This window comes from Erinaceus europaeus, chromosome 9 (assembly GCF_950295315.1).
Source record: "Erinaceus europaeus chromosome 9, mEriEur2.1, whole genome shotgun sequence".
Taxonomy (NCBI): domain Eukaryota; kingdom Metazoa; phylum Chordata; class Mammalia; order Eulipotyphla; family Erinaceidae; genus Erinaceus; species Erinaceus europaeus.
The window spans coordinates 38,469,732-38,531,980 of NC_080170.1; the positions used below are offsets into that span (position 1 = coordinate 38,469,732).

Below are 62,249 nucleotides of genomic sequence, written 5' to 3' on the forward strand. Positions count from 1 at the left end.
TGAACCCAGGACCTCATACATAGTAAGACATGTACTAGGTAAACTATGACCTGATCCAAGAACTTCCCTTTAAAAGAAAGACAGCAAGGAGTAGGGCTCCAGATGGTCAGGGAAGAATGCAGAGGATGCTTTTAGAAAAAGGAGAGTGGGGCAGAAATAATGGAACTAATGGCTATGCAAAACAGACTCTCATGCCTGAGGCTCCAAAGTCCCAGGTTCAATCCCCCACACTACCATAAACCAGAGCTCAACAGTGCTCTGGTTAAAAAATAAAAAAAACAAAAACAGACAAACAGAAAAGGGAGAGTGGAGGGCCAAGCAGTAGTGCACCTGGTTAAGCTCTCACATTACATTGTGCAAGGACTTGTGTTCAGGCCCCTGGTCTCCATCTGCAGGGGGAAACTCAACGAGTGGTGAAGCAAGGCTGCAGGTGTCTCCCTATCACTCTCCCTTTCACTCTTCCTCCCCCTTTGAATTTCTCTCTGTCTCTATCCAATAATGAATAAATTAAATTAAAAATGATAAAAATTAAAATACCATAAAAAAGGAGAGTGAAGGAAAGGCCATTTGTCTACTGCAGAGAATTTAATAAAGAAGCGTCTAATAAAGCGAGTGCAGTGTTTCTACATAGCAAATGGAGAGCCAAGGCGACCATGGCCCCAGCAAACAGAGCCAGTTCTCAATGAATCAGATGTTTCTTGGTACATTCATGCTAGAACTTTGGTCCCCCAAGAGTCCCCCCATACTTCACTAGTATGATCAAGTTAGAAAATCAGTCTGAGGGGCTGGACAGTAGCATATGGTTAAGCACTCGTATTATGTACAAAGACCTGGGTTTAAGCCCCCACTCGCCACCTGCAAAGTGGGGTGGGGGGAGAAATGAAGACCTTCAGGTGTCTATCTTTCTCTCCCCCTCTCAATTTCTCTCCTATCCTATCAAAAAGAAAAAAAATGAAAAACTGGCCACCGGGATCAATATAGTGTTGGCACTGAGCCCCAGAGATAACCGTGGTGGCAATGAAAAAAAGAAACAAAAAAAATTAGTCATGAGCCTTAAAGGGAGATTCAGTTAGCACAACATCCTCATTTTCTGTCCCTGCCTTCAAACTAAAGTTGAACTTGCCCTTCTCCAAATTCAGTGTGGGTTGAACAAAGAAGAATGCCAGTAAGTGTCAAACTAAAGCCAGACATTGTCTTAGTTGACATAAGAAAGGACTGATAGGGCAAAAACTGAACTTCTGTTACAGCTTGGCTTCTGCAAGAGATCCAAACCAGACAGGTGCAGAGTCTATTGAGAGTTTGCAGTATTTTGGGTCATCGACAATGGGCAAATTTTTAGGGTTCCTCCGCCAAGATGAATCAGCTTCAATTTAACATGCAAATTACAAAAACCACTGTCCCTTCTAAAGTCCCCAGGACTTTTGAGACCTATTGGATAATTCAGTAAAGAAATTTCCATATGTTCATGGTAGCGAAGGGTATTCTTTTTCTGAGAAAAACTGGGAAAGTAAAATCTGCTTTGAAAAAAGCCAATAATCTAGCTCCTGTCTCTTATAAGGTTTCTATGGAGGTCGAGAGTGTGTGTGTGTCTAGTGGGAATTGGTGGGTCAGTCAGCCTCATACTCTTGTGATTTTCTGCTTGGATCCTTGGGCCAACACCCACAGACAGCTCTAATTTCTCCTCCAACTTGCTTCCAGCACCAAAGACAGAAGCTGAATTAGGAAACCCAAATTCAGGAAAAGAAGGGGATCCTTGCCAGCCCTAAGACTCAGACAGAGAAGTCAGGTGTGTCTAAGAAAACTTGGGGGAACATGGCACCCATGGGGTAGTGGAAGCCATGTCATTCAGAGTCTCGGGGATTGTGTCTGAAGAACACTGGTGGGCCATCAGTGAGGTTTCACTAAGGAAGGAGCATGACTAGATTTCTTTAACAAGAATCCAGTCTATGTATTACAGAACCACTCCCATCAACAGCAGTGGTGTCCTTGAAAATGTCCACCTCTATGTGTGACTCAGAGAGATCCAGCTGTAGGGTGGAGACACCAGTGAGCTCATGGTGAAATGTGAAAGAACTCAGTGAAAAAATTCCAGAAAGCAATTTCATTTGATTTTATGATTTTTTTTTTTAAGATATGGAGTCATTCACTTCTCAGAAATGATTTTGGTAAACCAAAAGATATAGCAGATCTTACACGTACAAACCATAACATTAGGCTGGGAAGATAGCATAATGGCTATGCAAAAAAGCCTTTCAAGTCTGAGGCACCAACAATCCCAGGTTCAACAGCACCATAAGCCAGAGCTGAGCAGTGCTCAGGCAAAATTATTAATTAATTAATTAATAAACAAACTATAATGTGGGTACAATCTCCTCTGAATTTAGTTCAATACATGATGGCTAACCTTCCTTTATTTCTCCGTTTAATAAGATAATCATACTTATGGACAGAAATTCTCTGCAAAATATTACCAAAATGTAATAGTAAATATTCTGAATCATCCATCTCAGGAATGCAAAGATGTTTTAAATTTTCAAAGTCTATTTCTTATAGCATAATGGTGAAGTAAATGACTTTCATGCCTGGTGCTCGAAGCTCCTATGTTCAGCCTCCTGCACCACCATAGCCAAAGATGAGTAGTGCTCTGCTAAAAGTGAAAATAAATAAAAACCTATTTCTGTAATTTACCACATTGGTTCTCTAAAGGGGAAAAGTATAATCACTTCAATGAGTGAACAAAAGATAAACATTTTTCTGACATTTTAAACAACCTAGTAGATAAGAACTCCTTTCATCCAGTAAAGAAAATTTCACCAAAAACTGTTGTAGATGCTAGTAAAATGGCAGATTTAGGAACTCCAAAAAACTCCTCTATCGTGGCAATGAGACAAACCGGGAAAATATCAGTTTTGACTTTTTTAGAGTTTGATAGATTAACAAAAGTCTTTTTTAACTCGGTTTCTTTTTTCTTTTTTCTTTCTTTCTTTCTTTCTTTCTTTCTTTATTTATTTATTCCCTTTTGTTGCCCTTGTTGTTTTTATTGTTGTAGTTACTGATGTCATCGTTGTTGGATAGGATAGAGAGAAATGTAGAAAGGAGGAGAGAAAGATAGACACCTGCAGATGCGCTTCACCGCTTGTGAAGTGACTGCCCTGCAGGTGGGGAGCCTAGGGCTCGAACCAGCATTCTTATGCCAGTCCTTGCTCTTCACAGCACATGCACTTAACGTGCTGCACTACTACTCAACTCCGAACAAAAGTCTTATAGCCATTCAGTAAGTGTTTACTCAAGAAAAATGGCTCAAAGCCAGCACTACGAATGGTTTTTGTGGTATTTTAACTTGCCCTATTTCTATTTCACTCTCTCTTACCCACAGTCATAAAAAAAACCAACAACCAAAACCACCTGATTGACATTGGAGTGGGGAAAAGTTTGCAGCACCTTCAAATTTTCTTTTCTGGGCAGAGGTAGATAGCATAATGGTTATGCAAAGAGACTCCAACTTCCCAGGTTCAATCCTGTTGGTATGCTTCTAATTCTGCTTCTAAAAACCTCTTCTGTGTTTCATTTGGTTTAATCCCCCCCTGCTTAACACTATTCTATTTACATAACTAAGCACCAGCATGCCTGCATGGCACTGGTTTAACCCCCACTGCTTCATGATGTCTTTTTGCTCCGCCCCCTCTTGTAGTACACCCTGATTTGCACCAGCCACTTTTCGCTCCACCCTCACTGCATCACATCTTGTTTCCGCCTTCTGCCCTACTTGGCGAGTATATATAGGATTGTGTTTTTAGTTTAGTTTAGTTTTTAGTTTAGTTTTAGCTTAGCTTGGCTTAGATTGTGCTACATCCTACATGAATAAAGATACTGCATACAGCTCAACCATGAGTCTCAGGTCATCTGTCTCAGCCCGACATAATGGCGCCTGAAACAGAGACTGGCACCAATGTGGGACCTAACCCGCCCATCCCCCAGATAAGTAAACCTGGCTACCCATCCACCATGGGTTGCCTTTCTACTTATGAAGATGTTTGCCAAAGCCTCTACTGTTTCATCATGAGACAGTTTCTCTGTCTCTGGAACATTTTGCTCTGGGCCACACTTTAGTTCCCTGACCGGGAACTTTGGTTTCTTGTGACCCTAATCATAGAGCTTGGGAGATGCACAGAGATTTCTCCCTTGACTTTCTGGATTCCCTCTCCCATGTCTCCCGAGGAAAAGGACTACATTTTGCTCCAGGCCACAGTTTGGTTCTTTATGATCATTGTAGAGCTTGGGATATGCACAGAGATTTCCCCTGAGACTTTCTGGACTTCTTCTCGCATGTTTCCCATGGAGAAGGACTACTCTAACTTGAGGAGCATTCTTGAGTACCCTGGCAGTCCCCAAGAATGGAGACATGTGCTTAGTTCTACTCTCCTGATTGGATTCTTTCTTCGATGGGAAGACACTTTTAAAAATGGGTGCCTGCAATCCTGCAGGAACAGTCAGAAGCACCCTAAATGGAATTTCAAGGAGCTTTTTGGACTAGGACGCCCTCTGGGGACTCATGATGCTACACGGTGAGATCTGTTTCGTAAGAGAGTGATTTGAATGACTGAATTTTTGTATGACATTGACTTAAAAAAATTCTGGATGCAGCCATGATTTCTAGAGACATCCAGAAACAATCCCCAAAATTGTTTTTCTCTCCTTTGATTTCTTTTTTTGTGTCTTGGCATAAATCTGAAATGTTTAATCCTGAAAACGGTATGAGTTATGGGTGGGGTAGATAGTGCAATGATGATGTTAATGATTCTCATTCCTGAGGCTTCTAACTGTGGTTCTTCTGTTTACCTTTCCACATTTTATTGAGTTTAAACTGTTTAAACAACCTTAAAATCATACTAGAAAGGACTTCCAATTATAATGGAGTTATCAATTATAGTAAACTTCTAATCTGCTACAAGTTTTGTTTGACAAGTAAGTGAATTTCAGCTGTCAAGTCTTCACATGAAAAAGCATCTACTCAAATGGAATTCCTGGAAATCCATTTGGACCCTTGTTCTCTGACATTGCCCACAAGATGGAATGACTACAACACACCCCTGGAAACCAATGATGTGACCTGGCTCAACCTGAAGAAACAGAGTCACAGACTCCAAAGCTCACTCTCTATAGAAAAGCAGGATTCCAGTGGCTGATATTCCCCATCGAGACAGACGGGCAGCGTTTCATCCCCTGGCATTTTCTTCCGTGGTCAGCTACTTTGGACTGACACTTCCATCAGACTTACTGATACACCTCTTGGAAACTTTACACAACTTTACAGCAGTTTCCCTTTACGCTGCTGGGTTTCTCAAAGACTGACTGCAGCCAGCTGCCTTGGGACTTTATATGCCATGTCCCCTCGCCTGCAGGCTCTGTTCCCAGAGACAGGAAAATCCCCCAACTTACTAGTTCGTGCCCATAGAGGCAGAAAATGCCCTTTGAGGCAAGAGATGCCCACAGAGGCATGAAGCGCCCCCAGAGGCAATTGATGCCCCCCAGAGGCAATAAATGCCCTTTCACCTGCTAGGCCTTGCCCTTTGAGTCAGGAAATGCTCCCCTTAGCATCACACTGGTTCTTGCTGCTCTCCTATTTTGTTCCTCCATGTCGTATGCCAGCTCTTTTGAAAACGCCTGTATGATATAGGTTTCTGTTCACCCCACACTCCTGATACTATGGCCATTAGTTAAAAAGAAAGGGGAAATTGCTGGTATGCTTCTAATTCTGCTTCTAAAAACCTCTTCTGTTTCATTTGGTTTAATCCCCCCTGCTTAACACTATTCTATTTACATAACTAAGCACCAGCATGTCTGCATGGCATTGGTTTAATCCCCACTGGTTCATGATGTCTTTTTGCTCTGCCCCCTCTTGTAGTACACCCTGATTTGCACCGGTCACTTTTAGCTCCACCTTCACTGCATCACATCTTGTTTCCGCCTTCTGCCCTACTTGGCGAGTATATATAGGATTGTGTTTTTAGTTTAGTTTGGTTTTTAGTTTAGTTTTAGCTTAGCTTGGCTTAGATTGTGCTGCATCCTACATGAATAAATAGATACTACATACAGCTCAACCATGAGTCCCAGGTCATCTGTCTCCCACTCCTGAAGCTCAGCCCAACACAATCACTTGCACCACCTTAAGTGAGAGATGAGTAGGGCTCTGGTAAAAATAAACAAACAAACAAATAGAACTTTTTGTGTGTGATGAGAGTATACTGGTGTTTTAACTAATTTATTTTATTGTCCCATTATTTTATTTTATTATTTTTATTTATTAATTTTTAATTGTATTAATGACTTAATATTCATTTACAGAATTATAAGGTAACAGGGGTTTAGTTCCACTCTGTACCCACCACCAGAGTTCTGTATCCCCATTCCATTCACTGCAAACTATAGTAGTTCTCCCAAGATCACAGATGTGAGTTGACTGTTATGTCTATAGCTGTCTGTCTATATTAATATATATTTGCCCATTTTTCCTTCTTTCTTTTTCTTTTTATCTCCAGGATTATCACTGGGGCTCGATACCATCACTACAAATCCACTGCTCCTAGTCGCCATTTTTTCCATTTTATTTGACAGGACTGAGAAAAATTGAGATATGGGGGGAATAGAGAATGAGAGAAAGAGAGACGCCTGCAAGCCTGCTTCACTACTCATGAAGTGTATCCTGCAGATGGGAGGCAGGGGCCCAAACTCGTATCCTTGTGTAGGTCCTTGTCTTTTTTTTTTCTCTGGGTATTAAAACCTTTAATTCATCACAGAGGGAAGAAATTATTATAAATATGAAACTAAGAGAAAAAGTTGACATTCATTACACCCTCACTGATTGTATCAGCCATGGTTGCTCTTGGTCAAAATTTCATTATCAGAGTTTCCATGTAATCTATCTGGTAGTTCTTTGAAAGTCTTCACTTAAAACCCTGTCTTTAGACTTGGAAAATTACCATCTGAGTCTTTTCCCTGAAGGTTCTAATTATTAAAATATAATTAGAGACAATTAATTAACTTTCATTTCTGTGAAGTGGAGGATAACAGTTGCCTTGGTATTCTTCTGTTGACTCAAATGAGAAATAGGGCTGGAGAAATACTAACCAGGTAGGGTACCTGCATTGCCATACACGCAAGTTTGGTTCAAGTCCCAGTATCATGTGGGAGGTGTTATGGCAATGGGAGTATCTTCAGTGCTGTGTTGATATCATGCAGGCATGAGGTCATAGTTGAGGGGGGGGGTAGAAAAAAAAGGAGAGGAGAGGAGAGGAGAGGAGAAAAGAAGCTTAGATTAGGGGGGAAATAGCATAATGATTATACAAAGAAACTATCACACATGAGGCTCCTAAATCCCAGGTTCAGTCCCCTAAACCACCATAAACCAGAGCTGAGCAGTGCTCTGGTAATAAAAAAAAAATGTTTAATAAAATAAATAAATAAATAAATAAGAAGAGGAGGAAAGAAGCTTCCACAAACAACAGAAAGCTAGTGGTTTCAGGTCCCCTGTGGGCGTAAAGACTTAGTCCCACAAATATCTTTCTGTTCCACAATCAGTAGCAGCTCCTATCTCTAGTTCTACTCTCTGCAGAGGACAGGAATGCAGAGCTGAAGGGTATTTTGCAAATGCAAGCTTGACATTCCCATGCTGTCTTCAAGGATGTGTTCTGTGGAGATTCTTAAAATGGCTAATACTATCCCAGCATGACTCAGCTTCACAGATTTTTCTTCATGGCTTTCCTTGCACCAAAATTCTGCAAACTCTCTTTGCACTTCCCCAAACTCATGCAGTCCCTTTGCCCAAGCTTTCACACATCCTGGAATCATCCCCACACGCTCCTCATTTGTTACATAAAATCCCACTCTATTGTCAAAAGTCAGTCAATTGTCCTTTCTCCAAGTCTGAAAGCCACTTCTTAGGAAGGTGGTTCTGTCCATACATACCTGTCCCCAACCCCTCTATGATGGGGATGACTTTATAAAAGAAGACTTGGAAACTGTCAGCAGGGAAATCTAAATTTACATTTCCCATACTGTCTTTAATCTTGAGCAGCAGAGAGGGGGAAGCAGTGTGACTAAGGTCATGTAACCAGTTACTAGTAATTGAGACTGGAAATCAAAGATGATCTCTCCTTTCTTTGGGGTTAATCCTGGGACATCCCCAGGAATAGAGCAACAGCCTATATTCTATTAGTAAGGGTGTCCTAGACTCTCTTAATATCCAAATCATTGAGTTTCCAGGAGCCTGCTAAGATGGTGACATTGGAATGCCTATTGGCATCTAGCACAAGTACTAGGAAGGGACTGAGAGGAGATAGGATAGTGGTTGTGCAATGTCTTTCATACCTGAGGTATCAAAGATCTAAAGTTTGATGTCTTCTCCAGTACCATTAAAATCTGTAATTTATCAGTGGTCTGATAAAGAAGAAGAAGGGAGAGGAGGAGAGAAAGAATAGGACGAGGAAAGAAAAGAGAAAAGAACAACAAAAAAAAATCTCTGAAAGAAGTTGGTTCAGTATCAGGGATTTAGGATTTGCTCAATATATGGAACCACCATAGAAGTCTATGTGTGGTCTTTGGAGCAAGACAATCTTGGGTGTGACTTCCAAGCCCACTATTTGCCAGTTTTGGAGCCTCAGAAACAGTTAACCCAATTGCCAAATAATGTGATTATAGCAATAACTATTGCCTTCTTAAACCCTAAGACAGCAAGAACATCCAGCTTCCTGTATAGAGCCTATATTTCCCCCAGTCCTGGGACCTCTAGGGTGGGGATCACTTTCCTGCATGCTTCTCTTAATTCATACCAAATGATATTGCATCCACTGATCCCCACCTAATGAACGCAATGAGTATCACCTCAGCATGCTTCACTTCGGACTATGTCCAGGGATGTCAGGCATGGAATGTCAACCGTTCACCCTCATGACTTGGGTTCCAGATGCTAGCATGATGCTGACCAGACTTCCCTGGACAGACAACCTCACCAATGTGTCCCAGAACTCTGATTCCCCAGAGCCCCGTCACACTAGGGAAAGAGAGAAGTTGGCTGCGAATATGGAGCAACCTGTCAATGCCTATGTTTAGTGGGGAAGCAATTACAGAAGCCAGACTTCTACCTTCTGCAACCCACAATGACCTGGGTGGGTCCATACTCCCAGAGGGTTAAAGAATAGGAAAGCTATCAGGGGAGTGGGTGGGATACACTGTTCTGGTGGTGAGAATTGTGTGGAGTTATACCCCCCTTATCCTATGGTTTTGTCAATGTTTCCCGTTTATAAACAAAAAATTAAAAAAAAAAAAAAAAAGAAAGCGCAAACTAAGGAAGAGGGATAAAGAGAGGGAGGAAGGAAGGAATGTGGCCAAGAGCTATGGATACGTTGAGCAATCACCAAGCACCAGAGATAATCCTGGTGTCAATACAAATAATGAAAAGAAATGAGACAACCTCAAAAAAAAACAAGAAACCATACTCTACAAAGTCTGGCTAAACAAATATTAGTGGCCTTTCTCTGTCTCTTACTGCCCCCATTCTTCTCCCTTAAATCCCTTGAATCAAAGCAAGAACTCTTAGCCTATGTCTATCCAAGCATAAAATAAGAGAAGATTGACTACAAGAACTCTATGCCCAGAACACCTTCTTGTGAGTTTATTTGCTTGTATCAGTCTGCCTGTGTAGGACTGTGGACAAAGCCTGTGCCTGGGTGTAACCCACATAGCAGAAGTCTTGCTCTTGGGTGATGGGTGATGGCACACCTGCTTAAGCACACATAGTGCTATACACAAGGACCTGTGCAGGGACCAGTGTTCGAGCCCCCACTCCCCACCTGCAGCAGGGATACTTCATGAGCAGTAAAGCAGGTATGCACTACAGGTGTCTCTGTCTCTCTTCTCCTCTATCTCCCCCTCCTCTCTCAATTTCTCTCTGTCCTATCAAATAAGGTAAGAGAGGGAGGAATAAAAATGTCCACAGCAAGCTGTGTGTTCACAGTGCCAGCACAGATCCCCAGCAATAACCCTGGAGGCAAAAAAGCGTTGCTCTCAGAGGAAGTGAAGAGGGGTTGGAAGGTACCTGGGGGAAATGCAAATTTAGTGGCTAATCAGGACTTCCCTGAGTCTGATGACTTCCAAGATGCCACAGAGAAACGATTCCAGTGATGACATGGAAAGAAGTGCCCAGCCCTCCCTCAAAGCCTGGTCAGAATTAGCACATTTCTCTCACAAGCTCTTCTAGTACCTATTGTCTGCCAGGCACTGTTGGACCCAGGAAACACAAAAACAGAGAGATCAAAATTAAATAGTCATGTGAGCCACATGGGTTTAGACCCAGGAGACCCAGTTCTGGTGATGGCTTTGTAAAACCAGACCCTGAGAAGTCCCGCTGAAGTATTAATTGTAAGTCCTGGCTTTCTGGGGCTGAGGTAAAAAGTGATGTCTGAGGTTCCTTGCTTTTTTACTTTTCTCCAGATTTTACCCCTCATCTGAACTTCAGTTATGTGTCCACATGCTTCTGGGATCTCTCCATTCACATGAACCATCAACATCTCAACTCAAAATAAATTATGTCAATCAATCCAATTTATCTTCTTTATTCCCAGATGTGTCCCCATGTTACTTCCCCCTTCTGCTCTTCCTGTCTCAGAAAGCACATTGTTACCTGCCAGGAGATGAAATCATGAATCTAAATGCTCCCACCCTCCATACTCAGAACCAGGCACCAAATCCACCTATGAACCTGAACCTAGTCCCTGGCAGGCCTACCTCCCACCTCATGCCCACTGCTTCAGTAAAGACTGTAATTCCTTCTAACCTAACCAGTTCCACAGCCTCTCGTTTTACCTAAATGCCCCCTTAGCCTCCACACACTAAGGTCAGAGTCATGTTTCTATAGCAGAAGCATTACCAGATCACTCATCTGCTTAAAATGTGTGTGTGTGTGTGTGTGTGTGTGTGTGTGTGTGTGGTGTGTGTGTGTGTGTGTGTGTGTGTCAACTTGAAGTCACAGGCTCAGTTCCCAGGACCACATATACCAGAGGTGAATGATACACTCCTCTCTCTCTCTCTCTCTTTCTCTCTGTCTCTCTCTGTGACACACACACACACACACACACACACACTCACACACACACACACATGAACACGCACACACACACATGAACACGCACACACACGCATGCACACATCCACACATCCAAACACAAATATAGGACAGATGCGATAGCATAATGATTATGAAAAAAAAATTTTACGCTTCAAAATCTCACATTCAGTCCCCAGCATCACAAGCCAGAGCTGAGCAGTGCTCTGGTCTTTCTGTATCTTTCTCTTTGTACTCCTATGTATCTATTTCTTTTGCTAAAATAAAATAAGTGTATATGTGTGTGTCCTGAAAATACTTTTGGTGGCTCCCGTCAAGAGGAAGAAGAACTCTCCAAGAATGTGTGATACTCATTACATATGTAAAGGTGGGAATTGAGGAGACTGTGTCACCACCTCAAAGACCCACCCTTCTTAGAAATAAATAAGAGGAGGGACAGAAAGAAACTGGTAAATTCTTAGCTCTCTTGCCATATTGAGCACTGTTTCTTGTCTACTGTCATTTTAGCCATAAAAAATTATGTTCACATTCTCGGGTTTTGTGGGCCTCATGACCGTGGGCTGGAGAAGCATGTGAGGGAGATTATGGAGGAAGAAATGTGCTTGCCCCTGTGGGGATGAAGGGTGGAGGACAGAGCAGAGGGAGAAGATGAGGTATTTGCAGTAAAGGCTCCTACTGGCTCCTTGGGGGCACTTGAGTTAGGTAGTGATCCTTGGACAGATCATTAGGCCTGGGTAGCCCTCCAGGAAGACACCAACTGAGGCTAAAGAGGAGTGGGCTGGCAATAAGGTATTTGCTGTGGTTCTGGTAAGGGATAGAAGCAACTATAACCTCGCAAAACCCAGTCACCCTGGTTTCCCCAGCATGTGGCCTATCTAGGTACATGCCAAAGTAATGCTTCTGTGCTTCCAATTTTTCAGTTCTTTTTTATATTTTTATTCATTTATTATTGGATAGAGGCAAAGAGAAAATGAGACGGGATGGGAAAACAGATATAGAGATGGAGATAGATAGACAGACCTGCAGCCTGCTTCACCAATCACGAAGCTTTCCCCCTGCAGGTGGGGACAATGGGGTTGAACCTGGGTTCTTGCTCACTGTAATGTGTGAGCTTAACCAGGTGTGCCACTACCTGGCATCTCTTCTAATGCTCTTTAAAATCTTATTTATTAATGAGGGAGAGCCAGAAAACTACTCAGGTATATGGAATGCTAGGAATCAAGCTTGGGACATAATGCATACAAGTTCTGTGCTCTACCACTGAGCCACCTCCCTAAGCTATTGCATTTCCAATATTTGTTCTGAGTGTGCATCTTTGGAGGTTTCTTTGCAGTAATAACATCTCCCATTAGCATCAGGTCCACCTCAAACCCACAAGCACCCTGGGTGGCAGTACAAGCTGTCACAAACAGGAATCTTTAGAAGAAGGTCTGACACTGAGAACAGAGGGCCAAGGATTTCAGATTTGAGCTAAAGATCTCTGAGACCAGGGTAAAATCCAGGACAGAAGAGAGGGCAGTGCTGTGACAGCTGACGATCCAGCAAGGTAGTAATCCCAGAACAGGCCCGTGGCGAGAAATGAGCTGGAAAGCCAAGGGCATATGGAATTGGACAGAAAGGAAACGGGAGAGCCCAAGGTCAAAGTGGAGATTGTCTCTCCGTAGTGTATCAGACAAAGGAAGAGAAATTGAGACTTGAGGTTTCCTTCACCAAGAAGTAGATCTTAAGCAAATAAGAAGAAAAGTGCATGCACACACCTGTCGTGGGGGTTACTAGTGTGCTGGAGACATGAGTGACTGAGGCAGAGCAAGTGAAGACCATCAACTCTTGTACATTCTCTCCCTTAAACTAACACCAGCTTCACTATTGACACTGTTATCTGGAATGAGCACAATTATTATTCATCAAGTGATACCCAGAGGCACCTATGACTTGCAATTCCACAAGGCAGCAAGCAAGCCCACCCTTCAAAATTCAAAACCACAGTAATTTCATACAGCGATAATTAGGAAAGACAAAAACGGCAACAACCGTGGAGTGTGACTTTGACATAGATTCAAAGCCCTCCATGCATACACTTGAAAACACTGAGGTGTGACCAAGAGCTCAATTAATATTTTCATTCTGTTTCACCTTTTCTATCTGATTCACCTGGTATTTCACAGTTCCTGTTCTGTTGTATAACAGGATTCTTTTTTTTTAATGATATGTGAATGCCTGTGCTTCAAAGTGAGCTCTTTAGGATATTTCTTGAGTTTCTCTGCCTCTCAGACAACAGGCAGGTGGGAACCAGAAGTATTTCCAGGAAAAGGAATCTTGCCCCTTACTAGCCTTTATAGAAATAGTAAAGGTTCTCCTCCTTCTCCTCCTCCATCAGTTCACTTGTATTTCTTCTGTAGAAATAGAAGGCAAGCTGAAGAACCTTCTAGACTTCCCCAAAGGAAGGCTTAGTTAGAGTTCTGCATGGAGAGAGAACAAAGTTGATGCTTGCATTCCTGGTTCTTTTTTTCTTTGATTTTTTAATTTTATTTTTATTTTCTTTATTTATTCCCTTTTGTGGCCCTTGTTGTTTTATTGTTGTAGTTATTATTGTTGTTGATGTCATTGTGTTGGATAGGACAGAGAGAAATGGAGAGAAGGGAAGACAGAGAGGGGAGAGAAAGATAGACACCTGCAGACCTGCTGCACTGCCTGTGAAGCGACTCCCCTGCAAGTGGGGAGCTAGGGGCTCAAACCAGTATCCTTATGCTGGTCCTTGCACTTTGTGCCACATGCAATTAACCCACTGCACTACCGCCCAACTCCCCCCAGGATCTTTACAGCAGTTTATAAATGACCGAGATGATCTTGAGAACTGCGATGTACTACCTAAGGGGTCTCAGCTCTTCTGCTGGTTCCTAAATCTATTCCTTCCTTAGAGGAATGAGATATAGTGGAAATTGCCTTCACAGCTTCTGCTGGAGAAAGAGGTGTCCAAACTTGCTACCGTTCTATTTACAGAACAGAGGGAAACTATAAAACATCCCAAACTTTCAGAGTTATAGAGACATGAAGAATTCAGGGTCTAGCCAGGGATAGCCACATGGGAGTCCTGAGGTCAGGGAGAACCCAGGACATCTGCGGAAATGACAAGAGTTTGGGGAGGAAATCCTTAAGTCTCATGTCAGCAACCATCTCAATTTCCAGACATCTGGACTCTGAAGCAGATCTAAACCCTGAGAAGGGCTGGAGGACTTAATGGCAGCCTGGGAAGGCAGTCTTAGAATCATACCTAGAAGCACCAGAAGACCCTACCTGAACATCTTTAGGGGCCATAGAGCTCATACCCACCTTCCTGGCCTGGGTTCATGTTGTTGCGGTGGTCTGGTGTCGGGCTGCACCACGGAGAAGAGAGCGGATGTCCAGAGCAAAGGGGTACACAAATCTTTATTATAGGATGGGGGGGAGGTTTGGTTCAGACCACGTGGAGCCAGCCGGCAATGGCCGACCACAGGGGGAGAGCAGGGAGCGAGACCTCAGAGAGGGAGAGCCCAGAGCCCAGAGAGAAAGAGGGGAGGGGTGAGGGGACTTTTTATTGGGCATCAACCAGGGGTGCCGTGTAGGGCCAGGATTGGTTGAAAGAGGGCACTCTAGGATTTTGCGGGACATAGAAAAACCTGGGGCGGAGACTGCATCAGAATAACTCCTCAGCAACAGGTTCAGGCAACAAGTGGCAGAAAGACATGGTCCGGATGCCACCTAATTCCCGGAGGCCACAGCCCAGCTATAACAATGTCAGCTTGACCAACTTCTCTAGCTTGGTTGGACACATGACTCCTCTCCCATGGGCTGACCCCATGGTGAATTTCCTGTGCTTTCCCCAGACCAATTTTAAATTCAGTGACCAGGTTTACTAGAAGATGTTTCAGAGAGTTTGGGGGAATTTTGAGTTTTCTTTTTTTGTGAGTGTCAGTGGGTTTTTTTTCTTTTCTTTCTTTCTTATTTTTTTTAACTTATTTAGATATTTGGAGTTATCATGGGTTCTGTGTGGCCAGAGAGTGTCCCCCTCCAGCTGGGAGCAGGAGAAACTCACTGCCCAGCACCACTGAGACTGTTCCAGAGGTGGACTCACTCTCTTCCCTCTCAGGAGAGATGATTAGATCTAGGCAAAGGGAAGAACATGATGGGCTGAGGGGCAGAAGATAGTATTCCTCAAGACTCTCCTGTCTCCTGGATCTTTCTATCAGAGGGACTATTCCATGAGTAATGGGCTCCTGTCCAGTGTCAGCCTAAAAACTGCCTAGTGGAGTCCTGCCTAGTGTGACAGAGAGCTGCAGTGAGTGTCAGCACATATGCAGGAGTCAGATCCTATCTTTCCAGTATTGGGCTCTGAACCAACCATCAGACCAGTTCTTAGTAGCTGTGCCTCCAACTGTGAAGTGGTAAGAGCTGCACCTGCTTTTACTCTTAGGGATATAATGGAGCAGCATGTGTGGAAGTTCCAGATAGCTAGGGAACTTGGTTGGTAGAATCACCTTCTTCCTTTTCCTCCCCAGTATTTCTAGGGATGCAGAGCATACTCCAGGAAAGTGAAACTCCTAATGCAGAGCTGGGGAGCCCCAGTTTCATCCAGAACCTGCCTTACTCCCTGTCAGCCTGACCCCTTTCATGGGGCTGTCACAAAAATCAAAGTAACAAAAACAGGACTTTTGAAAATGTCTTTGTAGCCAGTGAAATATATTAGATATATTAGATAATGTGATGTTTTGCCATATGCATGACGTAGGTTAGAGTGTAGTCATGTTTGCATTGAAGGAAGCTTTTTTTCTCTCTAAAAGAAAAAAGAAAAAACAAGAAAGAAGAAATAAGAATACGACTGTAAACAAAAAGCATCAACTACTTTTAGTGTTGCCATAAAGAAAGGCAGAACATCAGAGAAGGGTACAGATAATATATTCTTGAATCAAATGTACATGCATACTGTAAAATCTATGGAAGCCACTAAAACCATTTAAAAGGAACCTGGAACCATAGAAAAATGCTCAACCTGGGCCAAATGGTGGCACATTTAGTTGAGAGTATACATTAGAATGCACAAGATTTGGGGGAGGAAATCCTCACATTCAAGCCACCATTCTCCACCTATAGGGGGGAAGCTTCATGAGTGGTGAAACAGTGATGCAGATGTTGCTCTTTCTCTCTCCTCTATCTTCCCTTCATCTCTCAACTTCTCTTTTCTTATCAAATAAACAAATAATAAAAATTTTAAGTAAAAGAGAAAATCTCAATTAAAATCACAAAAGCTAAAAAGAACAGAAAGGAAAACACAAAACAGATGTTGGACTAGAACTGGTGTATTGCACCAAAGTAAAGGACTCTGGCGTGGGAGGTGTTCAGGTCCTGGAACATGATAACAGAGAAAGACCTAGGTGGGGGGTTCGAGTGTTATGTAGAAAACTGAGAAATGTTACCCGTATACCAGCTACTATATTTTACTGTCAAATGTAAACCACTAATCTCCTTAATAAAGAAAAAATAATAATTAGAAAAATGATAAAAGAAAAAAATACCGTAAGTTTTCACATTAACAATATAAAATGCCTTACTGGGGAAAAAGAAATCATGGGGGCTGAGCGGTAGTGCAATGGCACAAAATGCAAGGGCCGGCACAGGATCCCGGTTCGAACACCCAGTTCCCCACCTGAAAGGGGTTCACTTTGCAGACAATGAAGCATTTCTGCAGGTGTCTAGCTTTCTCTCCTCCTCTCTGTCTTCCCCTCCTCTCTCCATTTCTCTCTGTCCTATCCTACAACAGCAACAACTATGACAACAATAACGATAACAACTAGAAGCACAACAACAAGGGCAACAAAATGGGAAAAACAGCCTCTTGGAGCAGTGGATTTGTAGTGCTGGCAACAAGCCCCAGCAATAATCCTGGAAGCAAAAAAAAAAAAAAAAGACCTAAAAATGCTTGACTAGTGTGGGGGTGCCTCTTCTTGGACACATACTATCTGGGTTGGAGGGAACGTGACCGAAGCCAGCCTGGGCTGCTACTCACTCAGCGATGGGAGACAGATGACCCAGGAAAAGAGCTGGTGGTGGCGAGGCAGTTCAAATCTTTATTGATCAGAGAGCCAAGGCTTTTAAGTGTCGAACCCGTAGGTGGAAAGTTGGAAACAGAAATGGCTTGACATGGTTTGGAAAGGGGCACAGAAAGGCAAAAGGGAGCTGGGTAAGGTAGGAACTTCCTTAGCAACTGTTGTGAGGGTTTTCAATGGTAAGACCCTCTGCAGGCAAGGAGGGTCTTGAGGGTAGAAAGGAGATAGATCAAAGGAATGGAATGTGTAGGGATATTTCAGGCAAAACCATGCTTATGTAGATAATAAGGGAGCAGGCCATAGTATCAGGAATGCAGGGTGCTTTGTGAGCCAGGGAGTCTGATAAGATGAGGCAAACCTTGGGGGGTTGTATCCCTCCTCATTCAACCTCTCAGTAGAGAGAGAGACTGACAGGATGGATGTCCCCTCAAGTCAAGCCTTGCCAAGCTCAACCACATCCTCATAATTTCCCTACCAAAAAAAGAAGCACAATAAAGTACCTAATCAAATAGTTTTTACTTAGACCTACATACCCTCCTCACCTACTTCCTATTACACTTCCCTCAACCACGCCAAAGCTAACCTTGTCAGACAAAGTAAGGATTACAAAAGCTGGATAAAGGCATAAGACTGATATACTTTAATCATAACTCTGGTCACTACCAGGTCACCCCTTCACTGGGGTCCTAGTCAGGAAGTGCTGGGATTCCCACACAGACATGATGAGCCTAGACCTCTAATAGTTCCCTCTTTCCACTGTCTTTAGTCATTCTTCTTCTTCTTCTTCTAGCATGTGCCCTTCTTCTGTAGCCAGTCAACAGCATCAGGTTGAGCCTGATATAAAGTTTCGAGACCTCCTTTGAATCTGGAGAGGTGGCAGTCTTTAGTCATCTCCATCAGGAACAACATAATGGACTCCTTTGTGGGCCTCTACAGGACCTTGCCCTCAATGTAGATCAACAATGGTAGAGTCTGTTCTATTCTCCAAAGGAAGGGTGAGCAACATACTCTCCCACTTGAGTAGGAAGATGGGTCCTGAAGTTATTGTAGCCTGGAGTGTTCCTAGAATGACCACAGAATGCCAGCTTGGACCTACAGGGATACAAAGTTTGCATAGGCTCCTGTGCTGAATATGGGTCCCAGATCAAATTGATGAGGTTTACAGTTAACAATATTTATATACTTTTCACAAATGTAGCAGCAACTCTCTTCCCAGATCCAGCTTTCTAGTCCTATTTCCAACTATGACATCATCTCTCCTGACAATACCTTGGGTCCATCTGCATGTTAGCTGTCAGACTCAGACAAAAACTAGTAAAGTCATAGGCCTCTTGGAATATACCTAAAATAGACCTACTAGCTTTTTCCAGAATGGAGACACCCCCCACCCCCCAAATCTTCATCTGCAATATTCTTGTCTTTAGGTTAATGATTAGTCAAGAATGTGTTCTGCTTTATATCTTAACTCTTTTTCAGCCACCATGTTCCAGATGCTACCATAATGCCAACCTGACTTCCCTGGGAAGACAACCCCACCAATATGTCCTGGAACCCTAACTCCCCAGATCCCTGCCCCACTGGAGAAAGAGAGAAACAGACTGGGAGTATGGGTCCACTGCCAACACCCATATTCAGTGAGAAAGCAATCACAGAAGTCAGATCTTCCACTCTCTACAACCCATAATGATCCTTGGTCCATACTTCCATAGGGATAAAGAATAGGAAAGCTTTCAAGGAAGAGGATTGGATATGGAGTTCATGAACAGTGAAGTAGGTCTGCTCATGTGTATCTCCTTCCCTCCTTTCAATTTCTCTCTGGCCTATATAGTAAAATGGAAAAAATGGCGCCAGAAGCAATGAATTCTTAGTGCTGGCACCAAGCCCCAGCAATAACCCTGGAGGTTGAGAGAATGGAATTCCCCAAATTTGGACTAGTTCATTGAAGCAGAGAAGATCTCTTAGAAACTAGATAAGATACAGAAGGATGAATATGGGATGATCTCACTCTCAGGCAGAAGTTGAAAAACAAGATCAGAAAAACACACACACACACACACAAGTAGAACCTGAAATGGAATTGGCGTATTGCACCAAAGTAAAAGGGATGGTGATGGGTGGGTGGGTAGAATACAGGTCCAAGAAGGATGACAGAGGACCTAGTGGGGGTTGTATTGTTATATGGGAAACTGGGGAATGTTATGCATGTACAAACTACTGTATTTACTATTGAATGTAAAAAATTAATTCCCCAATAAAGAAATAAAGAAAAAACTAGAAAAGATGAAATTACACTAATGCACTAATTGTTTCAACTCCGCACCCAGTGGATACGAATGTTTACCTTGAAACTGCATAACCTGTAACCCCTGCTTCCTCAACTATATGTTAACTTGTCCACTTGGCTTCTGTAAACACTGCTTGCTTCCTCCCTGTTGTTAAAGTTCGGAGGCTCCAGCAGGCCGGGCTAGCATCGCGGCCGTAGACAGAGACAGACTCGAGGACACACGGCTGGGCTGATAAGCTGCAGATTAATCTTTATTCACGAACGGGCAAATCACGACACCATGTGCATCCCCATCATTCTCCCTCAGTGGCTGCTGCTGGGACTCTGGATGTCCTTAGCATAGGGGGCGGGGAGAAAGCAGGGCGCAAAACTAGCAAGGGCCAAGCCAATTCTCTCAGAGGTCGGGGGGGAAGGGGAGCAAACCAATATGAAACATACCAACACCTCCCTGGAAGATAAAAATAGAATGTTCCCCTTGAAACCTTTTCCCCAAAGATAAATTATCAAGGCCATGAAGACCACCCCAATCATGCAGACCCCCCTTCACTTTTCCCTTTTAAATAAGGGTGAATTTTAAGCCTTATCTCAGAGCCACAGGACCAGATTTGGTACGGGCCTGGGATCACTCAGTTGAGGTCTGTCTTTGTCTCTTGTCTTTTGGTGTTTTCTCTTTGTAAGTATGTGGACTGGCCTTATTTTCACTCAAATGTAAGAATAATTTCTTATACTTCACTTATATTCTGGAGTTGTGTCAGTTTGTGTGGGATCAGATTAGTTGGTCTCAGTTTACTTACTTTGTAATGGGTACGGTCAGAAACAAAACTTAACATTTGGCAACTACGAAGGGATCTTTAAAGCTTTCTGACCACCCATTGCAGCTGAGTTTCCTTGTTGTTTGTTATCTTAGTCATTGTTGTCCTGGTCATCCTAGTTGCTCTCCTCTTCGCTTAGGGTTTGATTTCTGTTACTTCCCCCCAGGAGACAGGCTCCTGGTCATTTTAGCTTTCCTCTTTGGAGTACCTGTTTCCTGGCCTTTTTCTGTTTTGGTCTGGACCTGACCTGATTTTTATCTGCAATGATCTTCAGCGCGCTCTTCTGACTGGCAAGTTGTGTTTTGTTGGTGAGTGTTTTGAATGATTGAATTCTTTGGTGTGTGACCCATTTTGGAGGAGTCTTATTCAGGGCCCTCTGAAACTTGGTTGGCCTTACTTGGAACACTGGACGCAAGAATTTCCATTAAGGCAGGCTGGCTGGAGATGTCCAGAAACAGTCCTTGGCCCTCTTAGGCTTCTCATGGAGAGAAGCAGAGGGAATGTGTTTCTTCCTCTTTGTTTTTCTGGGGCTAGTTAGATTGTTTCTAGGTTTGGGAATCTGTTTGAATCAAAGACAGTTAAATTTAACTGACATGGGAAATAGTCAGGCTAAGAATAAGACCAGCCTAGAAGCTACCATGTCTCACTGCACAGCATTTGAGATCAGAGGAAGAAATCTTGGTGTATGAATGTGAGATGTTTTGTCTTGAAAACTGTGAGGGAGAATGGCTCAGCTAAGGCAGTGCAGATCTGAATTTGTGTTTGACCAGATATGTTGCTAAATTGTGCCTGTACTGGTTAAAAGCTGTTCTTTTCCCTAAGCAATCAGCCCCAGATGTCTAAAAATAACCAGGTGACTATGATATGTCTTGGGAATAAAAGTTTTCTCTTCTTGTGTGTTATAGACTACATGTTTATATGTGTGCTTTAAGTTTGGTTTTATGGCCTAAGAAACATTAATTTTAAGGTTAAAAGTGTAACTTTGAAGCTACATTTTTATCAGACAAAGTTAAAAAAAAGGAGTTTCCAACACAGTTCTTATGTGGTAATATAAAGGTAAAATTAATTTTCTAAGGTAGCTGAGGATGTAAAGTAAAAGTCTAAGTATTTAACATGACAATTCTTCATCTCCAAACTGAAATGCAAATTATCTATGTATGTACCTGAAAAAGCCCCCCCCAAAATGCCCTGTGAACTGTTTTGTGGAAATTGGTCCACAGCAAATTTGGCATTTGTCTGGCACTGTAAATGTTCTGAGAAGCATTGTCACTAATATGTGTTAACTCTCTAAGTAACTGGAGTTTATTTAAAACTTAAAGTAAAATTTAGTTAAATTGAATTTAGTTTGACCATCTTGGCTTACAGGGATTGCTACATGAGGTTAAATAATATAACCTTTAAATTTATGTTCTTTAAAATTAAAACAGAGCCTCTTAAAAATAGGTATCACACACCTAGAGTGTGTCTTGATCTTGACTGTGTGACAAATGGCAGAAAGAGTATTGATATGTAAAAGTTTTCAAATACCTTCTCAGCTAAAGAGGTAGAACTGGCCTGGGTGAGTGAAAGATAACACAATGGCTATGTTAATGATTTTCATGCCTGAGGCTTTTGCTCTGGTTTTTCCTCTTCATATCTTTCTGCTTTTAAAAATTATCTGGCGAACATTGGACCAGGCCCCCTTGAAGAAAGCTTTGGATCCTTCAACATGAGCAATCTTCCTCCAGCAGTCGATTGTGCCTGTGTACATGTCAGTTCCTTTGCGCCCTGACAGCATCATCATTCTACATCGGACAGTATCAAATGGGTAGGAAGCCAGGCCGGCCAGGGCTGTGACTGACTGAGCGAGCGATCATCCAGCTGACAAACATGTGCATGTTCTTGGGGTGGGGGAGCATTCCCTGTGCCGTGTCAGAGATACCAAAGTAGGCAGCCCGGTAGATGATAATTCCCTGCACAGTCACGTTAAAGCCCTGGTACAGGCCCTTAATCCCATCCAATTTGTAGATTTTAACCAGACAGTCACCGGGCCTTTGAATTCTCGCTCAGCTCTGGCTTTGCCCACATCAGCAGCTAGACGGGTACGGGCAAAATCGAGAGGGTACACGAAGCACAGGGACGTGGCCCCAGCTGCACCACCTGATGCCAGATTGCCGGCAAAGTAGCGCCACAACTGGGTCCTCTTGTCCACCCCTCCCAGGAAGATCTGTTTGTATTTATCTTTGAAGGCAAAGTTGAGGGCCTGGGTGGGGAAGTGTCTGATGACATTGTCTAGGTTCCCATTCCAGAAGGGCAGCACACCCTGTTCCTTGGGGATAGGGACCACACAGTCCATGATGCCCTTATATTGCTTGTCAGCGGTGATGTGCTTGCTGGCATGTTGCACCTGCAGCAGCAGTTTAACCCACTCGATGGGCGCCATGGCGGTCTTGGAGATGGCAGCGGCCACCCCCCTGCCAGGAAGTCCTTGGCGAAGGACAAGGCGGAGTCTGTCATGTTGGGAAGGAGGAGGCAGCAGTGAGTGTGGTTCAGGTAGAAAAGGCAACAGCGACTCCGGGACTCTCCGGGGCATGGGGTGTGCTTTTGTGCTTGTCTTGTACGATGAAATCAAGAAATTCACTTAAGTCATTTCCTAGATTTCCCACCACCCGCTCTGTGAGCAGGCATGCTGTATTATAGAACACATCTCATCCTTTCTCAACAGACTGCTAGCTGTATTTATCATTGGCAACTCTTCACTGGTTGAAAATGGGAAGCAATAATATTTACCTGGCCAGTCTTCTTAAAGCCATGCTGATGATGATGATGATGGGACTCAGTTCTGTTTTTTTATTTTAGTCACTCCTGGTAACAAATTTGAAGAAATAAAAAGAAAATATCTATCTGAAAAAAAAATCATCTGGCTTGTTTTAGAACACTGTCAGAGATTTATTCTTGAGAAATCAAGTTGGTACATGGTGTTTCTGGTCTGATAAAAGATTTGATGTTTGGCAAATTCTGATTTAGCAAAATTACTTAGCAAAATTAGTCTAAAATTGTTATTTTAAGGTGATGTAAAAGTAAAAGATTATTTTGAACATTTAAGCTATTGGTTTATTTTAGTCTTTTTAAGTTGCCATATCAGAGTTTTAAAGTGTAAAATCTATTAGTAGAGTTTTATATCCACCTTTACTCATAGACACTCCAAGGGTGTGATAGCATTGTGATGAGTAAAGACCCTAGCAGCAAACTAAGTTTTAATATTGTACTTAAATTGTTTAAGCAGTTTTAAAATCATGCTAAAGAAATGGTAATCATTTTATCATGTCAGCATATTGGGTATTGACTTTATATAGTATACTGGTATACCTGTTTGTTACAAAGGCCTTCTAAAATTATATAAAGATATATAAGCCAATTCTAGTCATTGGCTTATCAATTTTAGTGAACTACAATTTGGTTTTTTTGTATGTCTTACTGGTCACAAATGAACGACTGCAGCTGTGACACCCTTTCAATCGCACTGCCAGTTTCTCCAAGGGGCGGCAAAATGCCCCACAAATCTCTCTAAGGTGAGCAAGGTTGTGCAGGGGCCCACAGAGAGCCCTTCAACGTTCCTAGAATGCCTCATGGAGGCTTGCTGTATATACATCCCAATTAACCTGGAAGCCCCAGAGAATAGAATGGCATTGAATTTGGCCTTTTGTTGCTCAATTCCACCTCAGATATTAGAAGAAAGTCACAGAAGATAGAAAGATTTATAGGAAAGATGGCCAGTAAATTGGTAGAAATGGCTCAGAGGGGTTTTAAGAATTTGGCAAATGTTTTGACATTGGACTTTGAGAAGAAAGAAAAAGAAAGTTGGGGGGGAGTCGGATGTAGCGCAGCGGGTTAAGCACAGGTGGCGCAAAGCCCAAGGACCGGCATAAGGACCCCGGTTCGAACCCGGCTCCCCACCTGCAGGGGAGTCGCTTCACAGGCGGTGAAGTAGGTCTGCGGGTGTCTATCTTTCTCTCCTCCTCTCTGTCTTCACCTCCTCTCTCCATTTCTCTCTGTCCTATCCAACAATGACGACAACAACAATAATAACTACAACAATAAAACAACAAGGACAACAAAAGGGAATAAAAAAATAAAATAAAATATAAAAAAAAGAAAGTTGGGGCAGTGCCCAGAGGGAAAAGAAAAGTCAGAAAGATTAGGCTAAGGGTAGGGGAAGATCAGTGATTTTACTGCAAAGAGAAAGGACACTGGAAGAAAGACTGTTTTATCCACAAGCCATTTAGACTGCTTGTGGATGAACTTAAAGGCATAAACTGGGGAATGTTGACCCAAAAACTTGGGCCATGGCACAGACTCATCACCTATTTCTCAAATATGAGACCCAGTGGCTGCTGGATGGCCAAAAATGCCTAAGGACAATAGCACCTGTGGCACAGCTGGTAAGGAAAGCAGACAAGCCATCACTGGGGCAAGTCGAATGCCCACCTAAGCCACTACCAGTCTGTTCCTTGACCAGCCATAAGTGAAGTTCAGCAACACCACCAGCCTGAACCCTGCCACCCTGATGTCACTTATATACTAGAGTCATGTCAGTTTGTGTGGCTTCTAATTAGTTGGCCTGAGTTTGTCTTACTTTGTAATGGATGCAGTCAGAAACAAAACTTACCAGAGGCAAAAAAAAAAAAAGGCATGAGTTTGAAATGTCTGGAATTATGTACAATTGTAGCCCTCTTACCCTATGGTCTTCTCGATGTTTCCATTTTATAAATTAAAAAAATATTGAATAAAAATATTATTAACAATAATAAGGCAAACTGTCTCCAAAACTTGATGGGTGTAGGGTGTGGGACAACACATTAGGTGTGGCACTCCCAGTAATCTTACAGTACTATGAAGCATTATTATATGTAGACTACATTTTTATTTTTGTTTTCTTTTAGTGTGGTTTTTGTTTGATTTTTAAAGAAATCATGGGGTTTTGGGTACAGGCGGTGGCACATCCAGCTAAATGTACATAGTACTAAGCTTAAGGGTGGGATTGGAGCCTCCCAGCTCCCCACTTGCAGAGGGGACGTTTCATAAGCAGTGTAGCAGGTCGGCTCATGTCTTTCTCTAACCTTTCAATCTCTCTCTGGCCTATCCAATAAAATCGAAAATATGGCCGCCAGGAGCAATGAATTCTTAGTGTAGGCCCCAAGCCCCAGCGATAACCCTGGAGGCAAAAAAAAAGTCATGGGTTTGAAATGTTTTCAATTACAAACTTATGGAACTCAAGTCTTTGGGATAAGGTCATATCTTTCTAGCACCCCTCTCTTCACCCAAACTTCCTCTTTTGTGACATCATTGGCGACACCCAGGAAACCAGAGGGGGAGGGTTTGGCTTAAGGGGAAGCACATTCATCTTTTCGAAACATTTCTACGCCTTTAAGGATACCAGCAGGAGTTACAGATTCTCGGAATTCTGCACCAGTGCACACTAAGCGAGCACGCTACTGTTGGTGCTTTTTCTGACCAATGCTGTGACCTTCTTCCTCTTTGGGGTTTGTGTGCCTGCCCAGGAGTCAATGGAAGAAAGAGAAAGAGAGAGCATGGGACTGTGAGTGTCAGTGCCGGAAAGTGTATGTCCCTTTCGAACCTGCTCTCAGACCCTGGCGTCCTGGTGTCCACGAAATAGAATGTGCCAGCGAGGACAAGGACGTCTTGGGACACTGGGCTTTCTGCAGCTGATGCTGCTGCCTGCTTTCTTCCTGGTGGCCAGAGCTCAAGGTATTATGAGATGTGCCACAAAGAGGTGGGACAGATGCCAAAGAGGGTGTGGGGGGTGCTCAGCCGGGGGGGGGGGGGGGGGGGGGGGTGAAGTTTGGAGGAGGAGAGCAGGCATTCTGGGTAGCTGGGCTCTTTGTTGGGAGAATTTGGCCTGTTAAACTAAACCCCTCAAAGTGGGGAGATTTTTGCTGCTACCTGGCAAAGCCACTCACTTCCTTCCACCCTACCCCTCCCTTCGTGCTCTATGATGTTGCTGTATTTGAACTGCAGTTTGGGAGGCTCCCGAAGAGAATCTGGAAGGGTTGCTTCATCTGGAACCAATATCCAGAGATAAATGAGAACAAAGGTTAGAGCCCAGATCAGAGGGGTCTCCTCAACACTAGGGGTTAGGAGTTCCTTTTCTTCTGCCCTTGACCCGTTTTCTCCCCACCCCTGTGCTCAGGCAGTGAGCCACTTTTTTTTTTTTTTTTTTTTTTTTGTGGTCCATCAGTACAGCTCTCTCTAAGTCTTTGTCTCTATAGCTGATAATGTACTCAGTTCAGGGCCTACTCAGCGCCCCATACTCCCCACCACACACACACACACACACACACACACACACACACACAAACTACCTGCACACAAGAGCTCATGTGTGTTGGAAGGGCTTGGGGCTCACCCCTAGGAGAATAGGAGCAAAATGTGCAAATGGAGGAAAAGCAGGGACAGCAGAGTTAGGACTCATTTAGAGATCAAGAGAAATAAAGTCAACCTTTCTCTATTACTGCCATTTTTTTCTTATTATAGCAGTATAATTGCTTTTTATAATTCCATCTTAATTGCATTTTCTTCTCTGTTTCTCTCCATCTTGTCTATTCTCCATGCTGTGATCACTCTGCATTTTCTTTTTACCGTTTTTTTAAATTTATATATAAAATAAAAACTATCAAGAAGACCATAAGATAAGAGGGGCACAATTCTACACAATTCCCACCACCAGAATTCTATATTACAAACCCTCCTGAAAGCTGTCCTATTCTTTACCCCTCTGGGAGCATGGATCCAAGATCATTATGTGTTGCAGAAGGTGGAAGGTCTGGCTACTGTAAATTGCTTCTCCACTGGACATGGGCATTAGCAGGTTGATCCATACTCCCACCCTGTCCCTATCTTTCCCTAGTGGGGCAGGGCTCTGAAGAGGTGGGGAATATGGACCCAGATCAAATCGATAGGGTTTTCAGTTAATGATATTTATATACTTTTCCCATATTTGGGACCTACTGTCTTCCTTGACCCAGCTTTCTAGTCCTATTTCCAACTCTGATACCATCTCCCCAGACAATACCTTCAGTCTGGATTTTCTAAAGATGGTTCTCAGTCTTCTGTTACAAGCTCCTCAGTAGCCACAATGTTGAGTGTGAGACCATGGCTGCAGAAACTGTGGGGAGAACCCACTTCCTCTCCTCCCTTGTCTGTGTTCTAATCAACCAAACTACTTACTTCCTTAAGTCATTCTTGCTCTGTTCTCTCTGAGTCCTAGAGACTTTGCTCTTCCTCCCTCTAGCTTGGCCATGACTCAGACCTGGCCCATTCGCATCTCTCACATTCAAATTTCTCTCCTTTTTTATTGGGGTGGGGGTAGTTTGTACCTGTATGACATTTATCATTTTCTACATAACAATTCAACCCCCACTAGGTCCTCTGACATGTTCCAGGACCAGAACCCTCCCCACTACCACCCTAGATTCCTTTACTTTGGTGCAATGCACCAATTCCAGTACAAGTTCTGCTCTGTGTTTTCTTATTTTTCAACATTGTCTTTTTTATTACTATTATTTTGCTGGACTACCGTGGGGGGTGCCTCTTTCTGGGTGCATACTCTCTGGGTTGGAGAGAACTCGACCAGAGCCAGCCTGGGCTGCTACTCAGCGACGTGGGAGAGAGATGACTCATGAACCAAGCTCGTGGTGGGACAATGCAATATCCCTATATTGATTAGAGAGCCACGGCTTTTAAAAGAGAGACCTGGAAGTGGCAAGTCAGAAACAGAAATGACTAGAAAAGGATTGGAGAAAGGCTGGAATGGTAGGAACTTCCTTAGCAACTGTTGCAAGGGTTTTAACTGATAGGATTAATACTACCCTGGAGGCAGGAAGGGTAGAAAGAAGATAGATCAAAGGAATGGAATGGGTGGGGATCTTTCAGGCAAAGCAATGATTATGTAGATAGGCCATAGTATCAGGAATGCAGGGTGGAGCAGGGGGAGCTGGCTTAATGCTTTATATGGCTCCTCACTTTTCCTGACAAAAACTAGAACTCTTTTAAACTCCCTTGGCCCTTGGGCCATAATGTAGTCAATTGATGGCAGAAAATTGTTATAACTATTCTATCCAGTATCCTGGTCTAGAGCATATCCTTGATTCTGTTAGTCCTGAGATAAACAAAAGGAAATTTGAGAAATTGGAAACAATATATGTTTAAATTTTTTATTTATAAAAAGGAAACATTGACAAAACCATAGGATAAGAGGGGTACAGCTTCACACAGTTCCCACCACCAGACCTCCATATCCCACCCTCTCCACTGATAACTTTCCTTTTCTTTAACTATCTGGGAGTATGGACCCAAGATCATTGTGGGATGTAGAAGGTTGAAGGTCTGGCTTCTGTAATTGCTTCCCTGTTGAACATGGGTGTTGACAGGTCTCCTTTTCCCAGCCATGACATCATCTCCCCAGACAATAATTAGGATCCACTTGCATATCAGATTTCAGGCTCAGGCAAAAAAAAAAAAAAAAAAAAAAACTAGTATAGCTATAGGCCCTTTGAAATATAACTAAAATATGCCTACTAGCTATCTACAAAATGGAGGACTTTCCCCCCCCCCCCCCCCCAGCACTTCATCTGCACTATTCCAGCCTTTAGGTCCATGACTGTTCAACAATTTGTTTGCCTTTGTATATTAACTCTCTTTTCAGCCACTGGGTTCCAGATGCTAGCAGGATGCGACCAGACTTCCCTGGACAGACAACCCCACCAATGTGCCTTGCAGCTCCACTTCCCCAGAGCCCTTCCCCACTAGGGAAGGAGACAGGCTGGGAGTAATGGAAAAATATTATTATAAAACAAGTTCTGAGAGACATTAAACATGAAATGGTGATTTTAAGTTGCTAACTACTGAACACTGTCAAGCATAGGCTCATTTCCCTGCTTCATTGATACTAAATTCTGCATGGAAGATTAGTTGTGTGTGTGTGTGTGTGTGTGTGTGTGTGTGTGTTTTAGTCAATGAAGTCTTTAGTTGTCTGAGGTAGAGTAAACCTTTCTCATGTACTCTAACAGATTTTCCAGGTTAAAGAACAATTTGTTTCAGTTTCACATGCAAACAGATTTCTGTATCTATTAAGTTTAGCTACTCTCTAACCACTTTATAATTGTTACTATAGTTATATAGCTTAATTAAATTATTAAATGATTGTAATTATAAATAAGTCTGACTTATTGGGAATGAGCCACATTGACAACTTTGGAAAGTATGAAAGCTTAGTCTCTAAAAAATTCATGGCAAGGTAGGTAAGTAGAGAAAATTATAAACAAAATGGTAAAATCAGCAATGAAATGTTTTTACAGCAAACATAAATAAATAAAACTTGAAAGGAAAAAAACTAGTACTCTGTTTTTATGAATGTTACCTTTGTGCTTCTAGACTACTTCATGGCTAAAGAAGTCTGTCTCTGTTAGCTTTGAACTGAATATTCCAGCTATATAAATAACATCCACAGGGTAGGAGTAAATAGCATCATGGTTATGCAAAGAGACTCTCATGCTTGAGGCTCTGAAGTCTCAGGTTCAATCCCCCACACCACTATAAGCCAGAACTGATCAGTGCTCTGATAAAATTAATAAATAGCATTCACTGCTAGATATCAAGTGGAAGGGACATGTAACTTGTCACCATTTATTTAAATCTGTTCTTTGAGCCTAAGAGCAAGCTCCAGGGCCAGATTCAGACTCCTTTGGGGGTCCTTTCTCTTGCATGATCGTTTGTCTTGTTTGGGGTCAAATTGGGTAGTTTTTAGGCCTCATCCAAGGACCCTATGGCCAATTCTCAACTTCCAATGTTTGCTGGCCTTCTGCTAGGTGGTCAGACCCTCTAGAACAGTTCATACATGTTCCCTGGACAAAAATACCTTCCTCCTTCCCTCTCACCTCCCCCTGGCCAAAGCCTGACCTCAGGGACTGCTGGTGACACTAAACTTCCTGTGATGCTTATTGGCAGATGACTTCATACCTCTGGTGACCAGTGTCTCTGGCAGCAATGTTAGTCTTCATATCACTGGCCTGCCCTCCTACACATCGCTCACATGGATGTTCTCTGAAGAGCAGAAGATCTTGAATCTTTATAATGGAGGTCTGTTTTACTATGAGACTAAATTTTCTGGCAGAGTGAAGCTTGGTGTTGATGCCACACTGTATATCTATAATGTCCAGAAAGAGGACAGCAGTGTCTACATCCTGAGGTTGACAAAGCCAAGTTCAGAAGAAGTGGAGAAGAAGATAGAGTTACAGGTGTTTGGTGAGTGGGGGACCTGCTCAATGCATGGATGCTTGGGAACCGTTGGGACACTCTAGGAAGAGGAGATAAGACATTCCGTACAGACTAAACAGATTGTCCTAGACCCAGTTCCCCTCAGGAAGGAGGCTGCAACAGCAGACTCAAAGTAGGTAACTCTGGGACATTTCCAGTCTTTACCAAGGTTAGTGAGTCTGAAGTTTAAAGGGAAGGGAAGCAATAGAGATGGCTCCTTTTTTATTGTCTCCATTCTCCCCTGTGTCCAGCCCAAGTCATCTTCAGCTCATCTTAATGATATATCTGAACAAAGTCCTCATAAATATTCATTACAGATGAATAGATGATTGATAGAGAGTTGGATGATGGACATAGGTAAAAGAGTAACAGATAACAATTAGTAGATATGTGGCATATTGCACCAAAGTAAAAGACTCTGGGGTGCGTGTGGGGGGAGGATACAGATCCAAGAAGGATGACAGAGGACCTAGTGGGGGTTGTACTGTTATATGGAAAAATGGGAAATGTTACGCATGTACAAACTATTGTATATACTGTTGAATGTAAAGCATTCATTCCCCAATAAAGAAATTTAAAAAAAGAAATTACTAGATATAGATTAAGATATACAAGTAGTGAGGTAGATAAAGGTCTATTAGGAGGCATGAGTTGGTGCCAGAAAGTGAATTTATTTACCATTGCTAGCAGAACTTGGAAGATGGCAGGCACGTTCATGTCTCAGATTACGATTCCCTTAAGGCTGGAGTTCAGGGCTTAAAAAGGGTAATGGGCTAGTGGGGGAAAAATGTTCAGTCATACAGACATCTGGCTGATGCAAAAGGTTCTGTTATGAGGCTGCCCATCTTTTTAGAGGGTCCTGCCCTGAGGATTGAATCACTGAACCTGTTTATTGATCTGTGACATAAACTTAATAAGCAACACCTTCCCCCTGAGGTCTATATCTCAGGTTTATCATCACACGTCTATGTGACAGGTATAGAGAACAAGACAGAGTCTCTAGTGCTTGCAGATGGAATAAGGATCCAGAGAACATTCCTGATTTCAAAATCCTGGCCAGTCAGTCACTTACAGGCTGTGTGTTCTTGAAGAAAGAACTTACCATCTCTTTAGATAAAGTCCTTTTGAAGGAAAGGAACAGAAATCAATTCAATGTACTTTTCACAAGAAAGCAGGATTTATTTGTGGAAGCTAATACCATTTAAAGGAATTCAAGGAATTAGAAGAATCAGGAAGGGGCTGATGGAAGGAGGGGGGACTACCAGGACCAGCCCAGAGTCCTTGGTCACAGAACATGTGGGTCATGCCACTTTCATGGCATATCTTGGAAATTGGGACTTTAAGAGTCTTGGTTTAAGTTCTCAAGAGAGAGGGACTGGTTAATCTAACTTGGTTCAGGTGGATGGACCTAATCTAAACATTTAATACTTCATTTATTTATTTATTTTGCCACCAGAGTTGTTACTGGAGCCGGTGTCAGCACTACAAATCTGCTTCTGGCAGCCATTTTTTCCATTTGTTCTTTCTTTCTATTTTATTATTTTATTTTTTAATTATATTTATTTATTCCCTTTTGTTGCCCTTGTTTTTTTATTGTTGTAGTTATTGTTGTTGTCATTGTTGGATAGGACAGAGAGAAATGGAGAGATGAGGGGAAGACAGAGGGAGAGAGAAAGAGAGATACCTGCAGACCTGCTTCACCACCTGTGGAGTAACTGCCCTGCTGTTGGAGAGCCAGGGGCTCGAACTGAGATCCTTAAGCCGACCCTTACTTTTTGTGCCACCTGCTGCGCTTAACCCACTACGCTACTGCCTGACTGACTCCCCTTTCTATTTTATTTGACAAGACAGAGAGAAATTGAGGAGAGAGAGAGAGAGAGAGAGAGAGTGAGTGAGAGAGAGAGAGAGACCTGCAGACCTGCTTCACCACTTGTCAAACATCCCCCCTGAAGGTGGGGGGCGGTCTCAGACCCAGATCCTTGTGCATGATGATATGTACACTTAATCGGCTGTGCCACCTCCTGGCCCCCATTTACTGATTTATTTATTGGATAAAAACAGAGAAATTGAGAGGGAAGGAGAGGGAGAAAGAAAGAAATGCATGCAGCACTGCTCATACAGTGAAGCTTCCCCTCAGCAGGTGAGGACTGAGGGCTTTAACCTGGGTCCTTGTGCATTGTAATATGTGTGTTCTTCCACGTGTATCACCTCCTGGCATCACTGATTTAAATATTCAAAACCCCAGGAATCAGTTAGAAAACAGAAGTGTGATTACTGGGGAGGCAGTCTTGGAGGTAGGGGTGAGGAGTTAAGGGCATGGTGTATGGGGTGGGCAAGGCACACCAGGAAGAAGATGTGCTAACCAGAGGATTTGCTACTCTGAGCCCAGTTCCCAGTATGTCATGAGGATGTTTCCATCTCCCTTTCATGATAGTGAGATGGTCAAAATTGGCCATGACAGTGAAGACACTTGTAATGCTAAACTTGTGCAGCCAAAGTACTTATACTCAGATTCCTCCAGCCAGACTCATTGTCACTCACTTCCTTGATCCCATGTGGGAACCCAGGCAGTCCTGAGAGCAGGCAGAAGTCCAGGTCTCTTACAATGGTTAAACAAAATGGTGTTCAGAATTGCAAAACCCAACGAACACCCACATTTGAATTCTATACCCATATCTGTGGCAAAACTCCCTCCATAATCAACTAACTTCAAACACTAATGCGTTTACAACCAGCTTGCAATTTTTTAAAAAAAAACAAAACACTCTAGCTTTAAGCTTCTCAGGATGCGATGGGTATAACCTCCATTGGTTCTCTGGGGAATCATGCAGTCAGACTGCCCCCTGCTAGCTCAGCCACCCTCCCCAAAATGCCATAGAGTGAACCAAGCATTAAATATAAGTTTGGATCCCAGGAGAGAAACAATACACAAGGGGGCTCAATCAAAGCATACAGGGAGTATCCAGCAGTCTGAGACAGATACACAGGAATTGGGAGGCCAGCCTGGCAAAGCTTCAGCACCTCCCCCGCCATGCATAAAGCTCCATTGTGAGCTCTGGCCCAGTCAGTTCTCTGCTACATTGGAGTCCCATGACATCTAAAGAGACTGGTTCTGCTGGTGTTTTGCCCATGGCCAGAATGGAAAGAAAGAAAAAAAAAAAAAAAAACAGAGGATTTCTGATCCAGTGGACCAAGTCAAGACTGAAACAGATGCTGCAATCACCTCTTCTTATCCTGCCCCCCAGCAGGACCAATGTAGCAGAGATGATGAGGCCTCTATGACAAGCATCCTACACTTAGACTCTGCAAAAACCACCCATAATGGATGATGCCTTGTTATCTTGCCAACATGTGCTATGAGGCAAAGTCATTATACAAGAGACAAGGAAATTTGAGAGGCTAATTATTTTGTATAATGTCATGCTAGCAGAGTCAATTTCAGGATCCAGGCTGGTTTCATTCTACTCTGGTGTTTTCTCCTCCTCTTCCTCCTCCTCCTCCTCCTCCTCCTTTTTGCCACCAGGGTTATCACTACTGCTTGGTGCCTACAAATCTACTACTCCTGGAAGCCGTCTTTTTTTCTACTATTGTTGTTGTTGTTGGATAGCACAAAGAGAAATTAAGAATGGAGGTGAATACAGAGGAGGGAGCAAAAGATAGACCTACCTGCAAACCTGCTTCACCACTTGTGAAATGACGCCTTGCAGGTGGGAAGCTGGGGGCTCAAACCGGGATTCTTGGTCTGGTCCTTGTGCTTTACACTGTGTGCACTTAACCTGGTGTGCTACCAGCTGGCCCCCATGTTTTAGCCTTTTTACCTCATAACTGCTCCATCCATCCATTCATCTGTTTATCTATCTATCTATCATCTAGCCACCAACCATCTAGCCTTCTATCTATCCACAGCCATCCATAATGTGTAAAAGTTATACAACTGGCTCTTCTCAATAGCCCTGTCAGCACTCAAAAAATGTTTTGCCATATGGAGGTGGTACCTCTGGCCCCAAGAGGGAGCCCAAAAAAGTCTTGAAGGACACAAGGCCAAGGTACTAGCTGTGAAACATTGCTGGAGGAGTCCTGGACAGTTAAGACTAAAGGGTTGTGTGCCTTGTCTAGCTCCAACTCTCCTCTGCCACAGAAGCATCACCCCATCTTTGTTCTGGCTTATGGCACCACTTCCTGGACCAAACTCTTTCACTTAACCCGAGAAGTCACAGCCACTCACTGGTGCTGTAGGGCTCTTATCTGCCTCATCTACACTTAGGGGGTCCTCTCACAGTTCCCTCTAAAGGTCGCTGGTTGCCTCCATTGCCTCCATTGTCTCATATGCTATGTCTTTTCCTTCTCTAGATCCTGTGCATGAGCCCACCATAAAAATCAAGTCTTCCCAACTAAGGAGCTTCTGCTTTCTGAAGTTGTCATGTGTAGTCCCTGACGCCAATGTGAAATACAACTGGTTTGGAGACTTAGATAGAGAAGACCCCAGGACAGATGTGCTGGAAGTCACTCTCGAACAGAATATGTCTGGGTCCTACACCTGCCAAGTCAGCAACCCTGTGAGCAAGCAGAACAAAACCATCAAGTACAACCCTCCCTGCAAGTCTGGTGAGAAGTTTCCCCAGCCACTGAGGTGGACACAGGGGGTTGGCTTCTTCATGAATGAAGAAGGGGTCTTACTCCAGGTGCTAGGCTCCTGGAATATTCCTGTGAGATGTGGGAGACCCAAGTTGTTGTTGTTGTTCTTCTCCTCCTCCTCTTTCTCCTCCTCCTCCTCTTCTTCTTCTTCCTTTTTAATGAGAGAGAAGTACAGAGAGAAAGACATACAATAGATAGACCAGAGCATTGCTCATCTCTGGCCTATGGGGCTGTCAGAGATTGAATGTGGGACCCCAGAGCCTCAGGCATGAAAGTATTTTGCATAGCCATTATGCTTCCTCCCCTACCCTAGAGAGGCAGGGTCTATTTTTTTAAATTTTTCATATTTATTGATTCCCTTTTGTTGCCTTTGTTTTATTGTTAGAGTTATTATTGTTGTTATTGATATTGTCATTGTTGGATAGGACAGAGAAATGGAGAGAGGAGGGGAAGACAGAGAGGGAGAGAGAAAGATAGACACCTGTAGACCTGCTTCACTACCTATGAAGTGACATCCCTGCAGATGGGGAGCCAGGGGCTTGAACCAGGGCCCTTACTCTAGTCCTTGCACTTTGCACCACATGCACTTAACCCTCTGCACTACCACCCGACTCCTGCAGGGCCTATTCTACCTAAGCCTCTGCAACCCCCTCTCACAGGTTTCTTGGCTTCCTTGCAAGGCAGCTAACCCCTGAACCCCCCTCTTTGTTCCACCCCCTCTATCTATGCCTTTCTTGAAACCCAAGACGACCTTAAATGTTAAGTGTAGAAGAACTCAAGCAGGAGGGTATCTCTAGCTCAGATAGCAAGGAATGTTCTGGAAGTTAAACTGACTCCATTATTGAATGGAGACTCTGTACTTGGCATCTGAAGAGGGGGACTCCTACTCTCCCAGGTCAGCATCACCCCCCGCACATACTCACAACACCCTCTGTGTTTGGATTTCTTCTTTTCTCAGGTGAATCCTCAAGGACAACCTGGGTATCTCCTTCGCAGGCTGTCCTATGGCTCACACTGCTCATTGTCCTGCTGGCTTGAGACCTGGGCCCAAGTAACATCAGGAAATATGGAGGGCCCCCAAGTGATCTCAGAGACATCCGAGTGACATGAGAAGACAGAGAAGCCACAAAAGGCCCTGGCTTTACAGGGTGGGAGTGTGTCATTGAAGTGATGACTGAGAATTTCAACTGAACTCTTTGGCCCATGAAAGGTTTTACTGTATATCTCTGCAGGGATTGCCTGTGGAAGGAGGATCCACACCAAAAGTGTTGTTTCTGGTACTAATAAACACTGGGTGCTGTCCAGGAGGTGCTCCCACAGTAGCTGGGCTCTGTGGGCAGATTATTCCCTCCATCTGTGCTGGGAAATTGTGCAGATGCATTCACATCTGCCATGTTTTCCCCTCAGGCTACTAGTTCCCGTGAGAGTTGGGACATTCTGGGAGTGCCTGTTCCACCATGTTATGCCCTCAGGACATTGTCTATATCCCCGCAATATCTGGAGTGCTTTGGTCACTCCTCCCACCTCCCATTCTCACGAGTTATATAGTTATATATAGTTATATATATAGTTATATAGTTATCATCCTATCCTGGAGTGCTATGGTTACTCCTCCCCCTTCCCATTCTAGTGAAAGCTACTCCTATAAAAACCCTTCGTTTTCCGCACCTCGTTCTCTTGCCAGCGCGTCACTCAGGTGTTCAGACATAGGAAAGGTTACTGCGTGAGGCAGCCATTTTCGCTACCTCCACGCGGCCCAACCTAGCTCTCTAGCACCCAACTCTGAGGTGCCAGCGCAAATAAAGATTTGTGTTTCCTCTTCGCTCCGGACCCCCTCTCTCTCATCTCTGCAGCCCACACTCAACAACATCTGGCACTCAACGTGTCCCCGTACTCATGCCCAGCCTGAGGTCCAGAAAAGCCGCCCAGACACAGGTAAGTGGCATCTGCCCACCTCTGTGGCCCCGCGTTTCCCTCCACCATGGGAATTTTTTCGTTTTATGAGGAGGTGTCCCAGTTATTATCTCCTTCTGCCCTGGGACAGATTCACGCTCTCATAGACGGTTTAATTTTCGCTACCCCTTGGATTTTTATAACTGTGGTCACCACTTACAAGATATGTACAACATGGTCTGCCATGAGGATAAGTGACCTTGAGGCTGAGACACGAGAGTTAAAGCACATGTGCTTAAGACTCAGACGCCCTCAGTGATCAGCAGATAGACCCAGATCTTCTGTACCCACAGACATGTACATGTGTTCGGAAGCTCCTCCTCTGACCCCGCCCCCTGCAGCCCAGGGTTCAGCTTCTCCTGAGATACAAGAGTTAAGAGATATGTTACAACCTAAATGCCCTAAGTGATTTGCAGTCAGCACCCAAACTTCTGTCCCTGCAGACACATGTTCAGTTCCTTCTGCGGCTTCCATGACCCCTTCACCCGCTATCCCTGCAGACACGTGTTTGGCTCCTTCTGCAGACACGTGTTCAGTTCCTTCTGTGGCAGACACGTGTTCATTTCTTTCTGCTTCTCTGGCCCCACCCCCTGCTTCCCCTGAGGCTTCCGGTTCTCTAGCCCCTCCTCCTTCCGCCCCGGTTTTGGCTTCCCCTGAGGCTTCTGCTTCTCTGACCCCACCCCCTGCTGATACGTCATCATTAAGAGACCTTGTGGCTGAGATATGACAGTTAAAGGATATTTTTTCAGCATTTAAGGACTTTAAACCATGTGCAGTCCACTCCGAGATCTCCATAACAAACAGGTAGAATGGGCTTCTGATGCTTTGTTTGGAGAAGGAGCTTATGAATCTGGAGCTCAGCAGGCAGAAGCCAGGTTTCCAACTGGTTATTTTGAACAGGTACGCATCTGCGCAACACAAGCATGGGGAAGGGTGACCCCACCCAATGTAGATTCGTCAGTTCCCATTAACTCTCTTCGCCAAGGCACTGATGAATCATTAGTGAGCTTCATCTCAAGGGTGAAGACAAGCTTAGAGAGAAAGGTTTATAATCCTGACATCCGCTCACTACTCCTGTGCTCTATTGTCTGGGAAGGCATGATACCACAATTCCATCAGGCATGTCTTAATCTTAAACACCTACACCCAGATAATTGGATTTTAGTGACACAGGAACTTACATCAGGCAATTATGGGGCATCCGCTACAACACAGGTTTATGCAGTTACCCCACGTAATCAAAACGGGGCCTGCTTTCAGTGCGGTCGCCAAGGACATTGGCATAACCAATGTCCTGATAAGCTGCGACCACTCCTCCAGTCAGGGAAACCCTGCCTCCAGTTAGAGCGACCACGCCTCCATTCAGAGCAACCCTGCTTTCAGTCAGGGAGCCAGAGGCCACGTACTGTTTGTCCAAGATGTCATAAGGGGTTTCATTGGAAGAGAGATTGTTGGTCCAAATTTCATAAAGATGGCACGCCCCTGAATGGTACAAATTCGGGGCCTGAGATTTTGTGGACCACTCCTGTTTTAGAACGGGGTCACCCTTCTATGACAGTAAAGATTGGCAATATTCCTTTTAAATTTTTGATTGACACGGGGGCAGAAAAGACGATTTTAAGGCAAGAAGAGGTTCCCCAAGATTGGGAACTTATCCCTGGACCCAGTATACATGGAGTAGGAGGGGTGACCCAATCATTTCGCACATGAGACTCGCTCATGTGGGAAGACTCAGAAGGTTCTACTGGACACTTGAGCCCTTTGATAGCTAATATTAGCACCAACCTATTGGGCAGGGATATTCTGGAATGTCTTGATGTTAGGATATCCACAGATGCCTCTGCAGAGCGTAACACTTGTTCCCGCGATACCAGGTCTAATCAGCACCCCCAATACTAAATGCCACTGTTTGTAGCCAAACACCCCGTTTAAGCTGGCTTTCTAATGAGCCTGTCTGGGTGGAACAGTGGCCTTTACCTAGGGATAAACTAGAAATTTTAAAAGAGCTCATCTGAGAGCAGTTGTCCTTGGGACACATTTGCCATTCTCGAAGCCCATGGAATACTCCTGTCTTTGTGATTAAAAAGCGCTCAGGAAAATGGCAACTCCTCCAAGATCTTCTTGCAGTTAATAAAACCATGCAGGTCTGGGGCTCCCCCCAAAGGGGTTTGCCTCTTGCTTCTGCAATTCCCACAGGAATTCCAATCATAGCTATTGATATACAGAGATTGTTTTTTCTCTATTCCCTTGCATCCACAAGATTGTAAACGTTTTGCCTTCTCTGTTCCTTCTATTAATAACACCAGCCCTGCTGACAGATTTGAATGGGTGGTGCTGCCCCAGGGTATGGCCAATAGTCCTAGAATTTGTCAGGAGGCTGTTAAATCTGCCCTTGTCCCATATATTAATAAGGGCCTTAATGTTTTTCATTATACAGATGATATTTTAATATGGGGAAAATCAGATACAGATCTCTGTGCCCTACGTGATTTTCTCATTCCTGCATTAAAGAAAAGTGGCCTTAATGTGGCTCCTGAGAAGATACAGCTAATTCCTCCAATATCTTTCTTAGGTTCAGAGATTTCTTTAATGCAAATTCGTCCCTTAAAACCTAATGTCACCTTTCCTTCTAACCTTACTCTTGCTTCTTTACAAAGTTTTCTAGGAAATCTAAATTGGCTTAGGCAGTATCTCTATCTGCCTACAAGCTGCCTCCAACCACTGTTTGACCTGTTAAAAGGAAACAAACAGCCCTCCTCAAAACATAAGTTAACTCCCGAGGCCTCCTCAGCCCTGGAAAGGGTTAACCAGGCCCTCCAGGACATGAACCTTGTTTGATTCTCTCCCTCCTTTCCGGTAAACCTTCTAATCTTCAACTCCACCCCCACAGGAGTAGGGGCATTGTGGCAAGACCATGGGGTTCTTGAGTGGCTTCACACGCCAGTAGGAGGAACTCCAAGACTCCTCACTGAGATAGACGCGTTAGCATTCATCGTTCGCCAAGGGAGAAATAGGTCTGTGCAGGTCTTAGGGAAAGAACCAGATTTAATTATTCTGCCCTTTTCTCTCACAGATACAGAGTGGCTCATACGCCATCATTCCCACTTTGCCATAAGCTTCATGGGGTTTCCAGGACAAATAGATAACCATTTTCCTTCTAATAAATTGATAGGTTCTTTACCTCTTTTGCCTCTACTAGCACCTAAACTTTTCTCTCAGGATCCCATTCCTTCTGCTCCTACAGTCTTCACTGATGGTGGAAAAAAGGGAGCTGTTGACCTTATATATTACCCAGACAAACAACCCCCTAAACCTCTCTTTACTGAGCTTCCTGAGAATTCCCCTCAATACAAAGAACTTTATGCTGTTTTCCTTGCATTAAAAACTGTACCAGATTCCTTCAACCTTTTTTCTGACAGTGTGTATACTGTTAACTTACTTCCATGACTTGCTCGTTCCTATGTGAAAATTGATGACAACCCACTTTCCCCTCTTTTGATTCAAATCGCCTCTATGCTCTCTTCTCGAACCCAACCACTATATATTCGTTTCCACAGCCCTCTTCCTGGTGCCCTGTCCAAAGGGAATGCTGCAGCTGACCGCCTTGCCTCCATAGGAGCTCTCCTAGTCTCTGTCTCTGATCCTGCTGACTTTCATTCCCTAACCCATGTTAATCTTAAAGGCCTTTGAGCTCGATTTCCTGATGTTCCTTTACCACAGTTAAAATATATCCTAGCTACATGCTCTTCCTGTGTGAGTCTCATAAAAACACCTGCTATTCAGACTTTTGGTGTTAACCCCCGAGGCTTAAAAGCTAATGCTATTTGGCAAATTGATGTCACCCACATACCAAACTTTGGCAAACAAAAGTATGTGTTTGTCTCAATTGATACCTTTTCTAAATTTATGTGGGCAACAGTTCAGACAGGAGAAAGCTCTAAAAAGCTTATAAGCCATATGCTCTCCTGTTTGCTGTGATGGGCTTACCTCTTCAAGTGAAAACTGACTGTGGACCAGCATTTACCAGCAAACAATTTAAAGATTTTTGTTCCCTCTGGAACATTAGTCATACCACAGGCATTCCCTATAATCCACAGGGACAAGGCATTGTCAAGAGGGCCCATCAAACCCTTAAGGCTCAATTAAATAAAGATAAAGGAGGAATGTACCCCCCAATATCCAGCTAGCAAAAGCCTTAACTACGTTAAATCTCTTTAATATTTACAATAACTCGGACTTACCTCCTATTATTCTTCACTGGCAAACACCATCTACTCTCCCATCTATTAAGGTCAAATGGAAAGACCCACTTGATAAAATTTGGAAAGGGCCTGACTCTCTATTGACCATGGGAAGAGGTTTTGCATGCATTTTCCCACATAATTACTCTAAACCTGTCTGGGTTCCTACCCGCCATGTCCAACAATACCTTCATGATGGTACTGTTATCCCTGAAGAACTAGAAATAATACAAGAGGACTAGCCGCAGGATACATCCCAGGATCCATAATATGACATGGAAGAACCTACAAAAGTTGGCTTACAGAGCCCTCTCTCCTACCCCTTCCCTGAATGTCTTGTTATGACTGGCCAGTTGTGAGTGAGTGTGTTGAATGACCAAAAATTTTTGTATGACCCATCTACTCAGAGTACTCTAACTGTTCAAACCATTGACACTAACATGCATTAACTCTCTAAGTAAACTGAGTCTGTTTATAGTCCAAAGTCAATTATAGTAAACCTCTAACTTGTTACAAGTTTTATTGTTTTTTACAAGTAAGTGATTACAGCTATCAAGCTTTCATATGAGGAATCATCTGTTCATATGGTAGGGTATTAAACTGTAAGAAGTTCCTCCATATCCAACCTATGTGAATTAACAACATTCACATATTCTTGTACACTTAACTGGTCTATCTTGTCTTGCCACCATAACCCATGCCTTTGTCAGCCAACAATTTAAAGATGTTTCCCTTTAAAACATCACAGACATCCTTTACTACCCCCAAAGACAAATGGCTGTTCCCCTAGACATCACATCCACTGACTGCTTCCCTTAGACTTAAGATATGATCCCTCCTCTTCATACCAATGGATACATTCCCCCTTCCTTACCTGTCTACCCTTAGTTGTGGGACCCTAGCTTGTTTTACTTCTTCTGCTCACAATAGGTCCTATAGTTCTTTTTTTTTCAACATTTTAATTTATTTATTAATGAGAAAGAGAGGAGGAAAGAGAAATAACCAGATATCTTTCTGGTAGATGTGCTGCCAGGGATTGAACTTGGGACCTCACGTTTGAGAGTCTAACACCTTATCCACTGCAACACCTCCCAGACCACGGTCCTATAATTCTTAACAAGCTCATGGCCTTTGGCGGCAACATATTGATGCCATAAAGATGCAACCTATACAAACTCACTATCATAGGCAGGACATGGCAGAATATTGAGATGCTGTGGAGGATTTGCCCCCCTCCATCAGAACTTCCACCATGTAGAGGGCTGGCTAGCCAATGATGGGTAAGAGGAAACTAGCGCTATCCAGTCAACCTAAGACAGGGCACCTGGTACTACTGGGCAAAAATAACCAGGTGTTCCAGTGACGGGTAGGACAGAAGGCTGATCCCCAACCTAAGACAGGCACAGTCCACCCTGCCACAAAACAAAGTCCGCCAAACATCAAAACATGATATAAGACAGGGGGACATGTGGGGAGCCACATGTGCCCTCAAGGTTGCTATTGGCATGGCCATAGAGTTTATGTTAAAAGATAGTTCCTGGGAATCGGGTGGTGGCACAGCAGGTTTAGCACAGGTGGTGCTAAGTGCAAGAACTGGCTTGAGGATCCCAGTTTGAGCCCCCGGCTCCTCACCTGCAGGGAAATCACTTCACGGGCGGTGAATCAGGTCTACAGGTGTCTTTCTTTCCCCATCTTCCCCTCTTCTCTCCATTTCTCTCTGTTATATCCAATGACCACAATATCAGTAATAACAACAATATAATTACAACAATAAAACAACTAGGGCAACAAAAGGCAAGATACAAAAAAAAAAAAAGGGATAAGATAATTCCCGCTTCCCTACACCTTAGAGTCTTTGTTAAAAGATAAGTTCTTTTCCCCATGAATCACCCAGGACCTTCCAGATAATGGCTGACTACCATGACAAATAATATAAAATATAATAATAAATGAATAGGAAAGATACATCCCCCAATACTCAGTTGGTTAAGGCACCAAACCTCTTTTTCTATAAAGCATTCAAATCAGATGCCTTGCTAACCACGAGAAGCAGATTGTTTGTGTTTCCTCCACAGGAATCCAGGAAAACAAAAAAAACATCTGGACTCCTGCACACCCTGACATCACCCACTAGATGGCACGACTACAGTGGCACACACCCCCAAAACCTTAGATGTTACCTGATGCGATCTGAAGAACCTGATTCACAGACTCCAAGGACAGAACCTTTTTACTGCCTGTCTGCCTTTCCTGCTTTTGCTTTGACCTGTCACGTTTTGGTGGTTCCAGCTCACTTTCTACAGAAAAGCAGAATTCCAGAAGCCAACCTTCCTCATGCAGCATTTCATCTCCTGCCATTTCCCCCCCAGTCGCCTACTTTGGACTGAGACTTTTATTGGACTTTCTGGTATACCCTTTGGACACTTTAGACAAATTTGCAGCAGCTTTCTTCCCTTCACGTTGCTGGTTTTTCATATACTGACCCTGAGTAGTTCACAGACTTTACACACTGTTGCCCTGGGCATTAAATAAAAGGAAAGGGGGAGATGCTGGGAAATTGTTCAGATGCATTCACATCTGCCATGTTTTCCCCTCAGGCTACTAGTTCCTGTGAGAGTTGGGACATTCTGGGAGTGCCTGTTCCGCCATGTTATGACCTCAGGACATTGTCTATATCCCCGCAATATCTGGAGTGCTTTGGTCACTCTTCCCCCCTCCAATTCTCATGAGAGTTATCATCCTATCCTGGAGTGCTATGGTTACTCCTCTCCCTTCCCATTCTTGTGAAGGCTACTCCTATAAAAACCCTTCATTTTCCACACCTCGTTCTCTTGCCAGCACTTCACTCCGGTGTTCAGACACAGGAAAGGCTACTGCTTGAGGTGGCCATTTTCGCTACCTCCACGTGGCCCAACCTGTTTCTCTAGCACCCAACTCTGAGGTGCCAGTGCAAATAAAGATTTGTGTTTCCTCTTCGCTCAGGACCCCCTCTCTCTCATCTCCTCGGCCCGCGCTCAACAAGATCTGGCTCAACAACACACCTGGGCAACATGTCCCCCAGCTTGGCCCTGTGACTCTATACCAAGTCTCTTGGGATCAGTGCCTTTATCTTGCACCAGTCCTTGGGCTTCACACCATGCGTGCTTAACCCGCTGTGCTACCGCCCGGCCCCAGCCTTTTCCTGTGTCCTGACCTCCCTCCCTGGGAAAAGATTGATTGCTTGGGGTCCTGAGGAATCTGCTCATTATGTTTACTGGGAATGTGGGATCAAGCTTGCCCCCCTCCCCAGCTGTGTGATTAGCTTTACCATATGGCAAGGTCCCCAAGCCCTTTGCAGACCTTTGCTACCTCAAGTGTCACTGTGTCAAGAGATCCGAAGACTGCAGGGTGCCCCCCTGTGTTGGGTAGTTGCCATCTCCCCCTGGCTTCTGCTTAACCATATGCCTATATAGGGATTTTACTGATCCAAAGCTTTGGTCTATTTACATAAATCACTTTTACATAAAGCACTCCAGGGCATTGGTGGTTCTATGATAGGATTCTCTCCTGCTCCACCCCCTCCTTGTCACACACTGATCCCTTCTTTGTCACACTCTGATTTTCACCAGTCACTTTTCTCTCCACCCTCTCTATATCACATCCTGTTTCCACCCTACTGGGAGAGTATAAAAACAGCTGCTCTTCTGATTAAAGACACTTGGAAATTGCTTTCCGGCTCCGAGAGTTCCAGAGTGTATCTCCTGCGGAAGTTGGTGCAGCACGAGTTCCTGATCCCTCTCCCACACAGCAGCCTAGATCAGCTCCAGTTGAGTTCTCTCCAACCCAGAGAGCACTAGCTCGGGAAGAAGTACCCTCAGGCTATCCCGGCACCCCTGGAGGGGCTGAGAGGGTCCCTCTGGGCTGTGCCTCTTTCAGGGCCTGCCCCATTCCCATAGATCACAGAGGGACCTCAGCATCTTCTCCTGTATGTGACAGCTAATTGTATGTCCCTTTAACAAGGTCTCAGACATTGTAGGCATGTGCAAGTTTGACAGGATGTATATCAGACAGAGAAGAGCAGTGTGTGCTCTAGCTGTATGGTGTGCCTAGTATAATCAGTGAAAATTCTGCCTGGAACAAAAAGGTAACCCTGCACATCTGAACAGAATTCCTTACCAGGCTGCTTCCTAGACGGGCATGTGGTCTTCAGGCTGGGACTGGAACCCTGATCTTCATCCCCAGGCTCTGCAGGCTGCTGACTGGATAACTCTCAGCTTTGGAGAGCTGCTCTTTATGATTGTGTGTGTGTGTGTGTGTGTGTGTGTGTGTGTGTGACAAACATCCAAGTGTTTACATTTATTTCTCACTTGTGTGATGTGTGTGTGGATCTCCTACATTGTGTGTATCTCCTGTGTGTGATGCACACACTGTGTGTGTGTGTATGTGTGTGTATTTGGGAGGGGGTTCTCCATTGTTCATTTCTCTAGAACCCTAATAGCAGACCAGTGGAAGAGCCTCTGGACTGGTTTTAGCCAGTAGGAAGTGGGATATGGATAGAAGTGAGACTCAGCCTTGTAACCTTGTAATGCAAGGTTCTGGATCCAAATCACTGTGCAAAGACAACTGACTGAGCCAACACAGCCCAGCATCGGGGAGGAAGTATGGAGGAACTAGAAAGCTTGTTCTTCCCCTCATTCTCAGCCCAGCCTGTGGTTCCAGCACAGCTCCCCTATCAGCTGTCACCACAGTTCCCTTCTGAGTCTCTTTCTCTCTCTCTCCCTCTGTCTTTCTGCCTCTCTCTGTCTCTCTGTCTCTGTCTCTCTCTCTGGCAGAGGGTGTTTTCTTGGAGACTACAGGCACACACTTGAGACCACAGAAATGAAACAGGGTTGTTTCTTGGGGAAGTAGTAGAAAGGAAGAGGCATTGCCTGGTGCCCCATGGGCTTGTCTCTGGCTGTAAGAACCAGTAGAGTTACTTGGGAAACTAGCAGATTCTGCCTGGAATGCCAGATTTCCCCACCAACTCTTCCTCACTCCTCACCTTTCACTACAGATCCAGACATAGATTTGATGGGTCCAATGCAAAGTGAAGGGACCCTGTGGCTCTAAAAGCAGAAGAAAAATGCCATCAAAAGTATTTACAGCAAGCTTTTCCCATTCCATGGCCTCTCAATACTCTTGATGATAACTTTTTATTTGCTAAGTAAGGGAAAGTTTAATTTTTTATTCATTTATTGTATTTGCTAGGATAGAAATTGAGGGGGGAAAGGGAGAGCTACCTGCAGCACTGCTTCACCACTCATGAAGTTCCCCCTGCAAGTGGGGACCAGGGGCTTGAACCAAGGTACATCATAACATGTGCACTTAATCATAATTATCAACACCTGGCTCCAAATTTTCTTTAAAAATTTTTGTTGTCATCTTTATGTGAGAGAGAGACTAGAACACCAGTTCACTGGCCTGTGTTGTGCTAGAAATCAATCATGGGATTCCAAGCCTGCAAGTCCAGTGCTCTACTGATGAGAGATCTCCCTAGGTCCAGGAAATTACAAAATTGATTGCCATCACACAGCTATTGATATCATGCAATGTCAGCTTTAAATAAAAGAGCAGAACATATGACTTGTGTTGGAATCACTGAATTGTCTTGATAAACATACATGTAGATGTGTTGTTCATAGGAATGGATCCACGAGGAGGCATAGGGGACATATGTCCCACTGTCAACTGGAATTACTTAGGTGGAAAGGTGTGCACATGAAGAATTAGTGGGATCAGAGCTCTAAATAAGCCAGGGGTAAGTGCTCCCTTGGTACATGGCTCCCAGGAACCCCTGAGCCAAGACTGACTTCTCAGAAAGTTCTGGAACAAGGACTCAGACTGTTCTCATTATATTCAGTCCCTGCATGTATTCTTTACATCACCTGAACACAGTGGGGTGACTTTCAGTGAACCTGGCAGATTTGTCTCTGTACTGAAAGGATGTCTCAGCATTTACCCACTTTCCCACTCAAGCCTGCTCAAGGATTCCCCTTGCTCCCTGGTGTGCCTCAGCACTGTCCTCTGCTGGCCAATGCAAGGAAAAGCAGCACTAATTCTATCCATACAGCTCAAACTACTTATTTATACAAACTGCTTTTTATATATGCACCCTCTAAGGAGGTTCTTTCCAAAGTGCCATTGAGTCTACAGAGCTGAGTGGGGACCAGATGCTGTCTCTGCACAAGACCCTGGGGAATTCCCAGCCTCCAGTGCCTTTAAGCATCCTTGCTGCTCCAATCTTCCTTCAACTGGGACACCTCCACTTCTGCCTGCTCTGCCCAAATTCCACTCTCTTTCTTTCTCAAATTAACAATCCCAGCTTTTTACCACCTGTGGTACACTGGCTCTGTCAGCAGCACCCCCCCTTCAGGACAGCAGGGGCACAAAAAAGGGTCTGCGTGTCCTGAGAGTCCCTTTACCCCTGTGCTGTTTGGGCAGGGGTGTGGCCTAGGACCTGGTAGTGCCCTGTGCCAGTCCCAGGGGATCAAGGCCCATTGAGCCTGCTCTCTGTTCAGTTTTTCCTACAACCCCTGCTCTGAGGAAGGTGCCTGGGTGGTGGTAGAAAAAATGAGACCCAAATTCACAGGAGTTTTAAACTTTGTTTTACTGTAGTAGCACAGGAGCTTCATGCATGAGAAATTCCCCCTGCTCAGGCTGCTTTTTCATTCTTTTTATTCCTGTTAGCAATGGAGAGAGGAGAGAGACCAGAGCAGTGGATCTTCCCACAATGATACCATGGCTCTCATGTGGTGTTGGAGATCAAATCTGAGCAAGGGACACAGCCTACCTGGTGAACTTACCCTCTGCCCCTGGGTAACAAAATGTAAGTTGCATCCTTGAACTTAAATTAATCATTCTGACAGCTTTTGCTAGGATGAAGAAGTCTTGGCAAGCTTCTGACCTGACACTCCATTTTTTTTTGCCCAGGAATGAGGATAGGTCTGCCTGAACAGGGCTGTGCAAATGGCTGCTGCTGCACCTGGAGAAATGAACCCCCCTCTGGTCCCCTCTCCAGGCAAGAGGTGGGGGAGGGTAGGCTCCACCCAGAGCCACTGCCAGCTATAAAGAAGTAACAACAGGCCTCAGGGTCCCCAGCTGTGAGCCCAGCCCCACCTCCTGCCCTCTCCTCTCCTCCACTCCTAAATTTATATCATCCCAGCTGATCCTCCTTTCACCCCTGCTTCCCGAAAGCCCTTGCCCTGCTTGTTCTGCCTCTGGTGGTCCACTTGTCATAAAAACACATACAATGCTGGCACCAGAGTGGCTTCTCTCCTCTAATGGAGCAGAGAATGCAGTCCCAGCCCCTTCCACCCTCCCCCCTGCCCCCCCCACACACACACCTCAGGAGCCTCCCAGCAAAGGCTTGTTGGGTAGCACACAAAGCAACCACAAGAGCTTCTTCCCTCACAGATGCTGGGAAAGGTGACTTTACTTACAGCCTCCCATTGAAAGGGAGAACAGTCTCTGAGCTCTGAGAAGAAAATGGTATACTTGGCACCAAGCCAAGCAAGGAGGGATAGTTGCTTCTGCTATCTCCCTGCTCCCTATGCCCCTCTCCATAAACTGACTGGAGAAAGTGACGGGATCACCAGGGCCAAAGGATCAGAGGTGCTGAAACTGGGGAGAGACCTTTGGCATATCATGGGTGACCCCCTCCCATGAGTGAAACCTTGCGCCTGCTTCCTGTAATAACAAATGGCAGGACCTCTCAGCAGTGCTTGAGAGATTTGAGGAAGGGAAAGAAGTGGTGGCCCAAGTCTCACCTTCCTGGTGGGTGGGCAGAGAGACCACGTTCCACCTCCTCTCCCAAATCAGAAACACGATTCTAAATAAAAGGAAATAGCCTGCCTGTACCTGTGACTACACAGCAAGGAGACAGGCATCTCTCCGGGCCACTGCCCACAATTCCAGGCTCCAGTTGACCTGGTTACCTGGTCAACAGGAAGGCAGGTCCAGCAAGAGGAGGTGATGTTCGTTCCTCATCTGCCTGAACTGGGCAGAGAGATACCCCAAAAGGATTTCCCCAGTTTGTATTTGCAATTATCTTATTCACCTTGGCCCAACTGTGCCTGAACTTAAGGGGGGAAAAAGTGTCTAAATAAAACTATTAGTGTGATGCTAGAATCATTTTTCTCCATGATTCAGGTTTCATTTGAAGATTTACTTGCATGGCTTTAACAAACCCAGGCCTGCTTGTCTGTAACAGAAGGAAACCTACCCAGGAGCTGGAAAAAAGGTGGTCGCACTAGGTCTTGAGCTCAAGACACATACAGTCAGCAGTAGCTCAGGATCAGAGAGGACTGACTCAGCCCTTGACTCACCTAGCCACTAGAGAAGCTGGAACAGGAAAGGTGCACTTCAAGGAGAAGGTGCCTCCTTCTCTGTTCAGAATTCTTTACAGTAGCCCAGGAGGTGGCGCAGTAGGTCAGATGTTGTATATTCAGAATTCTGGATGGTAAGACAAGCCTGCAGGCAACAGGAAGAGGTTGGGGGAGTTTTACACTGAATTCTATAGAGAAGTTACTGAAAGCAATCAAACTGAAACTGAGGAATTTTTCCAAAAACATACTTACATGACAGAAGGCAGATCTGACTCCCTTCTGATATGAATGGGAAAGGCTTTCTTCAATGTCCATGTTAACCTACCAACTTCAGACCACCTAAATGCAGGGTCAGTGTATTTCTGAAACTGCAGTTCTGGAGGGGAAGCCTTGGATTCAGCACTAAGGACAGAACCTGGACTTGTCTCTGCAGGTACTTCTGGTTCAAAGGCAGTTCTAAGGAAAATGAGTGTCATTTCATGATGACAAGGTTTTGGGGGCCAAACATGACAACAGCTAAGAGAAAGGTGTGGGAATAAATTGAAAAGGTGGTGCAGTTTTGAGGACTGGAGAGAAATTCCCTGTTTCTGTTTCTTTTTCAGTGCTAAGCCAAGGAATGAAATCAGGGCCTCAAGCATGCACAATACTGCTGAGTAGTAGCCCAGACTCAGTTTCCGTTTTTCTTTTTTTAATTTCAAATGTATTTTACTCATTTATTTTCAGTAGTAAAAATGGCAGTTTTATTATATTCCTGGATGCAGCAGCAGCAACTTGACATTCAAGTATTAGGGCAAATAAATAAAACTACACTACACTGAGAATAGGTGAAAGAGCATAGGTCCTTACAGCAGCCATGCTGCTTGAGTCAGCTTCTGTCATAAATCCATTCTCCAGAAGCAGTTAGCTTCCTAAGCGCCTGGGTTGCTTTGAGGTTTTGGCTACTACAAATTGTGCTGCTATGAACATAGGTATACACAAATCATTTTGGATGTGTGTGTTTGTTTCCTTAGGATATATCCCCAGAAGAGGAATTGCAGGGTCATAGCTTAAGTCCACATCTAGCCTTCTGAAAGTTCTCCACACTGCTCTCCATAGGAGTTGAAGCAACTGACATTCCCACCAGCAGTACAGGAATGTTCCTTTGTCCCCACAACCTCTCTAGCAACCTTTGTCCCCACAACCTCTCCTCTCTCTTGATGCTACTTTTCCTGATGTGTGACATTCTCAGAGGAGTGAAGTGGCATCTCGTTGTCTTTATCTGCATTTCTCTGACAACTGATGACTTAGAGCATTTTTTCATATAGATGTTGGCCTTCTATAACTCTTCTGTAGTGAATATTCTGTTCATATCCTCTGCCATTTTGTATGGGGTCATTTGTTTTCTTGTTACATTTGAGTCTTTATATATTTTGGTTACTAGCTTCTTATCTGATGTATGACATGTAAATATCTTTTCCCATTCTGTAAGGAGTCTCTTTGTTTGGGTGGTAGTTTCTTTTGTTGTGCAGAAGCCATGTAAGTTGATGTAGCCACACTGGTTTATTGTTGTCTTGGTCTTTCTTGCAACTGGATTTCTATCCCTGAAGATGCCTTTAAAATGTAGATGGAAAAGAGTTCTAACAATATTTTCCTTTAAGTAGTTTCTGATCTAACATCCAATTCCTTGATCCATTTGGAATTTACTTTTGTGCTTGGTGAAATACAGTGGTTCAGTTTCATTCTTCTGCATGTTTCAACCCAATTTTCCCAACACCTTTTGTTGATGACATTCTGCTTCCCCTTTACTAGTCTGGGAACCTTTGTCAAAGATTACTTGTCTGTAGGTGTGGGGGCTTAATTTGGGGCTCTCAATTCTATTCCACTTGTCAGTATGTCTATTCTTGTTGCAGTACCAGGCAGTTTTTATTACAATGGCCCTATTATACAAGTTGATATCTGAGAGTGTGATGCCTCCAGCTCTGTTCTTTCTTCTTAGGATTATTTTGGCAATTCTAGGTCTTTTCTGGTTCCAGATAAACATTTGTAGTTTTTGTTGTATTCTCCCAAAAGAAAAATTGGGTGGAAATTTGTTGGAGAGTTCATTAAATTTACATATGGTTCTCGGCAGAATATTCATTTTGATGATGTCAATTCTTCCAGCATATATAGAATGTCTTTCCATTTCTTTGTGTCTTTTTCTGTCTTCTTGAATAGTGACACATAATTTTTTTCTTTTTTTTAATATTTATTTTATTTATTTATTCCCTTTTGTTGCCCTTGTTGTTTTATTGTTGTAGTTATTATTGTTGTTGACGTTGTTGGATAGGACAGAGAGAAATGGAGAGAGGAGGGGAAGACAGAGAGGAGGAGAGAAAGATAGACACCTGCAGACCTGCTTCACCACCTGTGAAGCGACTCCCCTGCAGGTGGGGAGCCAGGGTTCGAACCGGGGTCCTTATGCCGGTGCCTGTGCCTTGCGCCACCTGCGCTTAACCCCCTACAGCCCGACTCCCCGTCACATAATTGTCAGTATACAAGTCTTTCTCTTCTTTTGTTAGATTTGTTCTTAAACAAATGCTTTATTACTTTTGTTGCTATAGTAAAAGGAACTGATTTCTGGATTTCTTCTTCTAACTTAGTGTTTGCATAAAGGAATGCCACTGCTTTTTGTATATTAAATTTGTAGTCAGACACCTTACTATATTGCCTAATAATTTCCAAGAGCTTCCTGCTATATTTTTCTTTTTTCATTTTTTATTATTTTATTTATAAAAATTAGCATATCATCTGTAAATAGTAAGAGTTTGACTTTTTGTCTTCCAGTCTGTATCCCTTTAATTCCTTGCTCTTGCCTGGTTGCTATGGCAAGAAGTTCCAACACTATGTTGAATAGTGATAGTGATAGTGGCCAGCCCTTTCTAGCACCTGATCTGAAGAGGAACGCTTCTAGTTTTTCACCATTGAGTATGATGTTGGCTGTAGGTTTGCTATATATGGACTCCACTATCTTAAGGAATTTTCATCTATTCACTTTTTTGTAGTGTTTGGATCATAAGGGGATGTTGGATTTTGTCAAAGGCTTTCTCTGTGTCTACTGAGGTAATTATGTGGTTTTTTGGTCTTGCTTTTATTGATATGGTGGATCACATTGATTTACATATATTAAATAAGCCTTGCTTCCCTGGGATAAACCCTACTTGTTTATGATGTACAGTCTTTTTAAGATACTGCTATACCTGGTTGGCTAGATACTTTATCAATACTGTATTCAATACTGTAGCATCTATATTTGTCAGAGATGTTGGTCTGTAGTTTTCCTTTTTGTTGGGTCCCTGTCTGCTTTTAGTATAAAGATGATGTTGGCTTCCAAGAATCCAGAAGGGAGTATTCAATCTTTTGGAGGAGTTTTCAACTCTTCCGTGAAGGTTTTGTAAAATTCATTTGTAAAACCATCTGGCCCAGGATTTCTACTGTTGGGAAGGTTTTTGATAATTGTTTTAATTTCTTTTACTGTGATTGTCCTGTTCATATTTTCTAGTTCCTTTTTGTCTAATTTTGGAAGTTTTTATATATCTAGTAATTCTTCCATTTCTTCCAGGTTCTCTAGCTTGGTGGCATATAGTTGTTCATAGAAACCCCACATGATACTTTGTATTTCTGTGGTGTCTGTTGTGATAGCTCCTCTTTCATTTACAATTCTATTATTTGAGTCTTCTCATGTTTTTTTTTAATCAATAAATATCAATGGCCTGAATTCACCCATTAAAAGGCACAGAGTAGGAAGACGGATCAGAAAACACAACACATATTGGGATAGATAGCTTAATGGTTATGCAAAGAGACTCTGAAGCCCCATGTTCAATTCCCCTCCCCACCTTCATAAGGTAGATCTGACCAGTGCTCTGGTAGAGAGAGAAAGAGAGAGAGAGAGAGAGAGAGAGAGACCCAACACAACCACATGTTGTCTGCAGAAATCCTATATAACTGAACAGGACAAGTGCAGACTCAAAGTGAAAGGATGGAAAACTATCATAAAAGCTAAGAGACCACAAAAAAGGTAGTAACAGCTATTCTTATATCTGACACAATAGACTTTAAAATTAATAAGATATTAAAAGATAGAGATGGACACTACTTAATGCTCAGAGGATACAACCAAGAGGACCTAGCCATATAGCATCCATGTACCCAATGAAGGGGCATCTAAACACATCAAATATCTACGGAAAGAGCTACAGCAATATATCAATAGCAACACAATAATATTGGGAGACCTCAGTACCCTACATTCTCAACTTGACAGATCAGCTAGGAAGAGAATTAATAAAGAAATGAGGGAATTAAATGAAGAGCTAGATAGACTAGAAATACTGGACATTTTCAGATTCATTCACCCCAAGAAATTGAAATACACATTCTATTCAAGACTACATGGGTCATTCTCAAGGATAGAACATATGGTAGGCTACAAATACAGTGTCAACAAATTCAGGAGCATGGAACTCATCCCAAGCATCTTCTCAGATCACAGTGGAATTAAATTAACACCTAACAGCAAACAAAAATTTTGGAAACCCAACAGTACACTACTTACAACTACTGGGTCAAAGAGGAAGTTAAGGAAGAAGTTAAACTGTTTCCAGAAACTAATGAAAATGAAGACACAAGCTTCAAAACATTTGGGACACAGCTAAGGCAGTACTGAGAGGGAAGTTCATAGCCATTCAAGCACACATTCAGAAACAAGAAAAAGTTCAAGTAAACAACCTTACTACACACTATGAAAACTTAGAAGGTGAGGAGCAAAGGAATCCTAAAACAACTAGAAAGACTTAAATACTTACAATTAGGGCAGAAATAAATAACATTGAAAATAAGAGAACCATACAAAAGATCAACAAAGCTCTTTCTTTGAAAGAGTGTTGTTAAAAATTCATAGGGCTCTAGCTGGCCGGGCTAGCTTCACGGGCCGGGGAACAGAGACGACCAGAGACATACGGCTGGGCAGGGAAGCTGTATTTCTTTATTCAGGAACAACGATTCATAAACTAAACCAAACTAATCACCAAACAGAACTCTGCTACCTCTTTGCCGTGGCGCAAGCACTCTCTCTTACTCTGCAACTCTCCAACTCTGGAACTCTGGAACTCTGTTGGGGTTCTTAGGGGCGGGGCCAAGCGGGCACAAAACTAACTGGACTGATCCAATTTTCTTGGCGGGGGAGGGCTAGAACAAACCAATGTAAAGCATACAACAAAAGAGTAAACAAAATTAACAAACTCTTAGCCAGACTCACTAAAAAAAAAAAAAAAGTGGGAGCATGGTGGTAGAAGACAACACAAGATCACAAAGGCAAAGCTCTATTTTGGGCTCAAGATAAGCATTACTTGGCTGATCTAATCCTTCTTATTCACCATAAAGTCCCATACCTATTCCATAAGTATAGTAAAGAGTCTCATGGGTGAGACATGTCATTTTTGTAGGAGGCTGTGTGGTTTGATACGATGTTATGTTGTTCAACATAACAGATGCAAAGTTAACTACTTGTGTGGGCATGATGAGCTCACTGAGTGAACATGCAAAGCAATTAGCAATTCAAGTGTCTAATGTACTGGGCATGGATGTGTGTGGCACAGACTTGTTGATGGAAGATGATGACTCCTTCTGTGTCTGTAAGGCACATGCAAATGTAGGTTTCATTGCCTTTTATCAGGCTTATAATGTAGATGAAACTGGTATCATAACTGATATCCTCTGGCCAGCTCATCTGGCATATGCTCCCCCTGCTCTCTTCAGTCTACAGCCAGTGAGACTAGTGAGCTGAGCTGAGTCCCCCAACCAGCACTGCTATCAACAACATGATGGAAAGTTCAATTTCTGTTGACAGCAACTCTGAAAACACCATGTGAGAGCTGTTCATCAAGCTACCAGGGAACCAATTCTACACGAACTAGCTGAGAGCCAATGAAATCAAACTGCTGGTCAAATAAATTGTAATTATCCAATAAAACCCTTGTAAAACTTTTTTCTTATTTTTTTAAAGCAATTTGCAATACTGTTTATGGTAAATGCTCAGGAAGATGAGAGAAACTTGGGTAAAAGAGTTAGGACAGAAATAGGGGACTAGATAAAATCTCTGCTATTAAGATGTCACTGAATTCCATTTACAAACCCTACAGATAGAGGGACAGAAGAGACATGCCATGAAGAACATACTTCTTTATTCATTGTCATTGTCCCTTGCTTTTTATTTTTCTAAAGAGTCAGTTTTGAGTAGCAAACTTCAGACTTCACATTGTGTTGCAGACATTTACTTTCACATTTTTTTCATTTATTTATTTTTGTCACCAGGGTTATCAATAGGACTTGGTGCCTGCACTTTACCACTTCCAGTAGACTTTTTTTTTTCTCTTCTCCTCCTCCTTCTCCTCCTCCTCTACTAACTGCATCATCAATGATATAATAGTTACTGGTTTAGATGTCAAACATTTTCTTTTAAAAATATTTTTATTTATTGTTGGATAGAGACAGAGAGAAATTGAGGGGGAGGGGGTGGTAGTGAGGAAGAGACAAAAAGACACCTGCAGTCCTTCTTTAACACTTGTGAAGCTTTCCCCCTGTAGGAGAAGTCCAGGGTCTTGAACCTGGGTCTTTGTCCATTGTAATGTGTGTGCTTAACCATGTGTGCCAGCACCTGTCCTCTACTTTCATGTTTTTTGGGAATGAATTCAGTTTATTCAGGCAATGCTTAAGTTCCAAATTGTTTACAATAGGTTCTTCTGTTTACAAATTTCTGCTCAAGTATGTTCTTTTTTATTTTCAGAACCAAAACACATACTTGAGGAGGCTTATAGTGATTTTTATACAAATTTGAAAATCCTGCTAATACCATTTCTAGGAGCATAGAGTTGCACCTGTGATCCTCTGTGACTTCAGTCCCAATATGGGATTACTCAGTCAACCTCAATCAAATAAATACACAAAGACTCAAATGTATTCTTTGTAAAGCCAGTGTGGCTAGCAAACTTGTCCTTTAGGAAAACAGTGACAGTAGAGCACCGAGGGGGCCAGGTGGTGGTGCACCTGGTTACATAGAGCAAAGTGCAAGGACCACACAAAGATCTGGGTTCAAGCCCCCAGCACCCCACCTGCAGGGAGGATGCTTCACAAGCAGTGAAGCAGTTCTGCAGGTCTAGCTATCTATCTATGTATCTATGTATCTATCTATCTATCATCTATCTATCTATCTATCTCCCCTCCCTTCTCTCTGTCCTATTCAATAAATAATAGCTGCCAGGAGCAGTGGAGTCATAGTGCTAGCATCAAGGCCCAGCAATAACCCTGGAGGCAAAAAACGAAAAAAGTATAGCATTGACCACCCACTCTCTTGTCTTTTATTAGTTAGTTACAAGGTACATTGAGGAATTCTGAAACAGCTGAAATTAGCAAGAAGTGCAATGGTTTGTTTAAGAGAACAAATAGTGTTTAAGGGGAACAAAATGAAATAAAAAATCTGCATAAGGCAGCCATTATCTCTTCTAACATTTCTTTTAGTTATCAGTTGTCTCTTAACTAACATGTCTAAAGGTAGCTCTGTAGATTTATAGCTGCTGTTTCAGCAGGTCAAATACTCTCTTGTTTATATCAGATATCAAACTGGCTATGGCCTGGAGCTTTGACCCCATTGACACCTGTTCATGTTGGAGAAGTTACATATCTCTGCCAGCTATGCAGAATAATTAGGCCATGGGTTGAATAAGACTGTGGCAATTACAAGTCTGGCGAATACAAGCCTAGCATGATGAGATATCTTCCCTGGACATCCTCCCACATAGGAGCTTTATTATGTCCATAGTATATAATATCTCAATCTATTTTTTTGGCATTAACTTCCCTTTTCTTTCTTTCTTTTTTCTCCCCTTCATTTGGGTAGGAAAGTAATGTGAATATGAACCAATAAAGGCTTTTTAATGACAAAATTGGCATTTTTTTTTTACCAGACCACTATTTGGCTTATGGTGCAGGGGATTGAAACTAAGTCTTTGGAGCATTAGGCATGAAAGCCATTTTATATAGCCATTATGCTATCTCCCCTGCTGTAAAAATTGGCATGTTAATATGAAAAATAAGGCAAATAAAAAGTACTGCAATATCTGTTATACAGAGTATTTATCCCAATGTAGATAAAATTATACCAGCTTATAATATGTACAGTTATGTGCATATATGTTTTAGGCTTTTTAAAGAAGCTACCATTCTGTTGCTATTGCTTTTTTAAAAATACATGCTAGTCTAATATTAAAAAAAAAATTAGAGAGAGAAGGACATCACAGCAATGTCCCATCTTTCACAAAGTTTCCTGGTGTTCTCCTGTGGTGTTGGGGTCTCAAACCTGGGTCCTTACACATGGAAAAATGTGCACCCCACCAGGGCAGCTATCACCCAGCCTTGTTTTTCAGTTTGTCCTGAAGCAGTGAGGCGATGAGTGAGAAAGACACTACAGCACTGCTTCACCGTGTATAGTGTATACATGTGGTAGAGGACTTGAACCCAGGACCTCACACATAGTAAGACATGTACTAGGTAAACTATGACCTGATCCAAGAACTTCCCTTTAAAAGAAAGACAGCAAGGAGTAGGGCTCCAGATGGTCAGGGAAGAATGCAGAGGATGCTTTTAGAAAAAGGAGAGTGGGGCAGAAATAATGGAACTAATGGCTATGCAAAACAGACTCTCATGCCTGAGGCTCCAAAGTCCCAGGTTCAATCCCCCACACTACCATAAGCCAGAGCTCAACAGTGCTCTGGTTAAAAAATAAAAAAAACAAAAACAGACAAACAGAAAAGGGAGAGTGGAGGGCCAAGCAGTAGTGCACCTGGTTAAGCTCTCACATTACATTGTGCAAGGACTTGTGTTCAGCCCCCTGGTCTCCATCTGCAGGGGGAAACTCAACGAGTGGTGAAGCAAGGCTGCAGGTGTCTCCCTATCACTCTCCCTTTCACTCTTCCTCCCCCTTTGAATTTCTCTCTGTCTCTATCCAATAATGAATAAATTAAATTAAAAATGATAAAAATTAAAATACCATAAAAAAGGAGAGTGAAGGAAAGGCCATTTGTCTACTGCAGAGAATTTAATAAAGAAGCGTCTAATAAAGCGAGTGCAGTGTTTCTACATAGCAAATGGAGAGCCAAGGCGACCATGGCCCCAGCAAACAGAGCCAGTTCTCAATGAATCAGATGTTTCTTGGTACATTCATGCTAGAACTTTGGTCCCCCAAGAGTCAGGTTCACTAGTATGATCAAGTTAGAAAATCAGTCTGAGGGGCTGGACAGTAGCATATGGTTAAGCACTCGTATTATGTACAAGGACCTGGGTTTAAGCCCCCACTCGCCACCTGCAAAGTGGGGTGGGGGGAGAAATGAAGGCCTTCAGGTGTCTATCTTTCTCTCCCCCTCTCAATTTCTCTCCTATCCTATCAAAAAGAAAAAAAATGAAAAACTGGCCACTGGGATCAATATAGTGTTGGCACTGAGCCCCAGAGATAACCGTGGTGGCAATGAAAAAAAGAAACAAAAAAAATTAGTCATGAGCCTTAAAGGGAGATTCAGTTAGCACAACATACTCATTTTCTGTCCCTGCCTTCAAACTAAAGTTGAACTTGCCCTTCTCCAAATTCAGTGTGGGTTGAACAAAGAAGAATGCCAGTAAGTGTCAAACTAAAGCCAGACATTGTCTTAGTTGACATAAGAAAGGACTGATAGGGCAAAAGACTGAACTTCTGTTACAGCTTGGCTTCTGCAAGAGAACCAAACCAGACAGGTGCAGAGTCTATTGAGAGTTTGCAGTATTTTGGGTCATCGACAATGGGCGAATTTTTAGGGTTCCTCCGCCAAGATGAATCAGCTTCAATTTAACATGCAAATTCCAACAACCACTGTCCCTTCTAAAGTCCCCAGGACTTTTGAGACCTATTGGATAATTCAGTAAAGAAATTTCCATACGTTCATGGTAGCGAAGGGTATTCTTTTTCTGAGAAAAACTTGGAAAGTAAAATCTGCTTTGAAAAAAGCCAATAATCTAGCTCCTGTCTCTTATAAGGTTTCTATGGAGGTAGAGAGTGTGTGTGTGTGTGTGTCTAGTGGGAATTGGTGGGTCAGTCAGCCTCATACTCTTGTGATTTTCTGCTTGGATCCTTGGGCCAACACCCACAGACAGCTCTAATTTCTCCTCCAACTTGCTTCCAGCACCAAAGACAGAAGCTGAATTAGGAAACCCAAATTCAGGAAAAGAAGGGGATCCTTGCCAGCCCTAAGACTCAGACAGAGAAGTCAGGTGTGTCTAAGAAAACTTGGGGGAACATGGCACCCATGGGGTAGTGGAAGCCATGTCATTCAGAGTCTCGGGGATTGTGTCTGAAGAACACTGGTGGGCCATCAGTGAGGTTTCACTAAGGAAGGAGCATGACTAGATTTCTTTAACAAGAATCCAGTCTATGTATTACAGAACCACTCCCATCAACAGCAGTGGTGTCCTTGAAAATGTCCACCTCTATGTGTGACTCAGAGAGATCCAGCTGTAGGGTGGAGACACCAGTGAGCTCATGGTGAAATGTGAAAGAACTCAGTGAAAAAATTCCAGAAAGCAATTTCATTTGATTTTATGATTGTTTTTTTAAGATATGGAGTCATTCACTTCTCAGAAATGATTTTGGTAAACCAAAAGCTATAGCAGATCTTACACGTACAAACCATAACATTAGGCTGGGAAGATAACATAATGGCTATGGAAAAAAGCCTTTCAAGTCTGAGGCACCCCAGTTTGATGAACAATCCCAGGTTCAACAGCACCATAAGCCAGAGCTGAGCAGTGCTCTGGCAAAATTATTAATTAATTAATAAACAAACCATAATGTGGGTACAATCTCCTCGGAATTTAGTTCAATACATGATGGCTAACCTTCCTTTATTTCTCCATTTTATAAGATAATCATACTTATGGACAGAAATTCTCAGCACAATATTACCAAAATGTAATAATTAATATTCTGAATCATCCATCTCAGGAATGCAAAGATGTTTTAAATTTTCAAAGTCTGGGACCTGGGCAGTAGCGCAGCGGGTAAAGCGCAGGTGGCTCTAAGCACAAGGACCGGCATGAGGATCCCAGTTCGAGCCCTTGGCTCCCCACCTGCATGGAGTCGCTTCACAGGCGGTGAAGCAGATCTGCAGATGTCTGTCTTTCTCTCCTCCTCTATGTCTTCCCCTCCTCTCTCCATTTCTCTCTGTCCTATCCAACAACGACGACATCAACTACAACAACAATAAAAAAAAAGACAACAAGGGCAACAAAAGGGAAGATAAATAAATAAAATTTACCAAAAAAAAAAAAAAAGAAGACGAAATTTCTTTAAAAAAAATTTTTTCAAAGTCTATTTCTTATAGCATAATGGTGAAGTAAATGACTTTCATGCCTGGTGCTCGAAGCTCCTATGTTCAGCCTCCTGCACCACCATAGCCAAAGATGAGCAGAGCTCTGATAAAAGTGAAAATAAATAAAAACCTATTTCTGTAATTTACCACATTCGTTCACTAAAGGGGAAAAATATAATCACTTCAATGAATGAACAAAATGTAAACATTTTTCTGACATTTTTAACAACCTAGTAGATTAGAACTCCTTTCATCTAGTAAAGAAAATTTCACCAAAAACTATTATAGATGCTAGTAAAATGACAGACTTAGGAACTCTAAAAAAAACTCCTCTATCATGGCAATGAGAAAAACTAGGAAAATATCAGTTTTGACTTTTTCAGAGTTCAATAGATTAATAAAAGTCTTTTTTAACTCAGTTTCTTTTGTATTATTTATTTATTTATTCCCTTTTGTTGCCCTTGTTTTTATTGTTGTAGTTATTGATGTCATTGTTGTTGGATAGGACAGAGAGAAATGGAGAGAGGAGGAGAGAAGATAGACACCTGCAGACATGCTTCACCGCTTGTGAAGTGACTGCCCTGCAGGTGGGGAGCCTGGGGCTCAAAGCAGGATTCTTATGCCAGTCCTTGCGCTTCACAACACGTGCACTTAACGTGCTGCGCTACCACCCAACTCCCAACAAAAGTCTTATAACCATTAAGGAAGTGTTTACTCAAGAAAAATGGCTGAATGCCAGCACTACAAATGGTGGGTTTTTGTGGTGTTTTAACTTGCTCTGTTTCTATTTCACTCTCTCTTACCCATAGTCATAAAAAAAAAAAAAATCAAAACCACCTGATTGACATTGGAGTGGGGGAAGCTTGTAGCGCCTTCAAATTTTCTTTTCTGGGCAGAGGTAGATAGCATAATGGTTATGCAAAGACTCTCATGCCTGAGACTCCAACTTCCCAGGTTCAATCCTGTTGGTATGCTTCTAATTCTGCTTCTAAAAACCTCTTCTGTGTTTCATTTGGTTTAATCCCCCCTGCTTAACACTATTCTATTTACATAACTAAGCA

General features: G+C 43.2%; 1 protein-coding gene and 2 pseudogenes across 1 annotated transcript; 2 read left to right on the forward strand and 1 right to left on the reverse strand.

The window, feature by feature from the left end:
- Positions 1-21,526: 21,526 nt before the first annotated feature.
- Positions 21,527-27,598, reverse strand: LOC103119321 (ADP/ATP translocase 2-like; annotated as a pseudogene).
- LOC103119322 (CD48 antigen-like) lies at positions 25,707-36,564 on the forward strand. Its single transcript, XM_007529583.3, has 4 exons — positions 25,707-26,043; positions 30,301-30,597; positions 34,960-35,214; positions 36,203-36,564. Exons 1-4 carry the CDS (start codon positions 25,953-25,955, stop codon positions 36,280-36,282), a joined length of 723 nt encoding a protein of 240 aa, XP_007529645.3. The 5' UTR covers positions 25,707-25,952; the 3' UTR covers positions 36,283-36,564.
- Positions 36,565-45,614: 9,050 nt separating this feature from the next.
- Positions 45,615-55,749, forward strand: LOC132540300 (beta-citrylglutamate synthase B-like; annotated as a pseudogene).
- Positions 55,750-62,249: the final 6,500 nt, after the last annotated feature.

Bases quoted from the DNA above. Each gene is read 5' to 3' on its own strand.
- LOC103119322 (XM_007529583.3), top strand. From the start codon at position 25,953: ATGTGCCAGCGAGGACAAGGACGTCTTGGGACACTGGGCTTTCTGCAG. The intron at 26,044-30,300 runs GTATTATGAGAT...GCTTATTGGCAG, and splicing joins CCTGGTGGCCAGAGCTCAAG to ATGACTTCATACCTCTGGTG. The intron at 30,598-34,959 runs GTGAGTGGGGGA...TTCCTTCTCTAG, and splicing joins GATAGAGTTACAGGTGTTTG to ATCCTGTGCATGAGCCCACC.